Genomic DNA, 65330 nt, shown 5'->3' with positions numbered 1-65330 from the left:
ACTGTGCAGACATTTTTTGTGTCTTTTTTAGTTAAAAAGATCAAGTCAAAACCACAATAAATTCTGATAGTTCTAAACATGGTCAAATTCATATTCCTGTTATCAAGGGGAAATAGATGCGAAGATAGTCCTGATAAAGCTCAGTGAGGTCGTGGCCAATTTTTACTTTTAACCAGAGATGAAAGTGAGGAGAAGTAAAACAAAGCTTAAAAGTGGCAGGAGTCTGGGATCCACTGCTGTGTCGGATTCTTTTGCTCAGGAACCTAACTTGAATGAAGTTAAGATTCAGATGACACCTTAAATTAATATTCATACCAAATAATAAATGGACTTTGACTGCTGGATTCACAAACCCAGAGATGTCAATACTTGAGAGTGAACAAAAGCAAAGCAAAATTAGGTAAATGTTTTGGTTTTCTTGGAAAGTCAGGACGGTAAAATAGGGTCTGAAACTTGATGCAAGTATCCAGTCAAATAAAGTTGAGGTAAAATATATATTTAGTTTCAAGTGACGTCAAAACAAATGTTGAACAGCTTGTCTTTTCTTTTAATGCTCTTGTTCTTTTGGATCTCAAATGCAACTTGTTTACATCAGAAAGTCACTCCCTTTTAATTGTTAAAGGTCAAAAAAGAACTATGTACAATTTCAATTGTTCTTGTTAACTTCTATTTTTGTGCCACCTTCCTTTCCTGCCTGTTTTTTTTTTTATTTTTTATTTTATTAATAATAATAATAATAATAATAATAATAATAATAATAATAATAATAATAATCCTAAACATTGAACCTATGAAAGAAGCTTTCAGTGTGGGCATACGCAAGGCAAGAGCTCTTGAACTTGAGCTATACATACACTAGTTTGGGATTATTTGCAATACTAAGCATTTCATATTGTACATGTTTATTTTAGGCACAAAGTTAACATTTTCTACTTCATTTTATGTTACCATGGGGAGAAAAAAAGTAAGAAAATAGTGCTAGTAAAAACAAACAGCAATTGCTTATGTCATGTAAGTTTATTCATAATAATAATAATAATAATAATAATAATAATAATAATCATCATCATCAACATGTTTAAAAACATAAAAGCAAAATCTTAACGTTCTGTTAAAAAAAAAAAGTTTAAAATGACCTCTTGATTTTTCACTCTTCTATGGGAATAAAATGTCTGGCAAATTCTTGTCTTTCAAAAGATGATTGTTTAAACATTGGGTGCATTTTATAATTTGCTGGATCACGATGTTTGTCTCCATCAACATCTCAACATCAGGTCACAAAGAAAAAGCAGTAGACTGTAGTTACTGTGCGACAAGTATTAATTCTGTCTACCCGTTTTCTGCAAAGAATATGGCTTACCAATGCCTAGTACCCTCTTGATATATAACCAGGCTGACCATGGGGGGGGGGGGGTGGGGTGGTGTCACACTGTTCACTTTGTCTTCTATTAATATTGTCTTCCTTCCATTAGTGGACACCTTCCTTTCCTTCCATTATTTCCACCTTTTTCTGCAATGTGAACTGTTGAACTGCACTATAACTGTTTAATTCACAGTACTGTACTTCTTTGTGGACTGACTGCAAGTCCAATGAAATTATGGCTTATTTTTTTCAGGTTTTTTTTTTATGTAAAAAAAATATATATATTTTAAAAATACAAAGCTCACCAACTGTCACAATGTGTTAATAACTTAAAATAAATGAAAGATTGAAACATCAGGAGCATTTTCTTCCCCTTGGATCTGCATTGCATTAGCAACAGGCACAAGCTTGGAGTTAAATGGCCAAGAGCTTGCGAGAAAACTGCCTGGGACACAGTAAACACGGATCTCTGTTTTACTTTGGAAAGGTTAAATGGAACAGTTGAAAAGAAGCTGGATATATTTGGGGACATCATCTACGCATATGGAAGTGAGAGGTTTGGAATTGAAAAAAGGAAGGAAAAAGTACAATCTATTCCTGGAAAGTCTAGACGGCAGCAGGAGACTGAACGCTTAGAGAAAGGAGGCAGTTGAGGAAGCAATGGAGAAAAGCAGAACAAAGTCAGAAGAAAGGACTCAATCTGATACAAAGGGTAATAAAAGATCAGCTTGAAACATTGCGCAGAGCTGAGCGCCTACAGAAACACTACAAAAAGAAAGAGCGTGCGAGAACTAACTTTTATAAAGATCCATTCAAATTTGTAAAGAAGATATTCACCAGGGAGAAAAATGACACACTAAAATCATCTAAGTTTGAGCTGGAGAGATATTTGGAGGAAACACATACAGATTCAAAAAGGCAAGAGCCTATGTCAATTCCTTCAGACATCCCACCTATAAATCCACCAGAATACCAAATGGAGGACTGTGCACGTAAGTGGAAAGAAGTAGAGCAAGCTGTGAAAAAAGCAAGGGCGTCATCATCACCAGGGCCTAATGGAGTTCCGTACAGAGTGTACAAGAGTGCTTCAGGAGTTCTACGAATTCTGTGGAAATTGATGAAAGCGGCATGGGAAAAACAGGTTGTACCAAGAGCATGGCATCGAGTAGATGGAGTCTTTATACCAGAAGATTCTACAAGCATCGATCAGTTTTGTCCTATTTCCCTATTAAACGTAGGAGCATCTCTATAATTAAAGGTAAAGTAGTAGATGAAAGGTTCTACATTAACGGTGAGGCAATACCAACAGTGTCCGAGAAGCCAGTGAAAAGTCTAGGTTGATGGTACGACGGGGATCTAAAGGACACGGTTCGTGTGGGAAAAGTTAGACAACAAGCAATGGAAGGGTTGAAGAGCATAGTCAGCAGCGCTTTACCAGGCAAACTGAAACTCTGGTGCTTTCAGTTTGGTCTGCTGCCAAGACTGCTGTGGCCAATGACTGTGTACGAGGTTTCCTTGACAACAGTTGAGAAGCTGGAAGCTTTAATCAGTTCATAAATCAGGAAATGGTTGGGAGTTCCACACTGCCTCAGCAGAGTGGGACTTTATGGTAAAGGAATACTGCAGCTACAAATCTCTGCTCCACCTGAGGAGTCTAAGTGCGCCAAAGTCCGACTGGAAATGACATTAGTAGATTCACGTGACAAGTGTGTAAAGGAGGCAGCACCTGTGTTGAAAACTGGAAGAAAATGGGTGGCAAAAAGCTGTGGAAGATGCTAAGGCTGCCCTTCAAATCGAAGATATTATGGGCCAAGTTCAGCATAGAAAAGGAGGTCTTGGTATCAGTTCCGCTCCTCCTACATGGCACAGGGCAACCCCAGCTCAACGGAGGAAGCTGGTAGTCAACAAGGTGCAAAAGCAGGAGGAGGATCCAGTGTGTAAAGGCAGTTTCCTAGGCCAAGCAGGGAGAATGGATGAGATGGGAGAGTGTGAAACCACGCAAGATCAGTTGGCAAGACCTATGGACAATGGAACAGAGCAGGATCAGTTTCCTCATCAGATCAACATATGATGTTCTCCCATCACCACAGAACCTAAACCTCTGGGTGGATGAGGATCCCTCATGTCCTTTGTGTTCATCACCAGCAACATTAAGGCACATTTTGACAGGATGTAAGGTGGGTCTTAGCCAAGGATGGTTTCCTTGGCGCCATGACCAGGTGTTGCTATGTTTGGCCTTACATTGGAAGACAAGCGTAACCTGACCAATAAGTTGCCACCAGTTCCATCAAAGCATTACAGAAAAAAGACAATATTCCTCTGTCCAGGAGAGCAACCACCAAGAAAAGGTGTTAAAACCAAGCCTCGCCCAGGACAACTGGAAGCTGCTAGAGACTGGAAGATGCTGGCAGATGTTGGTCGACGGCTTATTTTTCCACCTGAGATTGCTACCACTAACCTTCGACTAGACATTGTCTTGTGGTCTGGATCAGCACGCCTTGTTCATCTGGTAGAGTTAACAGTGCCATGGGAAGATGCTGTTGATGAGGCGTATGAGAGGAAGAAACTTCGGTACGCTCAACTAGCTGCTGAAGCGGAACAACGAGGATGGAGAGTCCAAGTTTACCCAGTGGAGGTGGGTTGTCGAGGATTTGTGGCACACTCTACAACTCGGTTTCTCAGAGATGTCGGGTTCAGTGGCCAAGAGTTGCGTCGCACAGTGAAGAACTTATCTGAAGCAGCAGAAAGAAACAGCAACTGGCTGTGATTGAGACAGAAAGATTCTGAATAGGGATCTCAAGCACAATATAAAGAAAGCAACGCTGATGTACTAGTAAGTAAGCTGGGCTGAGCGGGGGATGGAGGGGGATGATGTTGGGACGCCAGAATCACTGTTGAGCTCTCTTGAGGTGTCGTGGACTAGTCAATGAAACACAGAGGACAGAAGGTGCCCACTCGAAGACCCCTGAGGTGCACCCTACTTAGCTCAATCCAGATGGTTGTCATGCTGATGCGCTGGGGAGATCACATTGGGTTGAACCCCGGAGCCAGCATCGCAGCCATTGTGCGTGCTGATGCGCTGGGGAGGCAAAATGAGCTGATCCCTGGAGCCAGCATTACACTTCAGCCATCAACAAAAGACAGAAGGATATCAACATCATCAGATGAAAAACAACGCAAATGGATGGAGATGCAGACGGATCACATTAGTTTACTGCAAAGCTACGTGTTAGTTGGTGCTTATCTTGGCGAGAGCTGAGTTCAAATCAGCATGAAGTTCAACATCTACTCTCATGTAATGGAAACCATGTAAGACCTCATCTAGGATATTGTGCTCAGTTCTGGTCACCTCTATACAAAAAGGATATTGCTGCTCTAGAAAGAGTGCAAAGAAGAGCGACCAGAATTATTCCGGGTTTAAAAGGCGTGTCATATGCAAACAGAATTTAATGTATTCAGTCTTGAACAATGAAGACTACACGGTGACCTGATTCATGCATTCAAAATTCTAAAAGGTATTGACAATGTCAACCCAAGGGACTTTTTCGACCTGAAAAAATAAACAAGGGCCAGGGGTCACAAATGGAGATTAGATAAAGGGGCATTCAGAACAAAAAAATAGGAGGCACTTTTTTACACAGAGAATTGTGAGGGTCTGGAACCAATTCTGGGATCAATAAGCTACTAACAACCAAACGAGCAAGATGGGCCGAATGGTTTCCTCTCGTTTGTAAACTTTTGTGGCTGAGTTGAAGCAGAAAATCGCAAATCAGAAGAGATTTTTCATCTGTTTTCATCAGCGGGTGAAAGACCCCACACTGCGGCAGAAAAATCATTAATCCATTAAAATTATATTGAAATGCATTCCAATGATAAAAAGAGCATGGAATTGGTAGGATCTGGATACTAAGCAGGCACAAATTTTATAATGTGATGTAAGGATTTTGCCTTGCACTTAGGCAATTGCTGACCCTCAAAAACCTTTACACCTCTTCTTACAAGGTGCAAACCATTGTATAAGCGAGTAACTAGGAGCTGTATAAATGCACACACCTGCAGAGACCTGTCATTGGCTTCAGGATGGCTGCTGTGATACACTTTCTGATGCAGCGTTAATCTAGCGACCGCTATCCCTGCATATGTGAAAGTGCTGTTCTCTGCACTACTTAGTCTCTGGTTCCTCAGACCAGATGGAATGTCTGGAGGGATAGCCCAATCCACCTTTTCCAAAGTGCTACGCAAATTTCTGGATGTCATGCTGAAAAGGACTGGTGAAAGGACAACTCAGTTTCATGCTGAGTGACCTCAGCCGTAAGGACTCAGATCCTTCTGAAAAAAACGTTTCTGTGCGCCAAGAGGACTTTGGTGCCCTTCCTCTGACATATTTTTTTGCTTTGTATTTTAGTGCTCCACAAATGTCATACAGCGACTACTTGCTCTCTGTAATCCTAAATCTGCTAGTGCAGCCATTAAATGGACAGATGCATTAATTGAGACTCTCGTTATCATAATTGTGGATCAGTGCTTATTGAGTAATTTGCATAGCTCTTAAGCTTACATAGGGTGCAGTGCAAAATAATTACCTGGCCGCAATGGAATTTGAGTTTTGCATTCACAATTATTTGCACTGTGCTTATCCTTACTTCACCCGCTTAATGTATAATCTATGTAGTTTATACGATGTATACCCCATTGGCCCAATTCATGATTTCCATTACATGAGAGTAGATGTTAAAACTTGCAGATATTGGACTCAGTTCTCTCCAAGATTACCACCAACTATGACATTGCTTCTTTTACTGTAAACTAATGTGATCCATCAGCGTTTCCTTCTATCTGATGATGTAGATATCCTTCTGCCTGGTGTTGACGGCTGAAGTAATGCTGGCTCCAGGGATCAACCAGTGTGGCCTCCCTAGCGCATCAGCATGACAACCGTCTGGACTGAGCCGAGTAGGGTACTTGGGTGGTACAGCATCACCCCCCTCAGTTAAGCCCAGCTTCCTTTACCTCGTTTTTTTATTTCTACTGTGCTTGAGGTCCCCAACTAGAATCTTGTCGTCACAACCAAAGCCAGTTGGTTCTCATCTCTGCTGCTTCAGATAAATTCTTCACTATGCATCACAACAATTGGCCACTGAATCAGATGTCTCTGAGAAACTAGGTTGTGGAATGTGCCACAAATTCTCGACAACCCTCCTCCACCGGGTAAACCTGGACTCTCCATCCTCGCTGTTCCACTTCAGTAGCTTGCTGAACGTACCAAAGTTTCTTCCTTTCGTATGCCTCATCCACAGCATCCTCCCATGACACTGTTAACTCTACCAGGTGAACAAGATGTGCTGATCCAGAGCACTAGATAATATCAGGTTGAAGGTTAGTGGTGGTAATCTCAGTTGGGAAAATAAGCCGTTGTCCATATCTGCATGGTCCAACATAGGACTACAAGGGGTTAAAGGTTATCGTGTCCATTTTTTTCTTCTTGTTTTAGGTGCTAGCTGTGCAGATTTGGTAATTTTAAAAAGGTGCTTATTTTGTCTTAAATTGACATTACCATAATTACAACTTTTTTAGTGTCATGCATTTTCCATTCACAAAACCTTTTTTCTGCCACTTTCTGAATTTCTGAACTTGATAGCAAAATATCACGGTGGTAAAACCATTACCCCTCTAATTAAACAGTTAAACATGTGTGGTGGAGTGTCCCACCCCTTTATGTTTATTAAGTGTTTTATGTCATCTGTAGTGTGTTAATGTTGGTGTTTATGTATAAAGTACACGGGATATAAATATTGGTTACAAGCACAAGTGTTTAAAATGTATATTTGTATTTAGGCACGAGGATTGCACAACACTTCACGTGCAGGTAAAATGTAATATGTGAGCACGGGGAATTACACTTAATTGACGTAGAGTTGTACCGAGACTCCAATTGAATGATTGATTAGCAATCAAGTCTCGGTACAGCTGCATACAAACAGCATGTTTTCACTCAATCGGGGTTGTGTGTTTGGGAAGTGGAGAACAGGTGAGAGAGAGGAGAATAATTTAAGTATAAACAAATGCTACTCGTCCACTTTGTTTATCTATTTACTTTGGCCAACGCGCCCTTTATTTTCAGTCGTGTGTTTTGTTTAAATCTTTTGTTTATTATTATTATTTACAATAAAACTCACGCCATTCATCAGTGTTTGGAGTCTTTCTGGTCTGACGTCACCCCTGCAAAGCCACCCTGTTCAGAACATGACATTACTTTTTACCATATACTAACAAAAGAAAGAAAAACAAAGATGCTGGATTTTATTTTATTAGATGTTAAGTAACTCCACAATGAAACTAAATCACTTACTTTGGTGTAGATGAAATTAGAAAAATACAACCACTTGAAAAAAATCGAGAAAATAAAAAAACAAACATAAGTTACAACAAAGGAATGGAGAACCAAGGTTTCAGTGTTATGGCTATCATACCACAGTGCAATCAATGTATCTGTTAACCTCTGTACATTGTTTATAATGCATATTTTTGTTAGAACATTTCTCCAATTTCTTTCACTTACATAAACACTAACCACATAAAATCAATGTACACCAACTATCCTGTGTTTTGTGACATTGTACACACAAAAAAAAAAAAAAAAAAAAAAAAAAAAATCACAAAACTTTGTCATTGCTCTACTCAATGTCTTGTGTATTTCCCACTCAAAAGGTGCCAGAGTTTTAATTCAGCATGCATCCTTTGCTTAAAACAGCACCCCATAATTGTTCAGCCTTTTCTCACTTGAGAAGTTAGTTTCATGCAAAATAAACTGAGTGGAAGACAGTATTTGGAATACATTCTTTAGAATTTTCAGTATTTCAGCCATTGTTAGCAGAGGTTTGAAGCCTCTACCATTTTGAAGGCTGTGCCCATTCAAAAAAGTAACCCACATCCAATTTTAAAGCGCTGGTTTATAAATCCTTCAGGAAGCTCAGTAAAAAAAAAAAAAAAAAAAAAAAAAGTGCTACTTATAGAACTCTGTCAATAAATAAAACAAATAAATATTTTTTGTTTTCTGAAAAAAGGTATCACTAAACTATAATTTATATGTTGATAAAAAATAAAATAATAAATAAATAAATAAAAAAAATTTCGATGTAGTTAAATTTTAAATATATACTATGAGGGGGGGGGGAGGAAACCTTTGGATCCTCTAATATAATAATGTTGAACATTTTAAATGTGTATAACCAAGCCAGAAGATAAACAATTTACGGGCAAGGGAGCTTTCATTTTTTTTTTTTTTTTTTTTTATTATTATTATTATTATTATTATTATTATTGGTGTTGTAAATGTACACAACATCAAGAACATATTTCAAAGTCAGTTCCTCTCAGTTTGGTCTTGTCTGAAAACAATTGAATTTTACTACTGTTATTGCCTGTTGATTTTTCCACTTTCACACTGTAACTGCTGCAGATGTGTTTCTAGTGTAAAAGGATAGTGATGGGTAAAGTAGTCTTTACTTTTTGAATGTTAAATTTTGTTGAAAGGAAAAGGAGATGACAGCATGTTACACCAAGTCTACTGTCGACTTATTTAAAAAAAAGATAAAAGTAAAAAGCAAGCCACATTAAGCGACAACCACTACAGCAGTCACACATGTTAATAGAGTATATTTTTTTGTTTCGATAAACAACTTATCCTTACACTCTTCCATAAAGACAAACAGAACAACAAGACCTACTAAATCACAGCCACAATATATAACTAACTGCCACAGAATTTTTATATATTGCTAGCACCAACATCTTCTGTACTAAATCGGTTTTAAAGAACCTGTCCCCTCAACAAATGTCATCACAGACACTCTGCCAAGTACCACCTTGTGTTTCATGGATTCAGGGCTACATTGTCCATAATACATAGGCTAAGTTAATTGGTTGTTGTGCCAGAATCCCTTAAACCACTCATTCATTAGTAACTTTTTGGATTTAAGATTTTACATCAATCTAAATGTGAAAATCTGGGCCTTCAGTTAGCAATTAAAAAAAAAAACTTTTAAAATGTTATTTTACAAACCATACTATTTAAAATAAATAAATAAATTAAAAAAAAAAAAAAGGGAATCTATCTTCAATGTAAAAGTTATTTTAGACTAAGTGCAACCCTGTCATTCCTAATGTAAAGTTTCATGATAGTCATTTTATTTTCAAAATGAAGACTGGACTAAGCTTTTGTGCTTTTCTCTTGCATTCAGAAAGGCACTGATCTAATTAAAGTATAAACCCCAAGTTCTTACACAACAAGCCTAAGACTGTGCCATATGCTAAGATTCTGAGTATTAGATGTAAAAAGACACTGCAGTTCCTTTTTTTTTTTTTTTTTTTTTTTTTTTTTTAACAATGTTATCAAATCAAATTGATTAATGGATGCTGTTGCATTTTCTTCGTCACTGTAAATTCTGTCCGTCCGTGTACTGTTGGTAAGCCTGTGGTGTTGATGCATTAAGTTTTGCGTTTCCTACAACTACTCTAATTCAAAACGCAAAGGATTCAGAAAAACTAACCACTAACTGTGTGTATGTATCTATATATATATATATTATGTATATAACCTAGTATATACGATCGATATTATATATATATATAAAAAAAAAGTATATAAATATAAAAATCTGTAATTCTTTTTTTTCATAGGTTTTAAATTTAGGATTGTCCCTAATGCCTAACTGAAATGATCAAGAATAGCAAGATAAATGCTTGAAGAAATTAACTGAAATAATGAAACTAAAAGTTACAGTTTACAGTAATAGGTCATCAATAAGACATATTTTTTTATCTTATTGATAGACTAGTTTCATTTTAATGTCTTAATAAGCAGAGTTAAAGATGCGTTCGAGAAAAAAGCTCTTCAGAAGGATCGGTCCAGTCACTTCCATTTTCTGAAGCAGTTTCATCAGAACTAGGGCTATCACTGGAAAAAAGTTGTCTCCGGAAACCAGTTGCTCTAGCTCCAGAGTTTTTTTCTCCAAAACAGTTGGAATCACAAGCTGATGCAGTCTATAGAAGAAAAAAAAATCAAATATATTTATAGACTAATAGTCTTGAGAATGTTAGATATTAATATAGTTAACAGGGAACAGAAAATATATTTCTACCAGTTTTTTCAGTACTACTTAGCATTTTGATTTTCAGAAGTTTAGATTCACATGGTATTTTAAATAAAACATGTACCAGTTGACACTACAACAACCAGGGTGGGATCTAGGTTAAAAAGAAGTAAGCACTCCACCAGTTCCAACAAAAGCATTCAGATGGCTAGAGTAAAGGGAAATGGCACATCAGTAAAACAGAGCAAGGTAATAGATACTCTCGAAAACACCTTTATTATTTTGTTACTTAGTGCAGTTTTTTTTTTTAAATCCTTAATTTAAAACATTATTTTTTAAGAACTGCTCTTTTAAAACAGTTCCAAATTGTGCCTAGTCCAATTAAATTATAGAGGATTTTTAAACAAATAAGGTCGTTTTTGTATGGGCTATACTTACAGTATTACCTATTTGGGATGAAACTCAATACTAATCCACAGTCGGACATTTAAACTTTGGTCTTTCAGAAGTATTATCGTCTCAAATGTATAACATTTTGATAAAAAAAAAAAAAAAAAAAAAATGTACCTCCTTTATTATTTCAACACTGTGACTTACCGTATTTAGCTGTAAAACAGGAGCTCCATTTTGAGGATTCTCTTGTATATCATAACTCTTAACACCAACTGTTTCCTTGACTTTAGAGCAGCACTCTAAAATGTAAAAGTTAAAATAAAAAGTCAATTTAATTATTGACCTGAAATCAATAAAACAACACACACTAAATCTAAACTTTATTTTAATATAAGACGCCACACAGGGTACCTAAAACATAACCATAATACAACTCGACAGGCATCTCAAGAAAAAAGAACTGCAACAAGCAGAGGTTAGGTAAAGATTCGCAGCATAACTTGTATGGTATTATCTTCACTGTCTGTAAAGCATAATTTTTATTTATATTTAAAAGATCAGACAACTTAATTATAATGTTATAATACTGTCTAATGAAAGCTACATTTGAATTAAGCATGAACTGATTAGTGTATTTTGATAATGGTCAGACACAGAACATCTCAATTTATTAGCTGAGACAAGCGACTGCAGGATAGTACATTTTGTTTTTATTTACAGTTTTTAAAATGTTTTAGGTAAGAATTATTATTATTATTATTATTATTATTATTTATTATTATTATTTTTAACAAAATCTAGATGTCTAACAACCATTAATTTGGAACAGAACTGGAGGAATGCTTGAGCTAAACTGACATAAATCCAATAAAATGTCTTAAGGTCTCCACACACTGGACGCGACGCAATTTGTCCGGCAAATTAAAATGGTATTTTCCCTGTGACACTACCTTTCACATCAGTGGCAATGTCATGGTAAATTTCGCCCACCCCCACTATAAAAATATATTAACAAACATTATTAATGCGCATCAAAACAACTATCAGCGTGTCTGTATGAGACAAAATGAGTTAATGTTTTCAAATTAGATTCAGGTTTTTCAATATAATATTACAAATAATAACTGAGCTATACTTATATGTAAACATACACACACGCATTACTGTAAAGGTTACGTATTTAATCACACACAGATCAGTGTAAAGCATCCAGAGATGATAAAGAACAAAAGTAAGAAAAGTATCAACATTACAATTACATACCAATAAAAAACACACAAATATATTTTAGTTTTTACTCTGTTTGATATGTGATAGGCGACTCTCCTGATTGTATCATAAAAAGTGTATTGAATTGAGGCTTGCAAAACAATGCTACAGCAATCTGTCACAACTACACAGCTGTGTATTAGTTGGTACAGATATAATTAAACTAAATAAATGAAATAAAATGACTTAAATGTGAAATATAACTCATTAATTTTATGGTAACTTAAAAATATTATACACAATACATCACATTAATTGTTAAGAATAACACTATGTAGCTTCTAACATTAACTGATCCAAACAAATGCTTGAACAGATCACTCTAGAAATGGCCAGTATGTTTTACTAACAAATACTTGCTGACCACTGCAATTCAAGCATATTTTTTATAACGTGTATGTTATATAACTCTTACATTGTTTTGTTACATTATGCATTTTATTTACAGCTAACGTACACAAATGTATACAAACACAGTCGGTGCTGCCTAAACGGATACTGCCAATCGGGATTTCTGTTTAAATGGTATACAACTCTGACAGACATGTGCACAATAAGATAGAAATGCAGTTGTTCAATAGATATTGACATAACAAGGTGTTCACAGTAAACAGTCATATTTCCGATCATTACTTAAATGATTACTCTGTCCCTTATTAAAAGCTGAAGAACTAATTTATTTATGATTTCAAAATGGAAGTCAATTTTGGTCAATTACATTTTGCCTTCTGTGTTTATATTTCTTTATAAAAGCAGTTTCTGAAATATGCCCTGAGATTAACAATTGCAATAGTCGCTCCCCCATTCCATTACCCTGTAAACAGCATGCTTATAGACATGGGTAAACAAATACTGGATGACAAGCAAAGGCAGCAAAAATGTTAAGCAATCTGCAGCTCCTCTGCTATACTGTTCTAATATTGAAAAAATTGAATATAGTATATTAATCCTGGATTATTCATATTTCATACCACACTTGGAGAACGCTCGTTTAGCTTCATGGCTCCGACTCTTTGGAACTCTCTCCCAGCTTTGATGTGTGATGCTCCAACCGTCGCTAGCTTTAAAACAACTTTCAAGACCCACCTGTTCCGTCTTGATTCCATGCTCTTTAAGCCTAATATCTGCTATTAGCTGCTGTGTTGCTGCTACTATTTCATGTATTATGTTACTATCATGTATTATGCACTTTCCGCTGTATTAAATGTACTATTTCATGTATTATGTTACTATCAAGTATTATGCACTTTCCGCTGTATTAAATGTACTATTTCATGTATTATGCACTTTCCGCTGTACTTAATGTATTAAGCTTTTTTTTTTTTTTTTTTTTTTTTTTAAATACTGTATATCATGTATTATGCATTTCTCTGTATTTAAAGTATTACGGATTTTCTTCTTGTTACTGCATCTTGTAAAGCGCTTTGTCATGGTGGTCCACTATGAAAGGTGCTATATAAAATAGATTGATTGATTATCCCAAATTAAAAGACAGTCAGTAAATATAACTTGGAAAATAGCATTCTGAGCAATACTAAACTTGACATGAACAAATAGAATTAACTCACCAGAACACTGTGATGCTGGAAAAAGTGGTGAACAGACAGATTTTTGCCACCAGCATTCGTCCTGCTGGCTGGCAATATTTCCCGTCATAGATACATTTAGCGAAGGAAACTGCTTAAAAACACAAATAAAAAAACATGTTTCACTAACATATACATTTATTACAAATTCTGGTTTGAATGCCTGCATATATAATATATATATATATATATATATATATATATATATATATATATATATATATATATATATATATTAAAAAAACAAAAAAAGAAAAAAAGATTTTAAAACTGATCAATTTAAATGTTCTATTAGGGATTAGTCAATGTAGTTAATTACACAGAAATAAAAAAAAAAAAACACTAATTGAATAGCATACTACATATTCGAATTCACAAAAAAGACATTTAAAAAAAAAAGATGTAGCTACTAGTTCTACTAGTAGCTACATCTTTTTTTTTAAATGCTGACGCTTGACAAGTGTTCACAATCAGTGTTAAACCCTCTGCGTTCATGTGAGATTTGCATATTAAACGGAAGGACCCTAATTAAATCATGCAATGCTTGTAAGAGCAAAATTCTAAAATAAAGGTTCAGAAAAGAAATCTGACATCACTTCTGAGGGCCACTAATAAAATATGATTTTTTGTTGGGTTTTTTTCCCATATATAACCAGATACTGCCAAAGTTTGCTACCAACCTAGTTTATATTTCTACCAAACAATAACAAGCTAATAATAGTTTCCTTATATAAAATGTAGGGAATTTCCTGGACTTTATCCAGGCCCAGTGTTATGGGCAGGCCTTAGGGGACATGGCCCGTCCAGTTTAGATTACTTATTTATTTATTACATGAAGTATCACGGTTGCTTAGTTTCTGTAATACAGTAGCCTACCTGTATGTAGCTGTGTGTGTGGCTAAACTATTTTGACTACAGTACATTTATCGGTGACAGTTACCGAGAGCCTATAAGGTGGGAGTTGGAAGGTCAGGGGGAGTACTGTATCAGCAAATCAGGAGTGTGTATTGGTTGTTAATAGGCAGGACAAAGCTGGTGTGGCAATTAAGTCCAAGAGTGTTACGTAGATGTTTTTGTGCACCACAAATTACCTCACGATATCAGCTTAATTTCTGTAAAAACTACAATATATCCTACTCAGTTTTTTTTCCCACTATAACTTGTTTGTTTGTATTTTCGCTGCAAGCGAAAACTAACTAAATCTTCTCATAGACAGTAAGCACACTGTTTTGTTTGCACAGGAATTACAATTGAACTAAAAACAAAACAACAAAACCACCTATAAGAACTTCAGAAGGACTGCTGTTCTGTACGTAGTTTTCTTGCATTTTCATTCAGAACTGTACTACCATAAAATAAAATGTGCTTAATATGTGTGTGTACGTTAGTTTGTAATTTACGTGCTAGATTGAGGCGCCCGTCTCTTCGGGGGTGTTACATGTATATAGTCAGTGTTTATTTGTTTACTGTGTGTTTTTTTTAGTAGGGGGGAGAAAAAATACCTTAATGTTTCTTTATTCAAAGTCGGCGCCAAATTTAAGTAATACAGTATATATTTTTTCTTCCATTCAGAATGTGCTTTGCCTGGACAGGCTTATGGCTGTTCAAATTAAAAACAGCAGGTGGAACATCTGAACGTTATGTGGGACTCGCCACAAGGTGCCAAACGTTATATCTGCATGCTGCATTATAAGCACTATTTTGAGATATGCGCATGCGTCAGTGGTTCATTGCATTTGTCCATGTGATTAATGTTTTTTTTTTTTTTTTAAATGAGAACTTTCGCTATTATAAATCAGATGTACTTAACATCAAAACACATTGCAAAATTCACCATTACATACACATGCTTAATACTTTAGGAGGTGTCGTGAGTCACGATAAAGATTGAATTACTGCTGGTTTAACTAAAAAATAAACTCCAAAGTCTGCGCAGTGAAGTATAGAGATGCTTTGTTTTTGAGGTGCTGATGATGGGAATAGTAAAACAATAACAATACCTTAATTTTCTCTATGGATATTGTGAAGCAAAAGCACCAAAGTTAAAGTAAGTTATTACTTTTCACACACACACACATACATACACACACACATACATACATACATACATACATATATATATATATATATATATATATATATATATATATATATATATATATATATATATATATATCTATTTATTCACATTGCAATTGTGTTATTATATTTTTCTGTGTTTTTGGAAGACTTCGATATTATCGATATCGAAATATGTGCACGATATTGATGTATAATTTTCATATCGTTGCCCAGCCCTAATTTAAAAGAAAAAATAAATATGTCAAGAGCTGTGCTAATTCGTGCTGTGTGGATAGTTCATAATATTGCACTGTCATACTGTCCTTGAGCTGCAGTGTCCCTGCAGGGTACGGTGTTCTCTACTATTTATTAATTTGTTTTATATATATATGTATATTATCTCAACCATAACTCCGGTAAAATATAGTAGCCTACTGTATACTTTCTAGTAAAGTATAAAGCAAATTCCCCACTCTGACTGGTTTATCTGTCATGTCCCTGATCTTGCAAGTAACTAATACGCTATTAAAAAATAAATAAAAGGAATGAACCTTAAGGCATGAACCAATCACGATTGGATTAGCTGGATACTATAGCTACTGCTTCCAACTGTATAGTCGTGTACTAAATGGGAATTAAACTAAGATGTTTTATCAGTCTGTCTGTACAAAGTAACCAAAGATCTTCTATACAGAAGATCTTTGAAGTAACTGCTAAAGAAAAAAATAATAATTAGAAGCCGTAGGTAGTCCCGCGGGTTTTGCATCATTACAGTTAGGTAGTCCGGACCCAATTTTTGGTAGTCCCGGTACTACCGATTTGTCCGCCCCTGTACAGCAGTCCGTCGCGACTGCTGAGTAAGGCAGATATTATAAAATGGAATGTGGTTGGCAATTGCCTCCAAGTAGTTTTTATAATTGGGGCAACAAAGACCGACACTTTGAATGTTCCTTCGTCTTCATGATGTAGTTTTTGTACTAACCAACTGTGGGACCTCCCAGAGACAGGTGTATTTAACCTGAACTCATGTGAAATACCTGAATTGGACACAGATGGACTCCATTCAACCAATTATGCGACTTCTTGCACCAGAGCTTATTTAAGTGTGTCATAGCAAAGGGGGTGAATACTTATGCAATCAATTATTTTCTGTTTTTTATTTGTAATTAATTTAGAACAATTTGTAGATTTTATTTTTCAAACTTTGACATTATGGACTTTTTTTGTGTTGATCAGTGGCAAAAACTCCTAATTAAGTCCATTTTGATTCCATGTTGTAACACAATAAAATATGGAAAAGTCCAAGGGGGTGAATACTTTTGAGAGCCACTGTATATACAAATATACATGTATTGTATTTGGTACCAAGGACCCCGTGAACTCTGGTTCACCTAATTTTTATAAAAAGGAAGGGTGGAAGACAATGAACCAGGAGCTCACATTCAGTTAAAAACAGAGTTGACCGGATCCTTCTATAAAATATAATTAACTCAAAAGATAGGAACCGTCAAAGCAGATTGATGATCAGATTTAATTGGGATTCCTGATGTATTCAATGGAGGGAAGGAAAAACCAATGTAAAACCCCAGTCAAGTATTGCGCGACTACAGGTTTTTTGGTCGATGCTCTGAGGATCTCTGAAAAACTGACTGCTGTTTGGTCGAAGTCAAGTCCCTGCCTTCTGAAGACAGTTCTTATTTTTCAATAAATCCTATACTACACTTCCATATACTGGAAGGTAAGAATATATTTGAATTTAATAACTCTTTCGTATTGATGCATTGCTAAATGGTATAGAAATTATGTTTTAGTCTTATATTGAATGTTCTAGAATTTAGCAGTGGGTGTTTTTAGCTTTATGCATGCATAGCCTGCAGGCTAAATATATAACAACTATATTCAGGGTTTTTCACAGCGTGGTGGTGGGAAAGAAACCGAGATCCTCACAACCCCCTGTAGGAGAGGCAGGACAAGTCATGGACATGCTTACGCTTTGTTGAAGTAATTGTCAGCATAATATTCTGTGGCTGCGTCCCAAACTATTCCCTTGCACCCTACACCCTTCGAGAAGTGTACAATCGTGTGACGTTTTACAGATGTCACATAGTGTGCACTTGGGTGAGCGAGGGAGTAGGGTGGAGCTAAAAGCGTTAAATGGGATGCACTTCAGCCTCATCATTTACCGCCCTTACCTTTGACTAAGCAAGAAGCTAAGCAATCTTTTGTTGTCAGATTGTAGTTTGGAAGAATGGCTGTAGCATTTGCATTATTCCTGTTCCAAAGAACTGTGGCAAGAAGGAGACGTCTTCGCCGTGCTATTGCCCTATTGAGCGAACAAGAGGTATTCAGAACATTTTACATGTATACGGTTATTATTAAACTTTGAGAAAATTTGAAAAACTTATATTGGTTAATAAAATCCACCAACTGTGCCACATCTTACGAACATGTACTTAATAATGTAGCCTAATATTAGTTTTTTTGTTATTTTAAATAATTTTAAATAAAAAGATATCTATTTTACTTTAAATCCAATAGGTAATATATTTTGCTTTATATTCAGAATCACTGCAAAATGGCTAAAGGTTCTACACTAATTTACTAACCACTGCAAAAACCTATAATGGAAATGATAAAGTGTGCAGGCTACATAGATGTTTCAAATGTCACTCCCAGCCCAGCTTCGTGGCGTTTCTTTTCCCCGTGAAGAGGACATTGTTTGCCGCATGCAGCTGGATCAGTTTTAGGGTCTCTTTCTGTCCCTGTATTTTGTAAAACATTTTTTTAAAAAAATTGAAATATATCGCTTATATCATTTCCTAGTTTTGCAGCTACCTATCTAGTTAATTAATTGATAGATAATTCCAGCAATCGATATGTACTGAAAATACTTTTTGCTGTATTTTCTAATCATATATTTAATTGTGATCATAAATTTAAAAAGATACATTTTATTAGCTAAGTGACTCAATACAACATAGATTTCACAAACAACGCATGGACGCCATTCCACAGAGGGGAAACTAGATTTTTGCCAGTGCCATTTCGCTGCTGTCTGACTGACAAAACTGTTTTTACCATTCAAAACATTAAAATGGCCTTGATTATATGGATATAATTAGTGCTGTTTTTATTTAAAAAACTGATTAAATATTAGGTTTTCTAAACTTTTTTTTTTTAATTCACAACTCCACCCCCCACCCCCCCATTGTAGTCTACTGCATAGTAGTAGTTTCTGCATGCGAGTTGTTTTGTATTATTTGTAGTTAAAATAATATAGGCTACTTACTGATTACTAAAAAAACGCTATACTAATAACATGCATTTTTTAATATTCTAATAAACTTTACTGTGATCATGTGATTGTGGAGTTTTGCTTTTGTTGTCGTTGTTATATATATATATATATATATATATATATATATATATATATATATATAATATATATCTATATATATATATATGTATATACTATTTTGCACGTATTAAAAGACGTAACTTACACTTGGATCACATGTGTGCTTGCAAGAATAAGTCACCCATGTACAAAAAATAAAAATAAGACTGTGATACTAGTCACACGGAGATGAAGCAGTCACGGTTTCAAATATACCCGAAAGAACATTTTCACAGGCGGCAAGCCAGAAACACGCAGCTTCAAGATCCCCCGTTGTTTGCTATCTCTTTAGAATGAGTGTGGCAGGCTGGTGAGTGGATAGAGGCCCAGAGACAGACTGCAGTTCAAAAAAAAATAACGATTTTATTATAAATAACACAAAATAAAAGTGCACAAGGGCAAAACAAAAGGATTCAAACACAGAAAGCAATACAAAAAGCAAACTTATAAAAATAAGGTTTCCAGGCTGGGCGATGCCTTCACTGGATTCAAAATTTAAAAACACCAACAAACCAAAAACCACCAACCTGCTTCCTCAGCTCCCTCCTCCCAAATGAGAAGTAGAGGCCTCCTTTTATGTCAGGTGGCTAGGCGCTGATTGATCGTTAATTAAGTTAATCATTTAATCAACTAATCAACCCCAGCCACCTGAACATAATAAACCCAGGCAGGTAGGGGAAATTAACCCCATCCCTGCCAATTTCTAAACGGCAGAGCTTTGCTCTGCCACAATGAGATTAAATACATTTTGGAAATAGTAACTAAGTGGATTCGAAGGAGGAATAATTTAATAAAATGATAAACACATCATTATTTTAAAAAGAAGAATTTGTCTCACTATGATTGATTGAGTTTCAATGTCAGTATTGGTACAATATTACTGTCAGTAGTCACAGGTGAAAGAACACGGTTAAAAAAAACAAAAAAAAATAAAGTTTTTTTTAAACATAGTAGTGGCTGTGCAATCCTACTAATACTATTAATCACATTAGCACAATCTTGTGTAACTACAGCTGCAGTTGGTCAGGCAGGCATTAATATTAACATACACTAATAGCACTGTCTACTGGCACAATTTTGCTTTACTGTTCTATAGTGGAAAGAAAACCATGTCACAGTCAATATAATGTAAAGGATTAAGAAGTACATGAGTATCTTTGCAAACCTTTTCAGAATTTAGGAAATCTGTAACGCTTTTTCATGTAGTACTAAGTTCGGCATTTATTAAATGGGAATCAGAGTTATAGTGCAAATTAAATATAATATTTATGTGTATTGTAAATGGTAGGGTCAGGCATTATAAGCCAAATATCTACGTGTTTTCAAATAAAATACAAGTCTTTTTGCCTTGCTGAAACAGTAAACTTGTTTATAGTATTGTTAAGTGGGTAAAGTTTTTACAGTGTGGCTAAAAATTTTTTAATTATTTTAGCCACAGTGGCTAACTAAATGAAAGTCTTAGAGGGAATGTAGTTTTGGTATAATAATAAAGATCTGCAACAGTGTTGGTTGTTACAGAGCTGTGTATCAGGGGCGCACACAGGATCTAGTCTCATCAGTCAACAGGGAGGAATGTGCTAATAAAGTTCAGTGAAGTTCAATTTTGTCTCCGTGTAGCATACATTACACGCACCAAACTAAAGAACATGCTGTCACAACCAACCCACTGAAGAGTATTGAGAGCTGAAACAAGTATTTTAAGCAAATCAATTTCTCACATAAAGGAATATATCAATGTTTCACAGGATTATTATTATATTTTGACTGTTTTGTAAACTGAAAACAAAGCGTAGCAGACTGATTACATTGTCGTTTTTCCAGGTAACAACGAAACTGCCAGTTACCCTCAACAGCGATGGCGAGAACCCTGATACAGAGAACCATGTTTTCAATTGGGGCTGCCCGTTGTCAGACGGACAAGACGCAGGTCCCGAGGACGCAGACAACTGCAAACCCGAGAGTCCTGACAAAACATGCATGCTTAAAGGTCTCGGGGAACCTGCGTCCCTGAGAGCCTTGATAATTGAAAATGATGTTTATCTGTACTAGTAAAGAAAAACAAAATATAAAAAGAGCAGAGTAATGCAGTTGTTTTTGGCCCCCACAAAACCTGTGTACAGCCCCTACTTTAAGAACCTAATTTCATACTATAGACAGCTTTTACTTTGGTTAACTACAATTACAAATTTCTTACCTCTTGTAGTTCTGTAAATGCACAGGTTTTCCCAAATGTTGAGATTTGCCAAGCTGCTGAACATTTACATGTCTCTTCTTTACTAGATTCCTCAGTTTCATGATCTTTCAGATGATCGTATAATTGTTTGCTTACTACTGATGCCTCTTCATCACAATTGCACATTTCCTGCTCTACTACTGGCAAGAGGGCACTGGAGCCTTCTTGAGAATCTAATGACGTCTGTGCACTCTTTTCCATACCAGACTTCTTTAATCTAGGTTCAAATTTACCAGACTCAAGTTCTGACTTTCCATAGTATGGGCCCTCACGCTCAGCATCTTCCTCCAGTGGTTTGAGATCTGCTTGTGGATCTTCAAACACATCTGACTGAGGGAGAACAGGAAGACTCAATAATTCTTTTTCTGATTCCATCTCTGACTCACTTCCTCCTCCAGGAGAAAGTTCAGAGGCAGAAATCGGTCTAAAGTGAGTCCTAGGCGAAATACGAATAGCTCTGTACTGTGTTCGGTTTATCCCATATATTCTAGGATGAAAAGCTTCACTTTCTGAATCTGAACACAGTATTGACTTGGGCTTGAAACTTGGGCTGAACGATGCAATATCTTCAGGCTCAAATGAACACTCCACATGAAGAACTTGCGAAAATGGATTGTTCAAGTCGAAGGATGAAAATGAATAATCAAGCCCAGACTCATCACTCTGAAAATTGCTGCAGGTTCCTAATAAATCTTCATGGAAGATAAAAGAAAATCCCTTGTTCAAACCATCCTCACCTTTCATTGTCTGGTCACATTGCCCAAACGAAACCAATGGCCTCCATAAATGTTTGTGGCCAGGAGCAAAGCAGTTACCTGTGTTCATAAAAACATCAGTACCAGCTATTGTCACCACGTCAGAAGCTGCACATTGTAATAAGCTCCCTCGAGTATGACTGGGTGGTAAAACTGCCCAATCTCCATCACTGTTAAATGTTTTAAGCTCTCCATAGACTCCTCCAAGAATAAATGCATTGTGATCTTTATCAGGATTCATGTCCCACGGTTTTGATGGTGTTGTATAATCACCACCATCTACCTTTGAAAGCTCGCCTCTTATAACTGTCTGTTCCTCCAAATGTTCCTTTTGACCATCCCACAAATGATATTCTGACCGCTGAACTGCCTTTTTCTGGGGCATTTGCAGTGTATCAGTGGCTGTTTCTATGTCTAAACAACAGCAATGATAATTTGCCTCAACAGGAAACAACCCATCCTCTGTTCTTTCTCCTTCTAGTATTGCTATTGAATCTCCATCTCCCATACTTGTCCAAATGTCCTTTATTATCCCCGAGCTGTAGTTCTCATTTTGTTGGTTTGGATCATCTGAAAAAATGTCTGCTGTGTCATAAGGTTTGCTTTCATCTTTTTCCAACTGGATTCCACATACTGACTCAAGCTTGGATTTCTTTTTAAAAGTCAGGTCTGGTACTTCTCTTAAAATATCATCCTTTTGTTGACGAAGATCTTCATGTAGAAAGTCTAAAAGCTCATCTTCTAGATATCTGGAGGAGATGCTAGGGACTATACAATTAATGTCTTCTGTGTTCAAATGTGGTGACTCCTCCAACTGAACATTGGTCTCGTTATCAGAACGTGTTTCTTCTGAATGTGACCATGGGCTACAAGTTCGTGTTGAGAGATTGGAACAGTGTTCAGTTTCATCAAAGGCACTATTTTTAGTCCATATTAGCAAACGAGACTGTTTATTCCCAATTGGATCCATACAGCTATTAGAATCTGTGTTTTCATGACCAATAGTTAGTGAATCACAGGAAAAGGGTAAAGTGGAGCCATCATATTGCACTTCAGAGAGTGAAAAACAAGAAGAGTTTAATCCTTCATTGGGTTCTGAAAAATACTCTTCTTGATTTCCAGAAAACCTGCTTGCATTGAATAGTGTATTATCCAATATAGGGGAGAGTCTAACAGGATACTCCCCTGTAAAGCTTTCCCCATCAATGTCTTCAGAACTAGAAGATGAATAACATTCCCAAACTTGAGCTATATTTTCAAGATCTTGCAAAAAAACCCCATCTGCATCAACAGAGCTGTGTGAATCTGCCCTTATTGCACTTTCCGCTTGCAGTGCAAGTCCATCTAACACTACACAACATTCTGCCTCAAAGTCTCTTTGCTCTTTACTCTGTTGTTGAATCATACTTAAAATTCGACTTTCTTGTACTGAGTCCGAGGCACTACTATCCAATATGGATTGATAAATATCCACTTCATAGAAGTGAGTAAATTCGGACAGATGCTCATCATCTAAATCCCTACTGTCCTCTGGTTGAGGGCAGCTTGAGGTCCCATCGAGGTCATCAGTCTCATCTATTACAGTAGGCATTTCCACAAAGTGACCATCAACAAAAGTACCTGCAGTGAGGTATGTTCGCTGAAAACTGCTGTTTGCGATACAAATACCTTGCATTGATTCAGACAGCTTTTCAACATCTGCAGGTGCAGAAAGAACATCTTGTGAATCCAGACTCTTTCGGTATGTAGTCTCAAGTTTGCTCTTCCTACTACAAGGAACAAAATATTCGGTGATTGGCTCAGTATACCATAATGGTTCTTCCTTATATTCTTTTTTATGTCTACTCTCAAAGTCAAATTCTGTAATCTCACTGCAGCTGGAATCTTTTCTAATTTCTTTTAATGTCCTCTTCCCCTTTTTGCACAGCTGTTTAGTGGGCCCACTACTGCTACTACTTCCACCTGTGTTTCTTCTTTGTTCTTTTTCCGCAGCCTTTAATGCCAACTTGACTTGACCGTTTCGACCCTTTTTGTTTCTACCCATGCCCCTTGTCTTATGCCTTATTTTGATGGATTTCACTGGTGTTTTTATCTCATATTGGTTCCCACTAGAGCTAGAGCCAGCTTCACTGGAGCCAGATGACCAAGAGCGCGGGCGCAATTTTCCATCAGATCTGTGCTTCATTTGTTTTTTACTCTGAGCAGCTCTGTCATCCACCATGTGGTTATAGTACCGGTTCTCTTTTTCTTTTTTACTTCTCTGTTGGGTACGTTCATTCAATGTACTGCAAGCTTCAACTATTTTTTCTTTTCCAGTTTCACCCTCACTGTTGCAGTCCTTTGGAGAAGAGGTGTCAGTGCTTGTCTGAGGAGCAGCGGAAGATGATGAAGAACTTGAATAAGAGGAAGTTTTAGCCTTATTCCACACCGTCATAATTTCCTGAAGACAAACAGTTTTTTCTGACAGGGGAGGAAAAGCTTCGTAATACCTATGAATAAAAAGAAAATTAAGATTAATAATACATATACTGGGAAAATATTTCAGAAGAACATAAAAGGCCATTTGGCCCATTAATGACTGTTCAGTTGTTCAGCAGCTAATTGCTTCCACACAGGTCTTGAATGCTGCATACACTGATAACCTCTAATGCTGCATTACAGTATTTCTTTTTATTGATATGATATTCCCAACTCTTTATGACAAGTGGAATCTCCCCACTTTAACTCACATTACAAGTATAATTTAAAATAACATGATCCTCAAATGACTGTGACTTTTAACTGATTAACAACCCCCCCCCCCCCGCAAAATCCTGCAACCTTATTTACTTTTATTCATATTTTATGTGTAAACTGTAAAGCTAAACAAGCATAACACTGGCTAAATTGATAAAACTTTAGAAGCTCACATCTCATAACCAATCATTTGGCCGTCTGAGGGCACAGTGCAGCGAGTATGTGATTACGCTGTGACTTGCATAAACTGAGTAAACCATGTTGAACTCTTGAAGAAGGAGGAGCCTTCTGTGGTTTCTCAGGCTGTTACAAAGAAAGGTGCCATGTCAACATCACAGGTACTTGTGATAAAATGTGATTTAATTATTTTTCATTTCATATAGAAATAAAAAACAGGTGATTAATTTTGTTTAGTAATAAAAAAAAAACATTTTAAATGATGTATTTAGCATTTAATTGTAATGTGATGTGATTTCATTCTTTTTCTTTTCACTAAGAAACAAAAAAACTGTGACTAAGGTCGTCTCAACTGCCTCTCGTTAATTGGGACAGCCGCTTATTCAAGATATTTTTCCTTCTCCCAAGGCGTCCCAATAAAGCAACACCGACTGTACTCCGATTACAATCCCTATACAAAAAAAATGTAATAATTTAAAATGAATACTCTTAAGATGTACTCCAAAAGACAATGTAACATTTGTGAGGGAACAATATCTTACTAGTTGGTCATAAGGAAATTAATATCCCCATGTAACTGAGTAAATCTGAACGGAATACAACACAAAAGAAACTCAGATGCAGGAAGGTGTAACATTATTTTATTCTCATCTAAAAATAACACTTTTACAACTGTTCCACAGAAAAAAAGATCCTAAGACTGCCAAATCTTTCTGTTTTATATACATACATTTCCACCTGATCCTTAGATGAAGGACAGTCTGCAAGTTCAGGAGTCTGGGATCCCTCCGATTTCTTGTTTGCTTGTTTTACTTCTACCAAAAAAAAAAAACACAAACAAAAAAAAAACAACACTCTTATGGAATCGACTTTTAGAAATATTTAATTCATGCCAGTATTCCATCAAATAAAATACAAATTTGAATCACTATTTTAAATGTTTTTCAATTAAAGTTTGACATTTTTCCTGTTTATTGAAAATAGAAATATGAGTTTTGGTGAACAAAAACTAAGCATCCCAGGGGATATAATGTAAGAGAAATGTCAAACCAGATCAAATAAACAGTAGTAAATTAGATACGTGAAAAAGATCTGTATCATTAATATGTCCAGAAGTTAAAACGACACGGCAGTGAAATGGTTAATTTGTAATGGCCACCACCTGCAATGGAACTTCATGGAGAAATTCATAGAATACAGCTGCATACCATCTGTAATGACCCAGTAGTAACACAAAACATACCTTTTTGTTTATTCTGAAGATCCTTCAGCTTGGAGCACAGCTCCTCAACCAAGGTTTCGATTCCAGAGCTCTTCAACAAAACAAACAATAAAAAGAAAAAAGGTTAATTTAATACAGTACACTAATACAAAGAAAAGGAGAAATATTCAAAAGTCTTTTGATATACTGTATCATTTTTGACAATGCAACTGAATAAAAGTCTAAGTCACATAGCTTAAATAATTAACCTTTTTTTGTTTTTTTTCTTGGCTCTCTATTGCCACCTTGAGATGTCACCGTCATAAAATATACCACAGTTATTGTTGTACCGCACTATAATGTCATTTTTTTGTAATCCATTTTTAAATGCCTATTTCAAGAAATACACTCAAGTCAAGTCATTTTTTCACAAGAAAAATAACTTTAATTTCAAGTTTTAAAACAAATACAGCACACAGGTACTACAGTTCTATCAGGCACTACCTAACCGGAAGTAGTGTTCACTCCAGCTCACACTGGCTCAGCAAAATCGGTAATCATGGTATAGAAAAATGGTTGCGGTTTCAAAACCGTGGCAGTTTATACCGCGGTTTACCATGACATCCATATTGCCAACTATAACACTAAACCTATAAGATGTTATCCATTTACAAAATCCTAACAACACTTTCATTACAGAAACTCCCAGTGATTTGGAGCCAATGGTATTGATTATCTGCATTGAATGTGTTATACCAAACAAGCTGGACACAAAAATGACTAAGCATTAACCTGGGCTCTGACACTTTTTCACTCAAAAAGCCAGCTAGTTTTTAAAATAACAAAAACCTTAATTTTTAAATAATGACCTATAAAAGTAATTCAACCTAGGTCGTATCCTTAGTATTCCGCGTTTCCAGTTTATTACGAATTTTACCAAAAAATTACAGGTTTATTTATTTTTTTAACTGGGATATCATTTTTTACTGATGTATACCTGACTTTTGTCTATTAGTCAATATTTTCCAGGTACTATTTTCTAGGAAATGCACAATATTTTGATTAAAATGCTGTTTTATTTTGACTCCGACATTGTAATCAGCAGCCCTACACTGCATTCTAGGATACAGCAGACATTTAGATGTTAGAGGATCAAATGACGTTCAAACGTGGTTCCCTGTCACTTCACAAGCACATTATCACCTGATTATGTTGGCCAATCAAAGTCTGATTATTGTGGCAATTGCTGGGCTTAGTAACTACTAGCTTGATCAAAAACTAAATTGAAATACTTACACGAAAATATAATATGTTTACTAGATAAGGAATAGGGTGAAAATGTAAATCAGTTTATAAATATTCAAAAGAATACTAATGTTTCGAAATACACAAAAAGCATAAATAGCAGAAGTGGGTCAGATGAGGAAGAGAATGCACAGCGTTGCAAATATTGCTGCATTGAGGTACATGTTCGTGCTGACAATAAAAGACCATACTGAAAAATTAAACTAAAACAATGAAGTGAACTGAGAGACAAGCAATCCATTTATGCAACTTTTACACGCGCTTTAACAAAAAGATCTGTGTGTATAATAGCTGTGTTAAATGAGTTTGTCAGAGCACTGTGCTTTGCTGGATAGCCACTGTTTATTGCAGAGAGGTATGTATTGGTGATTTTGTGCAACAGTACTGTCTGTTTATCAGCTAAAACTGTCTAATGCCGATGATCTTAATCATATATAATTGACAGAAAATGATGATGATTTAGTTGGTAAACTCATGGAACACAATTAAATTATGGGCCTCCATAAAGTGTCGGAATTTGGTGGGGTGGTGTTAGGGTTAGGTTTTGCTGCATAAAAAAAAAAAAAAAAAACACACCTCTTGATAATGACATATGATAATGACGTGCAGAAATGATCAGTGAAATCGCTGATGGAATTAAAAATGAACTAACAGCTCATTACCTGCCAATTTTATTAAATGGGACACTGATATCTCTACCAAGGAAAGCGAGATTGCATATGTCCGAATCCTTGAAAACAGAAAGCCTGTTAATCGGCTTGTTGGATAACAGATGCTACTGCATTCACATTCAAAAAAGGTAAAGTGGCGGAGTATCCCACCCCTTTATGTTTATTAGTGTTTTATTTTGTATGTAGTGTGTTTAATGTTGTTGTTTATGTATAAAATACACAGTATATAAATATGGGTTACGAGCACAAGTGTTTAAAATGTATATTTGTATTTAGGAAGAGGATTGTGCAGCACTTCACGTGCAGGTAAAATGTAAAAATATGTGAGCATGGGAAAATGCACTTCATTAATTCACATGCAGTTGTACGGAGATTCCAATTGAATGATTAATTAGCAATCGAGTCTCAGTACAGCTGCATAAAAGCAGCATGTTTTCACTCACTCAGGGTTGTGTGTTCAGGGCAAAAGAATGGGAGAGAGTGAGATTACAGTAATCTTTAATTTACGATAATAAGCAATTGCTACGTTGTGCTGGAGGACCAGCACGGTATTTGTTTGTTTAGTGTTCGTGCCCTGTTTGTTAGTATCTGTTCGTTTTGTTTGTCTATTTATTTTGGCTCAAGTGCCATGTCCACTGTTTGTCTTTCAACCTTTTATTTACTGTTTGTTTAATTATTAAATGCTGAGCGCAAGAAAGGGCTCAGCTTCACCAAAACTCCACGTCTCTGTCCTGTGTGTTGTTCTTCCGGGTCTGACGTCACCACTACAGTCATCCTGGTCACAGGTAAGTAAATTATTTTCATTTTTTTTAGCATGTTTTATTTCTACAAATTAAAAAACTGGATTAGCATTTTATTTTTTATTTTTTTATTTAAAATAAACCCTTAACTTTAAATACATTAATAAAAATAGATCCAACGTAATTTCATATTTTTTACCATTATACATATACATGTTCTGCTTATTAAACAATACAAATGATAATAAATAACTTAAGTTGAAAAAAGTTGTCTATAATATTTTGCTGATAAAACTATCAAAACTGCATAAGTGCTATGTAAAAAAAGGGGGAAAACATTTGTAGATGTAAAGCAGCATAGAAATGATGATGATAGTCTATTTTTATTCAAGCAAATCTTTCTTTTTTAAAATATTCTGTGTTTTGGTAAACACGAACAGAGAAAGAGTGTAAGTTGAGGAAAAACTGTCACTCATGCAAAAGTATTAAACTGCACAAGTGTTATGATAGAAATAAATAAAAAAAAAAGATTTGTACATATTCAACAATACATTTGAGCAAAACTGCATTTTTTTTTGTGTGTGCACACCTAAAAAAAAAAAAAAAGGTTAACGTAGAGCCTTGAAGTTTGTGAAAAATATCTCTATCCTTTAAATATATGCAAGACATTTTAATGAACAGTCTCTCCCAAGTGCTACGGTACTCCAAATATGATCTATTTACTACCAATCCAGAATGACAGGGTATGACATTTTCTCTTCATTTTACCCTCAAACAGGTTTCTGGCTAAGAACTACCAATGACAAAACTACATTGAATGTTGAACCAGTTTTGGCAGTCACCACACAGGAAAATCAGGTTTTGGGTAAGAGAACAAATGCTCCACCCAGTCATTTAGCATAGTTAGTAAATTGATCATATTTATGGTACCACTGAACTCAGTGAACATTAAAATTCTTAACATATTATTAAAGAGGATACAATTATCTATTCAGGGACACCAAACTATTTAGTGAGCAAGTAGTACGAGTGAAGTAATCTGGCAACAAACTCCCCATCTCCAACTGCACTGCTATCTTAGGAAAAAAAACATTTTGGGGTACCATTCTATTTGTTTGATGTCTTGCTCATTAAAATATTAAGCAGACTGAGGAAAAGTCAGTGAAACAATCTCCAGGCTGTAGTACATTACAAGAAAATATCTTAAACAAGGGGCTATGTGGCATCATAAACCAGGAGTGAATCTCGAGTGGTTTAAGAAATGGCGCGGGTCTCAAGGTGAAACATTGTCTCAAAATGCACTGCAGCCCATATGTTATATTACATGTATTTAAAAAATTTGATCAAATATGTTGTTGTTCAAGATATCTATCAACACTACTCAGAATAGAACATACCCTTCTAGGTTCACACTCACTGCAGTCTTCTAATGCACTAATGGCAATAGCAACTATTAAATGCCAGAATAGTATTGTATATAGTATTGTCAATAAAGAAAAGCCAAGGTATGTACCTGACCAGATATACAATCTGACCAAAGCCTCTGGGAAAGGCCTGGATTTTTGTGCTTTCCAAACTCAGTTAGCTAAGATTTCACAAGAGCCAAGTAAAATTTGTTTTTCTTGGATGGGTTTACATTTTCTTGTTGACTAATACAAGTTTTTCAAACATTGATGTCAGCTGTATGTTGCTCAAGCTAATCTTGATTGACAAACAAAGTCGTATTGCACAGGTAGCCGTTACATACTGGATGGAGTGGACCGTTTTCCTTTTTATTTTTACTGCATTAAAGGTGAACCTGGTGTTTAATAAATCAATCACCTAAGGAGAAAAGGGTTATGAAGAAAAAGAGAGATCTGCAGCTGGGTGTTGAGATAATGAATACATAACCCCCACTGAGTTTTGAGATAGAGCCTATTTACTAATTACTATTTATTTACTAATTTAAAATTATCACCCAAATGTTTTTAAATCCAAGCAAGAACTTTTCTAAGGACAGTATGTGGTACTTACTTCATCAGAGGCAGAACGAAGACATTGGACAGCAGCCTGTTTCTTCATTTCCTCAAGACTCAAGTCTGTACCCTTCTTTTTGCCCTTCCCCCATTTCTTACCAGTTCCCTTCTCCCAGCCCAAGAAGATGTAACTTTCCTAAAGAGAAAAAAAAATAAGCTTAAAAACACAGGGTGGCAGAACTTGCTTATTTTACAGCAAGACTTCAATTTTAGGCCTTTGGCACAAGTAAACTACACTCTATACTTGTGCATTGTTCAACTCATTCAACCCGGAAATGTGGATTAAGAAAGTTGATGTTGCTGCCAATACCATTTTAAGTAGGTTTCCCAGTTAAAAATTCTTATGTGTAATGCAATGCAGAACACATCCCATTTACCTCAACATATCAATAGAAACACTGAAATTACATAAAAGCCAGAAACCAGAAAAGTACTATTGCAATGAGATGGCCTGTTAGAACAATGCCAGATTTGTCCATTTGATGGTTGAAACATTCTAATTTAGCCATAATCTAAATTAAATTAATACAGTCATAGACTCATGGTTTATTTCTTAATATCATAAAAAACTGCAATACTAAATATGATATTTATTTAGTTTTTACAATAATGTGTGGTCTATGTAGTCTAGTTCTACATGGTGCAATAACTATATTTTTTTTCTTTATTTTTAATTTTAAGATTTTGCTGTGATTGCAGGCAACCCTAACTTATTAGGATTATACAGCCTCAACACTTCCTCTCCCACTAAACAGGGAGAAGGCAGGATTTGATTGCCATTAACAAATCGTGTTTTTTCTTGACTAATGTTAAATCCTTGTTTATTGGTCAAACTGTCAATGAAAAATTTAGGAGCCTGTAGACATCCATAAAGAGGAATGTCACTGTTCAGAGGACAACTCAAAGCACTATCAGGAGCTATTTAACACAACTGAATACTGGCCTAATTAGAAACCATAAGAATGTTTTCACATTCTATATAAATTACACTAATAATATTATAAAATACTAAGTACCTGGTCCTGCAAATCATAGTCATAACTATCATGCAGCAGAAGACTGAGGACATATCGAGTGTAGATCACGGCATCAATCCCACACTTCTCCAACTCCTGTCCCAGCCAGGTCTGCACTGGGCCCAAAGCGTGAAGGAGAGACATTTCAGAAGCAGGGAGGGGGCCTGGATAAGGGCTTGAGTAGCTTTCAGCTGCAGGACCATCCAGCTCGGTACCGATTGGGCGCATGAATTTAGGTGTTCGGCATTTTGAAATACAACTGCATTTTTGATAGAGGACTGATGGGGATTCGGTCTGGAGGCAATTTCACTCCGACAGGAAGAGGAAAAGGTGATCTACATGGACAATCATGTAGGTTTACTTGTTACAGTTAGCCATAAAAGAATGAACTTCAGGCATGACTAACTGGTGCAACACTTGTTAGCTATGGCAAAACACAGTTTCATATTGAGTTCAGAATCATCCCTCTGGCAAAAACCTATAAAAGAAAAAAACATGATTTAAAAAATTAGATCATTTCTTACATGTTTAATTTTATTATTGACATGTACACAGTGAAGTATATTTCTTTAGATGAAAACAAATGTAAATGTGACATACAGTGAGCACTTGTTTATCCTTGTGGCCCTGATGGATAATTGAGAATGATGGTTTTATAAAAAAAATCCACTAAATTATTGTGCTGAACCGGAAAAAACATTATACCAGAAATAAACACTAAAAGCACATACATTCTATATAAAACTGTAATTTCCAAACATTACATTTACAATAACATGCATACAGTTTATAGTGCAATTTAAGTTACAGTACTGGAAAACAACATTTACTGTTCTGTACTGTGCTGGATTTAAATGATATTTCAAGCAGCGAACAACAAGTTAAAACAAAAACTGCAAATCTAAGTTTGCCAACACTCAAACCTACAGTAATAAGAAAAAAAACAACTACAGTATTATACTTGCAATATAAAGTGTGAGTGCCCTATGACCTGAGCTTTTTTCACATAAAAAATGTCCTATTTCAGGGCACTTCACTATCTAAAAATAGACAGACTATTTCACCACTAAACATACAGTAATATTTACTAGAGCAGAAAAAAACAGCACTGTCACATTCAAAATTGATCATTTTTCTGTAGTTATATGGCAATGTTCCTAAATATTTCAATACTTACCTGAACAACAGTAAATGCTAAATTGTAGAATTTTTTTTTTCCTGTACATCTTTTAAAGACATTCTACAGTATTTTCACCACAAGTGAATTATCAAACAAAATAAAAACATAAATAAATGCTGTGTGTTATTTACCAGAAGCAAACTAAACCGGCTGCCAGGATCCTAAGTACAGTGTACAGTAACAGGTAGTGTGAATGCTTGCTGTACTTAAGTGATAACAAAACATGAATACTTACTAGGGATGGGAATTTCGAATAGTTTCCTATTATAAAACACAGGTATTCAATTACCCAAACTTCAGATCCTGCTCTTACGCTCCCAAGGCAAATATGCATATGTGCTACAGGCAGACCGCACAATAGTGTAAGCCTGTAAAGTTTAAGTTTACTCTTCGGAGGAGCCTGCCAGGTTCACAAAGTGTACAATGTCCAAAACAAAATTTCTTTATTCAATACTCTATTTCCTTAGGTACAGGTTTTTCTTTTTTTTCTTAATGAATTAAAATACAGAGCTCAATAAAACTTGTACCAAGACACAACCTAACTCAAGCAGTTAGTTGAGCAGCAATGTCACAGTGCACATCTCTTCCAATTAAAAGTACAGTAGCATTAGTGCACAGCACAAGAGTACAAAACAACAGTACCAAATGATCATGTTTGCTGTATTCAGAATAAAATAACACTTATCATATAGCATTCGTACGGAGGTAGCGTTAACAGAAAATTTTGCGTCCTAGATGCAAAATAAATCCATTGGACAAAATAATATTTTGTCTTGCGTTCACGGGATGCAGAGAATGGGAAAGGGAGGCAGACATGCATATTCGTGGTAATCTATTATACTGCAGCAAAATAACCATAAAATACTTGCTTGTTTAAAAAAAAAAAAAAAAAAAAAAAAAAAAAAAAAAAAAACTGTTCTGGAATATAACAGCCTTGATTAAGGTATACCCCAGTCCTGTAGGTGGTAGCAATAAGCCTCATATTTGGCTTACGCAGCAATATCAAGAAGGTATTTACTTTTAGACGTTTCTGGCAGTTTTTCTGCTAAGCAGTCAGCATTTTCTGCGGAATACCTCCTATGAGAACACTTCACCTAAGGAAACACACTTTGGGTGAAACCTGATTTTTTTTTCCCCATTGCAAATGCTCTGGCTAAAGGAACAGGAACTTTGCTTAAAAGAACACCTTCTTGACACCTATAGCGATTCATTCATAACGGATACAGTATTGTTTTGGAACATGATAACTCAATGTCATCAAACTGAAATTAAAATCGTTTTTCAGTGCGTTTACATGAACATAAGAATTCCAATATTTTTTGGAAAACTAATTCCGATATCAAGTCACGTAAACACAGTTTTCGGAAAATGTATCAGAAAATTCTGAAAGTCAGTTTTCGGAAAACAGCACCTAAAAATGTACGATTAAATTCTGAAAACTAACAAAATATTATCATGTAAACACACTTTTCGGAAAACTTGCATACTACGCATGTGCACACTTTGACCCTTTTCTCCTGCACGTGGTTTTAGAAAAAGAGAAAATAATAATCTGTAGTCAGTCTGCATCCATCCATTTGTCTAGTTAGGGAAAAAGTAATACATTTGTTAAAGTCTGTATGTATTTGTTAATAGCCCACATGGAAGCAGCAAATGTTTTCCAGCTTTAAAATTTAAAACAATGCCTGCAAAAGAAACTGGTAATCTAGAACAGGACGAGCTGTTGGAAAGACTGATTACACACTGTGGGGAATCTGAATAGAGGTATAGGACAGTAATCTTTGAATTTAGGACCTGACACTTTGATAAAGCACTTAAGTTACTGGATTGGTCTCCTATCTGTCGCAGAAATGTCCAGTCTTCAAATCTTACTTAGGCTACTACAGTACTTTGCATCTGATAAACAATGGGAATTGCTGCTGTATTTTTTTACATGTGTAGGGGTTGTGTTTCAGTTCAGTCTGACAGTTAGTTTATTAACGTTAGTTTGTTTGTTACTTTGTTATTATAGTTTATTAACATACTGTGACAGGGTTGGCCATGTGGCGACGTCAGGCCAGAAACAGGAACAAAAGATGTGGCATGCGCTGTTTATATATAAAAAACAAAAAAATAAAAACACTTCACAGAGCAAAAATAAAGGTTTAAACAAAAACAAAAAATCACGAACACAAAACACCAAACAAATGATCCAGGTCAGGCTGGGCAAATCACCTTCACTGTTCCTAAATTTTTTCTACTTTACTTTGTTTCTTTCTCCTCTCTTTCTCTGGCTCCGTTCTCTCCTCTGTACAACCCACACACAGTGCAGACAGCTGCAGGCTTTTACATCATGTCCGAGGGGTTTAACTAGCTAGTAATTCTTCTATTACCTCTCGGCCACAATCTGTACAAGTTTATTAATGTGGATGGGTCTTGCCATCCACGATGCAACACAATACAATAGGAGTTATTTTTTAACTCTGGACTGTAGTTCAATGTAAAACATCTACTGTTGACTTGCTGCTCATTGAGTTCTGTGTATTTTAATTCAGTAAACAAAAGAAAACTTGTGCCTAAGGAAACAGGGTACAGAGCAAAGCAATCTTGTCTTGGACATTGTTTGAACACTTTCTGAACCCGGCTAAACTTTACCAGCTTACACAGTTATGCTGTCTGCTTGTGCACACGCATTTGCCTTTTACTTTTGGTAGAGTAAGGGCCCAGAGTTCAGGTAATCGAATACATAAGAATGTTGCAACATGTGTATTCAACTAGGAAACAATTCGAAATTCCCATCCCTAATCCTAATAATAAACACTATTCAAACAATATTCATAATACAAAATAATAACAATCCTACTACAGCGTTGTCGCTTGTGTAGCCTCTCCCAAGTCAGCGCCAATGAGTCCTGGAAAGATTCTGAACGACATTTCTGACCTCAACACATCGGATCCCAAATCAAAAAGTTAGACAGTTCGATTGCGTATCCATCGGGACATCTTACTGTGAGACTGGGTATGATGTAAACAAAATGTTTAATTCACAACAAATCAAGTTTTCTGCAAGACTGAGAAACTGATGCCAAACAAGGCAAAACGTTATTTTCAGCACTTTCCTTTTGGCTTATTGGTTGCTTAGTTGTAGAAAACCCGATTTGTAAAAGATTTGCCGGGGGAACGAGTACCACTAACACAGCACAGTACGCATTCTCAGATTCTGACTTTACAAAAAATATGACGCGCAGCGGGAAAGTTAGGGTTAGTTCGTAGTTATGTTTTTACAAAACTGTTTGCAAATTAATTTTCAGCTTTTTGACACACTGGCCCGTTTTCCTGGATTCATGAAACAGAAGCCATATGCACTATATATATATTATACTAGTTAAATGTAACCGGCCCAGTCGGGCCTGTGGTGCTTCATAACTACCGGCCAAACTGCGCTCTCTACCAGACCTGGGCTACCATGGTTAATGTCAAACCCTGAATAACAATAACCAAAAACATATATACAAGCAGGGCCTTGCTCTGCCCCTTTTTAATAATGTGCAGGGCTCTCTCCTGATGCCCTGCTACACATACACACACTTATTCAACTCTGTCTTAGAAAACACTTTGCTTGCTTCCCGAGGAGGATTCTCTTAGCCGGAGACTACTGTACTACAGCGACCAAAGCAGTTGCAAGCAATAGTAATTCAGAAACACGCAAATGAAAAATCTGTTCTTAAAATATGAATGGGAGATGAAGTAGTAGTGATGTGCTTTTGGTAAATTTTTATGAACGTTTAAACTCTTTGCAATATCAGCATTTAAACCATACCTACATACACACACTCTTTATATTACATTCTGATACTGTTTTAGCATCGCAAAGACTTAACTACAAAGTAAAAAAAAAAAAAAAAAAAGACAAAAAAACAACATGTACACATCAAAGTATATATTGAAAAGTTTATATTTATGGCTGTAATTAAACTTGCTGGTGAAGATCTAACTACATATATATATCAGCTCAAAGAGCCAGCTGCCCTATATATATATATATATATATATATATATACACATACACACACACACATATATATATATATATAGTAAACACATTTTCAGGTGGAACCTATTACTTCTTTTTTGTTATAAGTAACTTTGCCCAAAATTATATGGTTTAAAAAAAATACAATAAAATAGAGAGACGAACATCATTGCGAAAACGAGTTGTGCTTACAATTGAAACAAAGTTGGAAATACTTTCACTTCTGGAAAAGTTAATTACCAAGGATAAAATAACATAATATTTTGGAATTTTAAAGAGCACTGAGACTGATATTAAAAACTCTGCCTCAGAGATTTAAAAGTTGCCGGTCTTTGCTACATTTAACTAGTATAATATATAGTCCACATGGCTTCAGTTTCATGAATGCAGGAAAATTGGCCAATGTGTCAAAAAGCTGAAAATTAATTTACAAACAACTTTCCCACAGCGCGTCATATTTTTTGTAGTTAGAATCTGAGACTGCATACCTGTGCTGTGTTGGTACTCGTTCCTGTGGCAAATCGGGTTTTCTACAACTAAGCAACCAATAAGCCAAAAGGAAAGCGCAGAAATCAATAAATCATAAACAACGTCATTATGAAAGAAAACAAAGACGAACATTTAGAGTGGAGGCTTCATTATGACAGGGGAAAAAAAGTAACGTTTTGCCTTGTTTGGCGTCAGTTTCTCAGACTTGCAGATAAAACAGCATCTTTATTTGTTGTGACTTCAACATTTCGCTTACATCGTATCCAGTCTCACAGTAAGGTGTACCGATGGATACCCAGACACGCAATCTAATTGTCTAACTTTTTGATTTGGGATCCAATGTGTTCAGGTCAAAAATGCCATTCACAATCTTTCCAGGACTCGCTGGTACCACTCAGCAAGATTGGAGCTGACTTGGGAGAGGCTACACAAGTGACAACGCTCTGTAGGATTATTATTATTTTGTATTATGAACATTGTTTTAATAGTGTTTATTATTAGGATAAGGGATGGGAATTTCAAATAGTTTCCTATTTGAATACACAGGGAGCAACATTTTTGAGTATTTGACTACCCGAACTCTAGTCCCTAACGCTACCAAGAATAAAAGTCAAATGCGTGTGTACAAACAGGCAGCGTAACAGTGTAAGCCTGTAAAATTTAGCCGGGTTCACCTGGCCAAAATAGAAAATACATTCCAACAGTACAATAGTTTAACATTACTAATTACAACTAGCCATCAAGTACTGACATCAGATGAATCGAAGACAAGTTACTTCATTTATTCAATAACCTGTAAATAATTCAAAACAAGGATACCTGGTTGTACTTTTAATGGTCAGTGAAAATGTTGCCGTTACTCCATCCATTCACAGAAAGTCAACAGTAGATGTTTTACATTGAACTACAGTCCAGAGTTAAACATGACGCTTTTCCAACTCCAAGTATCTTGCCTTTTCTTATAGTCACTGCATTGTTGTGCTTAACATTTAGTATGCCTTTATATTCATCATAATGTTAAATTACTTTTCTAATTTCAATGTTACCCAAGTTTGGATAACCGTACTTCTTTTAGCACTTGCTATATACAGTACATATTTAATGGCTGAAATACTATATATTGAAAGGCTTCGTTTAGCCATTTTCTTCTGAGATGTGGGCTCTCTTTGGTTACCATACAGAGTTAGAAACATACTGAAAATAAAAACCATCATGAAAAAATATATAAATATATTGGGCCACATAAAATTGCATCCGGGCCAGTAAAAACACTAGCTCAGTGGCCCGAGGGGCCAGTAGTTAAAAATCTAAACGTACAGCCCTGCAGGAGATAACGTGATCGCACCCTGTTCGGCCAAATCTATACCAAATGTTGTTATGGATGTTTGCTTTTTATTGCATTCAGTAGAACCATCCACAATAACTCTGAATGTTTTCATTTCAAACTGTGAAGCATTTAACTTGTGTTTTTGTGGTACAGTAATTTTGTTTGGCATAATTATTTACATACCACGGTTTTCTCATCCGTTTCCACAAAATAGTTCTAAAACATGGCTTCCATTGTTTAGAGATGCCATTTTAAATATAGAACAAACTCAGAAAAAACTCTTAGCTGCCTTTGTTTAGAGTGCCATATTAAATATAGAACAAACAGAGAAAAAAATGCTTGTCATTAACGTTATTTAACCCCGCCATGGAATTGATACCATACCACACTTACTACAGGCATAAACACACACACAGTCCACCAATGAAGCGCCAGATCGACTGAGGATAAAACCCGCTCCAGTGTCAATCTTTCTGTTGCACCAATTAGAAAAGCTATTTGGAGGCAATTGCCAAACCCCCTCCTTTTTATAATATCTGCCCTTACTGTGGCACTAGAGCAGTCTCATATGCAACGGACTACTGATGATAAATGATTTTACAGGACTTTTCCATAACATTTCAGCCGTTTTCCATAACACTTTATAGCCTTGCATCACCCCTCACATCTACCCCATCCTCGCGTCTTTTTTATTTAACCAAATTACAATCCAAAAAACTGTCAATTGCATATTTTGTGTAACCTAATGGGTTTTGCAATGGTGTATTAAACGAGTTGAACTAATCTGAGTAGCAGGAAATAAAGAAATTAAACAATTTCAAAAGTAACATAACATTGTGTATTATTAATTAGGTGTAATTTTTACAGGGTCCCCTAATGTTTTAAAATATATATATATATATATATATATATATATATATCTATATATATATATATATATATATATGTATATATATGTACAACATACATGTATACACACACATATATACTATAAACTTGTACACAACTGACAAAAAAAGTTATTGTACAGTACTAAATAGAGTTTTGTAATTATAAATTAATTATACATTTAGCAAAGCTTTAATAATATGCACTACTTAAATTAAAGAACACTCATTTTATAGAAAATGCACGTGTGTTTTAATTTTCTTTTAAAATGCTTTAACGCAGAAGGTAAAGTAGATTCATATTAAGGGACTTAAACCCATTTCAAACTTAACTGAATTCAAGCACAAAATATGTACTATGTCTCAATTAAGCCCATGAGTTGAACGGTGTCTGAAACAATTAAGTATGCCTTAATACTCTTTCAATGCTAGCACACCTTCCTCTGTCGCTCCGAGCGCCTCTGGTCCTTTTAGTTTAGGATTGCAAAATTTCCACAGTGAAAATAAACATGGAGTTTTATTTTTATTTTTTTCTTTAATTTACTGACCCGGTAGCAACTCTGAAGCCAAAAACAGTGTATAAAATAACACAATAATAGTTTAAAAACTAGAACTGGTAGTTCTAGGCAGTTTTACGGCTCCCAAGCCCCAGTATCAGTACCCGTCTAAACGTGTTTAGTTCTCAATATGGCAAGTTTAAAATCAGCAACATCAACAGTTCCACAGAAGATGATTTTTAGTTTTTTAAAAAATGCATCAGGCGGCCATCTTGATTAATGCACAAATGCCATTTTTGAAAATGTAAGTTTTACAAACAAAGGCACAATGGTTTTCAAGTTTGGAGTTAATCAAGTGAACCATTTTTAAACTGAAGCAGTTTTAAATAAAAGAAAAAAAATGTAGGAGCGTCAGCCATATTGTTTCATGAAACATAACCATTTTGACACATTTATATTCCGCTGTCACCGGAATGATGCCTACCAAGTTTGGAGTCTGTTGGTCAGATGGTTTTCAAATAAAAGCAGTCTGCTGTTAAGGGCACGTTTCGGTGAAATTTGTGGCAGCCATTTTACTATTGAATTGTATCACAGCAACTTCTCCTTTGCAAGCAGGTTTGGATGGTGACAATATATACCAAGTGTCAGATCAATCACTTGAACGGTTGCAAAGAGGAAGATTTTGTTAGGTTTCAAGAAGAATTGCGTCTTACTGCCATTTTGGTTTAACACCGGTTTCTTACAAATCAGTTGTATTGCTAGTGTCAAGGATGATACTTGTGAAGTTTGGAGTTAGTCAAGTAAACCATTTGTCAACTGAGGCAGTTTTAAATTTCAGACGTAAACGTACATCTGACGGCCATCTTGTTTTATAAAACATAACCATTTTGACATATTTGTATTCCATTGTTATTGGGACAATAACTACCATGTTTGGAGTTTGTTGGTCAAACGGTGTTCAAATAGCAGCAGTTTGCTGTTAAGGGAGCGTTTCGTTAAAGTTTATGGCAGCCATTTTGACATTAAAATTTATCGCAGAAACTTCTGCTTCGCAAACTTGACGCAGGTTTGGATGCTGATGATATATGCCAAGTGTCAGATCAATCGTTTCACCAGTTCCCAAGAAGATTTCTAAAGGTTTTATCGAAAAATGCGTCACTGCGCCAATTGCAGGGACGCAGCATTAAAATTTTTCAGCATTTGACAGCCAATGTTTCCAGCTTGTTACCTGTCGAGTCAGAACCTGATCAGTCACACAGCTTCGAAGCAGCAGCAGTTTAAAGTTTTGGGAAGAAAAAAAAACAACAACAAAACAAAAATAAAAACTTTAACAACAATAGCCTTTGGCTAGGAAGCCTAATTAAACATCAGGGGAATTTATTGCAGATGATAACTAATTGTTTTATTTTTATATTGTCATCTAGTCAAAACATGTTAAATGTACAAAAAGCCAGATTTAAAAACCAAAAAAAAAAAAAAGGATCAGCTATTACCATTTAAACATATGGTATACACATAATCAGAATGGTTAAACAAATAATCCATAAGATTGTTTATTTTATTTTTGAATGGCGCTAACACACAACCTAATACATTACTCTGCTGTTAACTTGCCACTTTGAAAAGTTATGAAGTTCGTAGAAGTGTTGCAATTCTCTCCGGATCTTCCAAAACATAACTTTTGCTTCAGTTCATTTCATTTAGCAACATAAAACAAAGACCCGCTTTCCGAATAATGCAGTATCCTGTTATCTCGTTCAGTCTCTCGTAGGATGGACGGCAGGGCCATTCCTCAGAAGAGGATTTTAGTCATTATTCAGAACATTGGTTCGACCTTGCCTTCCACGAAGTCGAACACTTATGCTCACATGACTTCAGGAACTTCAGAGCAGTTTAGCTTCCATTTCGTTCCTCTGAACTTCAAGCCACTTCCCTCGTGAGTGGCTTGCTTCTTTCTCTTGTCTGGAGCACTGTTCCTTCCGTTGGAGGAGCTCGTATGGGAAGCAAGCATGGAAAGCTCGTATGGGAAGCTCTCTCATGGGGCAAACTCAAGCGTTTCTGAAAGTCGTGTGGCTGGTTTTGTTGTCCTGACTTCCACCCTGCGATTGGTTCGTTTTGTTAATTTTCCATGTGGGGTGTTTCTCATTGGTTGTTTTCGTTCAAAGACTGTTCTCAATTGGTCCGTGGTTTCGACCCGTCAGCTGTATTTATGAGGGGTACTGTTCTCTGTCCGAGGTGTCAAAGCATACTTAAAACTGTCTGGCGCCTAAATGATTCATTCAATGATAGGAAAAGATCAAACACTTGTCCAGCAGTTAGTTTACGATTCTTTCTAAAAGCATTATTTGTCAATGGGGGAGTTTGTGAGCAGAAACTAAGCAGACACAGAGAATGGCTTCTGTATATTTCAATTCTGTTAACTTTATACACAGAATGATATTATGACCCACTCTGATGCTAAAACAAGTACTGTTGACTTACTACTATAGATACTTTGACAGACAAAAAACACTCAAGCATTTTGGAAAGTAACTGAACTGTATTTGCTTTTAGTGTAGCTTCATCTCCCTTTATCGTAAATTATCTAAATGCTAAGTCTGCACCGATTTCTTTAAGGTTAAACCTTGAAAAACGTTAATCCACTGCACAATGTCAAACCAAGTATTTCTTATGTTGTAGATAATGTACCGAGAAGACGTATATATTTCTAAAAGTTCAATCTTTACAGATTTTAGATTTTATTTAATTTTGTATAAATAACAACAAAATGCAGGAGCAAACAGACTTTGGTAGTGGTCACAATTTTTGGAAATTAAGTTTATGAATAAGTGAAATAATAAACCTTAGACTTAGTATCAGTTGCTAATTTTAGTACAACAGTACACATTTCTAACCAAACATAGAGCACATAATCCATAATAACATAACTCATTACGGTTAAATAAAACGGTCAATAGTTAATGCCAGGGCGGGAAAAGTGCACTGTTAATCAGCTCTTTTAATTTGATGCAATTATGTTGCTAGACTTAAAAAAGAAAAAAAAAAATAATAACAATAATCTAAATTATGATTAATGAAAAAATCACTAGAACACTAATACATTATCTATTATTTTCCTACTAAATGATCTTTCCGCTCCCCAAACCAACGAACCGAAATGTCACTCACAGCAATACTGTTCTAGCAATTGGCCACCCGCCAGTTATTATCCAGCAACACCGAATCATGATAACTGTGATGTGGTGCTTGACAGACTGCTTTGACCAGCCTTGTACACAGCCCCTAGCCTGCGTATCATCGTTTTCCATGACTTTTCCAGGCCTGGAAATTAAGGTTGACATTTGTCAGGTTTAACAGGTTTTCCAGGAAGCGTGGGAGCGATGTTATTAGCCTTTGGGACGCAAATTTTTGGGCATGTGTTTTTCAGTAACGCATGAACAGAAAAGATAGCGCAACCTCTGACTCATATAATAATCATATAAAAATAGTGCAAATATTGTAAATATTGTAATTGTATAAATTACATCGCAAGACTTTCGCAGAACCGGATTTTATAGTAAACTTCAAACTCGTTGAAAGCTAAAGCATTTTAAGCAAATATTAACAACACTAAACATGACATTTGCAAAAAAAAAAAAAAAAAAAAACAGTACATGCCTCAAGACACTCCAATGACCTCACATATCGGACACTTGCACACAATAATTTAAAATGAATAATTTACAGTTCACAATTCAAGTTAAATGTTTAACAAAGCAATACGTATTATTTCTTTAATATGTACAAACAATAAACTCTTGTCTACTCACGGAGAGGTTTCCTTGAAGCAGCGTCTGTCTCAGTGATGGTAAAGATTTTTAGATATATTTTTTTATTTCTCATCTTGTAGTAAGCTACAACTACGGACGGTACACTTTTTTTAAAGTCCATGGACATATTCACACGTCATCTGTGGCGCCACCTACCGCTGTTCAAATTATTCATTTCTTAAAAGGCACGGAGCTCCATTACATTGAACTTCGATCAAACTCAAGTCTAACAAATGTAAACAAACTAGAATACTAATAAAGAAGGTATGAATGTTTTAAACACTTTAAAGATATTAACTTTTAGTTTTAAACATTTGGTTCCTCTCGTAAAGTACTTCCACATGTTGGCCTACACAGAAACATTATGAAGCCCAAATTCTTGGCATGTAAGAACAAGCCCACCGTTCCAGTTCAAGGGAGCACATTTTGGCTATAAGAACATAAGAACAAAAGAAAGTTTACAAATGAGAGGAGGCCATTCGGCCCAACTTGCTCGTTTGGTTGTTAGTTGCTTATTGATCCTAGAATCTCATCAAGCAGCTTCTTGAAGGATCCCAGGGTGTCAGCTTCAACAACATTACTGGGGAGTTGATTCCAGACCCTCACGATTCTCTGTGTAAAAAAGTGCCTACTATTTTCTGTTCTGAATGCCCCTTTGTCTAATCTCCATTTGTGACCCCTGGTCCTTGTTTCTTTTTTCAGGCTGAAAAAGTCCCTTGGGTCGACACTGTCAATACCTTTTAGAATTTTGAATACTTGAATTAGGACGCCGCGTAGTCTTCTTTGTTCAAGACTGAACAGATTCAATTCTTTTAGCCTGTCTGCATATGACATGCCTTTTAAGCCCGGAATAATTCTGGTTGCTCTCCTTTGCACTCTTTCTAGAGCAGCAATATCTTTTTTATAGCGAGGTGACCAGAACGGAACACAATATTCAAGACAAGGTCTTACTAGTGCATTGTACAGTTTTAACATTACTTCCCTTGATTTAAACGTATAAATCTGTGTGGATAACAAAATTACGTAATACCGATAAAGGTCATCTCAGAAGCTCAAAATTAAGTTTTAAATTTGCTTTGGGTTTTTGACAGAAGAAAGGCATAATGGGATGTCAGCTGAACACAAGTCAGCTGACATACAAATGGTTAAGTGCAGAGGTGTTTAATTATTACACTCTGGTTTCATGTAACAGTTATGATGGTGACCAAACATGTGCGAGAACTGCTGTGTGTAAAAAAAAGTTAAAATGAACAGTTGCAAAAAATGTGTAACAGCGAAAAACAAAAATGGACTTGCATTAACAAAATGCCCTGAAAACTTAACAAAGAAACCAATTTAAATGAAGCAATAAGCTCAATAATTAAGCTAAAAAGAAAGTGAAAAGGTTTGTTAACTCCAATAAACCTATGTTATCTCTACCCAGTCAAATCATAGAGTGCCTAAATAAGCACGGTAATTTACCATAACAAACATCAGTAATGAAAACGAATGTAGAATATAAAAAAGAGCAACCAGACAGCCAACAGAAGACAATATATTATTCAAATTCTTTGTCGTATTATATATTTAAGGTAAGGAAAGTTTATTTTTCAATTAATGTTCTGCCACCCGGCAGTTCAGAATTCCTGGGGAGGACCCTGTAATGGCATTATGGGGTAAACGGGAACCATGACCATACTATCTTATAACCTGTTCCACAGTGTAAAGGGCAGTCTTATAAAGGGGGAGCACTGTATGTGTGTAAAAACAGTGTGTAAATGTGAAAGCACACTTTAAGGCGATATTTAATTTTACTGCTCAAGTTTTATGCAAAATAAATTTTACAAACGTACTTTGATTACTTTTTTTTTTTTTTAAATTATTGTAATTATTTTTACCACAATGCCCTTTTTTGTAATCAATCAATTAGAAATACACTAAAGATTCTGCCTCACTAAATGCTGGTAGACCAAAGAAAATGCCTACCCAACACATTCAATGAATTATGGTAAATTCAAGGCAACATTAAAATGATTTTTTGGCTACATTTTTTTGGCTATATTTAATGCAAAATATTGAAAACTACATAACTAACAATTCAGTCGGATTAGAACAATTTCTTTTTATACTACTAATACAAAAAAGTAACTTAATTCAGTACATGTCAAGGAGCAGCTTTTGTACTGTATTTAATTGACACACAGTATTCACTTTGGGATAAATGGTTCATATTTAAGCAGAATAATAGCTTCTCTGGAACATTTCACAGAGGCCACGGGCATATTGTATATCAAAGTAAGTGTTAGAAAGAGCTCCTTACAATAAGGAAAGGGAGGCAGTACCTGTGTTTGTAAACAAATACCAAACGCTTAGTTAAAGAAAATGAAAACAAAACAAAACAATCCCTCCCACTGTCAAATCTATCTGGTTATTACTGCACTGTAGTATGAGAACCTTCCAGTGCTCTGTCCTGGTTGTGGATTAGAGGGACTCCCGTGTTCCAAAGCACTGCCAAGGGTTTCAATTGGATAGCTTGCTTGTCAGTCTCTCACACAGGAAGCACCATTATTAAGCTTCAATCGGTTCCCCTTTCAAGGCCCCAAGTAACCAAAATAAGCCTTTCAGCAACACACCACACATAAAGAATGCTCACCTGGGTTTCAATCTAAATTCGACAGGTATTTTGTGCGGCGACTCCATCATACAAGCACTTTAGATCTGTATTTGAAAAATCGTATTTATTTCAGTCGTCCAAGCTATGGCCTTCAAAGGGGTCACTCGCATATTTGTTTTAAAAGTAATATAATTTTAAGTATGGTTTACTTTACAAATAAAGGCAACCTGTACTACGACAATTGAGTAAATAAAAAGTTATATCAAAATGTAACGTTTCGAAACAAAACTAGAAACTCGTATACGGTATACATTTAGACTAGTATTATTTCAGGAGGGTCAGTACCTGAGTCCTGCTGAATGATTATTATTATTATTATTATTATTATTATTATTATTATTATTATTATTATTTATAGCAGAGATCATAGTAGAAACAACGTATTTCCTTCCGACATTAGTACATAAACAGCCACATTTGTTGAACATTTTAAACAGTATGTTTTATTTTATTTTTGAATAAAAACTACGGAGGCTCGTTTTACTTTGCTTAAATCGTATTCAAAGTGTCACATTTTGACAGTGACCTGTCAAACGTAGGTTAACAACGCAATTCTTAACACACAGCAGAAAACACTTTAAAGACCAGAAAATAAATCTTATTTGGTCCGAGCAGATTTTCACAAACCACGACACAAAATGTCACTGTCACTGTCACCGTCAGTCACTGTGTCAGACTGACGCAGTTGGAAGCGGCAGGCTGGTGAAATTATACCAGCATTCCCATTTTACGCCATTATAGATGACAGATAGCAATTTCCCCAAAGTTACATTTACATAACTGTACCCGCAGTCTATTTTTCACATACTGAAAATATTATTCTAGGCAAAACTCATTCAAGTGTCTCCTTTCTCAATACAATGAGTTGTTATGAAGCGCTGGATGAAGAGCGGGTGCTGACCCAGCTGGGACCCGAGACGTTATTTAAAAAAAAAAAATGCGTCATGAATTCCCGCTTTTAGTTATTAACTCATACTTCACAACACATACCGCAATAGTAAAATATTCTAAGTGGGACACGCCTGTGTACATCGTAGAGTCATAGGTTTCTCTTACCTGCCGTTTGTCAACGTAGTAACACAGAAGAAAGACCTGGAAAAACAGCGGTTGATTCCCTCCCGCTGCCGTTCCGAGCTCGAGCTCTGGAATCCGCCGCAGCAGCGTCACGTAACACGGACGCACACAGGCAAAACGCGAGACACCCCTCCCTTCCTTCCCCCCTAGGGCTTACAGTAATAGAAGAAGATGTGAAACTGATGCCATTTGGTCTCTAAAATAGAGGCAGAATCAACTATTCATATAAACAGACGGTTGAGCCAACATGGCGAAAATAGGGACGCAGTTGCATTCCCCGCTCCGCGCTCAGAACATTGCTCTCCCTCTCTCCTCCCTCTCCGCGTTGCCAGGGAACAGGACTTACAGCGACCGGTCAACCGAAGTTGTATTCCTCCGCCCACGATTGCATCAGAACTCTATGTAGTCATTTTAATATTCTCGGCTGCAGTAAGCAGATGTGATGTAACTGACTGCGTGTCTGCTTAGTAGAGCAATGGCTCGTATAACTAAGGTTAGGGAAGGCGCTTGTTGATTGTATTACAGGTACGGTATATATTTACCTCAGGCTTTTCGTACATTGTATGTTTATATTATATACCAGTTTTTACATAACGGGATTAGTATTCACCCGTAGCTCTAAATTGCGGTGTCAAAATGCAGTCACTGCACAGCCCGACCACATTCCACATTCCACTGGCCACATCAAACAGCAAGCACAACATCATAAATTATTAATACACATACAAATAAATCAACCATTCGTAAATTGTCCAGTTTAGCCATGGTAACCATAAGGAGGTCATGAGTTTTTTTTTTTTTTTTTTTTTTTTTTTCTAGTCCATTTGATTTCAAATATTACGTTCTGGTATTTTATTTTTGCAACACACAAGTCAATGCGCTCAAAATTAGAATACTGTAATTATTTATTATCACTACACATTGCAAAAACTGAATAACGATTCAAATGTTACGATATATAGCCGGGTATCTGCCCCAGTTTGTTTACTCGTGTTTTATTGGTTTATTCTCTGCTTCATTCATACTGTATGTTACACTTACATTTCAATAACTGAAGAACCACTTGTCCACCAATTGTGATGAAATTTGCTAAGGATATTCCTTAATATTCATGTGGGGGGTTTAAATGAGCGCCACAGAAAGTAGGCGCAACTGTGTTTTTACAACAGGGATCGGTAGTTTCTTCAGGGAAGTACAATTATGCAAATTTAGCATGGGTTTGAAGTGCACGTTTTTCTGTTTCCCTCGTAATCTGAATCAACGGCGGATTTACTTGCAAGTGAATGGACAGTTTTAACATTGCATTCCACTGCAACATTGACAAAAGTAATGTAACCGATTGAGAAGCAACCAAGGCACCAACAAGGGTAAAAATAAACATTGATTGGACACGCCAAACAGCCCCCCACAAAGTCACACACAAGCATAAGACATACACAGTACAGTACACATTTAAAAAACACAATAGGACCATGGGCACAGATGACAGGTGTGCTATTTTCATTTTTTATACTTTCTCCCTCACTATCCCTTATGATGTAATCTCTTGCCATGATCTCATGATCACTTCAGGCTTATTTCTTTTAGAAGACAATCTACAACCTGTTACAGGAACAGATACTTTATTCCAATATAATGTACTTTATGTAAAATTATGAAAAATTTCATCAGGAATCAACATGCTACCTTAAAAAGACGAGACGTTTCGAATCCACTGCTTTTTACTCTAACAAGATTGTTGTGACCCCCACAGGGAATGCAGCGTCTTTTAAAATGAGAACGAATGTGCTTGCCTATTAGAATAAATCCAGTGCATTTTTCCAATCAGTGGAACTGTTGCTATAATTAATTTGCTACTGTGAGCACGGACCGATGTGGGTTGCATGGTCTCAGGCTAGCTCACTACTGCAGCATATTATTAAAACCAATTTATTGAGTCCCAAAATGTCCCACTTTGTAAATATATATCACAAACCCACCAGCTGGCCAAATTCAATGGTGTTCATGACAAAGGCAATGCTTCCTTGTTTATCGAAAATACATGCTGTGCACAAACAGTCTCTTTTATTTGTTGCATAATTGATCAGTGGTTCATTAGCCGTGACACAGCAAATTTCACAACATAACTGTACAGCAGGGCTTCTCTCTCAGGCTGACAGCAGTAATCTAGTCTTTGCTCCAGGCCTTCAGTTTGTGGTATAACGCCTAATTGTCTCTCTTTCTCTGTATCAGCAGGGGCTGCTTTCTGTATCAGTCGATGATAAGGTATGAGTTCTACTGTCGGATATGCATGCACTTTACAAAGGAAAGCGTTTGATGTTTTTGGACCTCATACTGTCAGTACAAAGTTGAGAACAAGCTATTTGGGCTGGAGTCCAAGACTCTTTAGTAACTAAATGGTGCAATGAGTTTTCAGAATGATCTACTGCAAGGTCAGTCTAGTAAGAGTATTGCCTACATTTGCAGAAATTTTAGAATTTTTACCCAAAGTGAGATTCTGAGGCTGCAACACATTTGTGGGAAATGTAAAGCTTATTATCATCAAAGTACATGCATGGTACATAAAGAGGCTCAGATTGAGATGACAGGAGACAACAACTATCCTTATGATGAAAAGGTAAATCGGCATGACCTAAATCCATATCATGTGACATACAGACAGAGGGACAGTTGCCTCCATATTCCCTCATATTCAGATATATGCGCAATGCCTGGCTAATTTGCATGGACATTGCAAAATGATAGGGACCTTTTCGCAGAATCATTGGTTTCTGTTTTCCGTACAGTACCATAGAATTGTAAAAGTTGAAGCAATCATTATTTTCCTTTGAGGAGTTCTGTACCAAACCACTGGCCTGATAGAAAAGAGAGTGAAAATGAGCAAAAAGTCCAATTAAAAAAGAAACTCTTCTCATGAAATATATCCTACACAATGCATTCATATTTTATAGCAATGTTATTTTAAACCATTTAGAGGTTCAGGGCTGTCTATTCATGAAGCCTTAAAAAGTTAGTGTTATTTAATGAATGTTTTTTGTGTATATTTTGTGAAGCTATTGTAGACTGTTGTTTGGAAAGCATGCCTGCAGTCTTCATAGTGGCTATACTTAGATCCTGTATACCATTGGCACTAGTTGTGAAGTTGACAGGATGCTAATGCTAGGATATCTACATATAAATACTTCCAGTAATAAGTCTGCACGTACCATATTGGCAAATATCGTTAATTCGGTAAAGGAAGAAATAAAAAGAAGAAAAATTTTAACAGAGGAGAAATGTCTCCTCCTCTTTATGTGTTCCTTGTAAAGCCAAAATGCCAGAAAAAAAAAATATAAAAAAAAATATATATATATATATATATATATATATATATATATATATATATATATATATATATTTCTTTCTTTATTTATTTATTTATTTATTTATTTATGTATAAATTGTATTTTCTTTCTGAACTGTAAATAAATACAATACAGTTTTAATTCAACCTCTAGCTGCCACAGGAAAATATGAAAGGGGACATGCATTTAGGTTCATAGTGACAGTCGAGGGGAAAAAGGATATGTCCTTACTGCTACCCATGGGGAAAATATAAACACACCTTTTGTCTGGCTGTTGCGTGCTTCTGTTTCTGACTAAAACCCTTTACAGAGAACTTGTCCTGACAGGGAAATATTTACACCGGTATCCAGCTTAAAAGGAATTGACAGAGGCTGGACGTAGTGTTTGTAAATAACAAAATAATTCTATCTTATCTGTTTTGCACTTCCGTTACTTCCACAGGTCTCACAGGTGCTGTTCAGAAAGAAAAACATGTCATGTCATGCCTCCTCATTTTAACACTTGATATCTGGTACTGCATTAGGTTAACCAAAGTTCTCAGTAACCGTGCCTTATTCTCAGGAAATCTGTAACTTCCTGGGACTTTTCAATTTAGCAATCTGTTCTGGTTTTGCGTGCATGTAAACGATAGTAGTACAGATAATTCAAGTTTATTCAAACATGAAACTAATCTATATCACTCTACTATGTATACAACCTTCTGTGTATCAAAAATGTTACTAGCAGAGAGCATATCAGTCAATAAGGGAAGCAGCTGGCTAATACCAGGTTACATACCAATAAAGTGAAATCCAGTCACGAAACAGAGATTGCAAATAGAGATTTGTTTAGCTCAGTGTAGTTCCAGATACTATTTTTTTAAATAAAATAAATTGCATAATAAACAAAACAAGTGATATTTATTATTATTGAAATCATTTTAAGCCCTTTTTGGCAACTTTTTCAGGTACCTTTTCAAGTCATTTTAGTAGAAGATATTTCCAAGCACGAAGCTCAAATCATGGATGCTTGAACCTGGTGAAGAATGCTTAAAAATCACACATATAATAACTCATCAAGTCACCAAGAAAAATTGCCTGGTATTTCATGAGTTTTAATGATGAACTAATTGTTGTATCTAGTCTGAATACTATACTGTAATGTATGAATTAATGAGAAATACATCTAATTCTTTATTAAAAATAGAAAATGTCCTGCTTGGACCCAGTTGTACAATTTCAGGACAAGAAGGAATTAGTCAAAGGTCAAACAGTCAAACACCCTGGAACCGAGAGTGCTTTGCAACAACCACAGCTAAACCAGACTGCCTCACTGATAGGATTTCATTTAAGAATGAAATACCAGAGGGCCTGTTTCTATATATATTTAGCCTATTTATGGAAGTTAATAGAACAAAAAAAGCCTATGTGGATTTCTTGTGCTCAGCTCCAGTTAAATCACATAATGCCATTTTTCCGCATTAAGGCTAAATTATTAGTGCCATGGTGGTCTGTCCCCTTTTACCACAGCATATTTTTTAAATAAAAAAAAAAAAATTGTACCCAGTAATTTGGTAAAAGGTTGGAATTTGTAGCTTAGGGTTTGTTTAGAGAATGCTATTAGGATTTAAGGCTAAGCAACGAACACCAACCCCAAATCATACATGCACCCAATTGCATATACCTTTATAGTTAATAGTCAAAGAACACCTCAGTGGTAATGTTTCAATATTTTGACATACAAATTGTATCACAATGGTAGGAAATGGGATTATATTTCCAGTATCCGAAGCTCAAGAGTGTGTCATCCTCAGACTCATCACTGTAAGTTACTTACATGTTTAAAGTGAATTTCATTAGATTACATAAGACAAATTCATTGGATACTATTGATGTATAAAACTGTAATAGTCTTGTCACCAGGGGCCGGTTTTTCAAATTTTGGTAATCAGATTTCCCCATTTGATCTGTTACAATTGTTTTTTTCAGACTTTAAAGAGAAGGTCAGGATTACTTTGATCCAAAATACCGGGATTATTGTGATCCTACTGCGGAGGTGGATTTAGTTTTTAACATAGATATTTTGTTTGAATTATCATAGCAAACATATGTCAAATAGAGCGTAAAAATATAATATTTACATAATTATTTAAGTTTTGTATCCATGCAAGCAAAAAGGAAAACATGTATGTAGTGGTATAGGTTTAATAAAAAATCATTCGCATACGCCTTCACATACGCCTCCTTAAATCTTGTCTGAGATGCTCTACTCCCTACCGACAAGGAAGACGATGAAGATGTTTAAAAACACATACGCTTTTTTCAAAAGTTTTATTTGCATTCAATTTAGATTTAGTTATTTAATTTCTGCTATGTAGGCATAAATAAAATAATCATTATTTGCATGCCTTATATGTGCACTCGCATTAAAAGTGATTTAGATTTTGTTAAAAAAAAATATATATATATAAAACAAAATAAATAAAGTTGTGTATTAATCATTATTACCTTATTTAGTTAAATTAGGTTATAAATAAGGCTTCTTAAAAAAATTAAGAACTAGCCTACTTCAAAAAACTGGATTTTGCAATCTTGATTATATGCTATATAATAATAATAATATCTCTTTTGGTATAGCACCTTTCATAGTGGATCACCATCACAAAGTGCTTTATAGAAGTAGGCTCTGAAGTTGTTTAGGGTCACACAGTGACAGAGGCAGAATTTGAACCTGTTCGCTTGTGGTTACAAGCCCTGGACTTTAACCACTGGACCACACTGCCTCCTGATAAATGTAATCCCGCAGTGACATTTTCTGAAAAACCAGATCAAAATGATCCAACTAAAAGTAATCCAGATCACAAAATATAGGATTACAAAATCCGGATCACTTTGATCCAGATTAAAAGTTTTGAAAAACTGGCCCCTGGGTATCTAGGTTTGATGCTACAGGCAAATATATCCAAGTATAATTCAAGATCTAGCCTTACACTTAATTATCAAGTAACGGGGAGAAGTTCTTGTGCTGGTCAAACGGCCTTCAGCTGTAGTGTGTCTATGGAATGGACTAGGTTGGACAAAAACATTAAGGATATGATTGTGCCTCTAATTGGTAGCCAAAATTTACCAGATAAACATAGAATGGCTAAAGTTACATCTATTTTAAAGGGTAGATATCACAAATTAACAATTTGTAAATGTTTCTGATGCCTCATTGAATGTTGTTGGTGTTTTATTATTTTTAAAGTTGTGTTTTATGTGAATCATTGATGTGTGCCTTGTAGACATTTATTTGTTTTTGAGACACTGTGTAATACAATCTACATCTTATCCTGAAACACACTCCCCTAACACTGTGGCTTGTACAGAGTTTATTGGAACCACAGAACAAGCTTACTTAGGTTCTTATCTCAAGTTTGCCCTGGTTGCTCTATGATAAGTACTGCCCATGTTTCATAATTCTTTTTCATAGGTCTTGCTTTATGTTTAATTTATGGCGTATGTTTTACTCACAAATCTGAGAAAACATGATAAAAAGGGGATCAGTCTTTTAAATTGAATGATGCGTTGACCCAGAAAATGCCACAGTGCACAGAACACTAAAGCTTGAAAATGTTGCCCAGGAAGAAGGACTTTTTGTAAAAAGCTTTGAAAACCACCTATGTGTAATGTTTTTGATTTGTTCTGTGCATAGCTTTTGTTACATTTCTGATCTGTTGGTATTCAAGTCAGGACCTGTTGCTAAAATATGTAGCTGATGCAAACGCAGTGAACTAAACAGCCTAACATACAGCTTGATTCATAGGAGTCCTTCCATGATTCTTGACAGTGGAGCATCTTGTGATCTAAGATCTGGAAGAACAAGGGTTTGTGAATCTTAACATCACACTCAGTGCCAGACTGCCACACCTCAAAATAAATAAATAAATAAGTTAGCAGCACACAGTTCTAGGATTCTGAACTCATTAACAACAACGATTTAACATTTGTTTATTCTATGTTTTGTTTTTTGTTTTTTTTACCGATCATGTAATTTTGTTGTAAATACATTTCATCTACATTGTGATTAATATACCTGTATTTTGCATTCAGATGTTACTTTGCTGTACTGTATTTTAAGCCTATATTTTACTTTTGATGCAATATAATTCTTACAAGTCTCCTTTTGCGATACCTTTTCAGTGATATTAATCATTCAGTGAACTTGGTTGATAATTGTATGTAGTAACACTGCAAAGTGTAAACATCTCTTTATGCAACAATGCTATAATTTAAAAGTCCAAACTTTATTCTACTTAGCAAGCTCAGTCGTATGTGGTAGATCAGTGACAAACACTGACAAGCAATCAAAATGACTAGGGTTCCATTTTAATCATGGTAAAACTTTTTTTTTCAAAGAAATAAAAACAGAGCACTGTTTTCAAAAATAACCATGTCAAGGATGTAATGCCTATTCAACACATAGCATACTAAACCCTTTCAAAGTTAATAATAACACAATCTGGAAGCACATGCTTCAGTTGTGAAATTTCCTTTGAACTGTGGTTCCTTGCTTCACAGTGAAGTGGGTGCTTGCTTTTCAAAAGGGAATGCAGGATTAATTATTACTCCTACGCCCAGATGAGGCCAGCCAGACAGCCTGGCCATGTTAAAATGATTTCCATGTCGGAAGGGATTTATTAATAGCAGGCAGAGGAGGGTTTTACACGATCTTCTACATTGCAGATTTAAAAATAGACTGAAGAGCCGTGTCACTGCCTCACTGATAATGAGTACCACAGTTTACAGCCACAATTAGATTTATAGCATATTCTTCATATATAGTTTGTATTACAGCCTTAAGTAATAATAACGTGTGTAGGATCTACAAATCCAGCCTCCTTCATTGTTGGAAAACATGGATCGAGAATTGATTAGGAGTTTGCTACGCATGTGGACTAGCAGAGCTATACTGGTGTTCTTTTCTGAAAAGAGACTAATATTGCAGATAGCAGGCTGTTTGGTTCAAATTGCATGTACTGCTAACCACTGATAGAGAAGATGCGTCTACAAACTGCCCAACAATGACTGCAAGCTAATGAGATAACAATGCTGTGGACTACAATTAGCATAGGCTCTAAAGACTTCAGAAAGATCGAAAGAGATAATGCCACTAGGATCAAAGGGGGTCCCAAGAAGATAACAAAAGGCAGATGTATGGACCTTTTGTCTCCAGGAGTGAGAAGAATGCACTGAGTTCAGAGGTTGTCACACTAGACTACACACACAGACACACACACATACACTCACACAATAAATTAAATTACCTTGACCATCGGTTAAGTGTCAGAGAAAGGGGAGGTGTACCATCTATACAGAAGGGTATTTAATGTCATGCAAACATTGTAATGATGAGTATTCTGTTTGTCCTGTACCTGGGATCAGACTCCCTGCATGTTTCAATAAACCTGGCAACTGATTGAAGAAAACGACTCTGTGCATTTTCTTGAATCTACTTAATCACCATCTATTTTTTGTAAGTTACTTCATTCATGATCATTTAACACATGGAAAATATCCTAAAAGATGTGTGAACACTTACAGTGCATGCATGCCATTACAAATGCTCATATATTTCTGCTGAAAAAAAACAAAAAAACCCAAAAAACTGCATTGACCTCAAAAGCTATCTGTCAGGATGCGAGTGGTGCTGTAATAATAAAATGTCTACATGGAAAGTATATTTATAAAAAGGTCCCGTCTTATTCCAAAACAATTCCCTCTACCAGCAATGGTATCAGGGATTAAATGGTGGGCTTGCAGTCAGAAACAAAAAAAGTTCCTAAAATAATACAACAATAATCACAGGCACGAATTGAGAGTGCTGGAATTGGTTGAGGTGGTGCGGCAGTGTAGATGATCAGACTGCTGGAACAGGTTGAGGTGGTGTGGCAGTGTAGATGATCAGAGTGCTGGAACAGGTTGAAGGGGTGTGGCAGTGTAGACGATCCGAGTGGTAGTGCTGGCTCCGTTACTTCAGCTCCCATAATACTCACGTGCAAAAACAAAATAACAACAACCAGCAGCACTCTGGTTTGTCAGCGTGTCAGAAAAAAGGGCCATACTTACGTAGCTGCTTCCCCTTTGCTTTGTGCGCAACACAGCTGATCACAATAGAGCTGTTCAGCAGTGTTACAGCTATGCCCCTTCACTAAGATGGCCGGCGTCAGGTTCCGTCCTCCCATCGTATCAGCCCATCCCTGTGAAGGTGTACCACTAACCTTACTTAGCGCCCATCCAGGTCTGGAGGTAGATTTACAGTCCAGATTCATTCACAAATTCGTTCTTTACATTAATTGACATTTCTCTGCCAAATTTAGCTTATTATTTAACCTACTATTATTGCTACTTCAAACATATTTAAAAACTGGCTCCATTCCACTGGCCTATGCAGAGCGGCGCATTACTGCAACATGCACTGCAGTGTTTCTCAGAAATCTTTTTGCAAAGGAATGAATACACCTCTTACCAGAATTTCTCAGAACAGTTTAGAAAGAGGAAGGTCAGTGTGCTGCGTGTGTGTGATAAGAGTTCTAAATGAAGAACTGACCCTTATAAAAGTGTTCTGTATTATGGCAAATGCATATGTGATGAGTCAAAGGGATTTCGGTCTGTGATTCAGCCTCCCGACAGTAGATGGCATCAAACCAACTCGGGACTTCCCTTAACAAGATCTCGTGACCATGGCAAAAGTCATCTTTTTGAGGGGCGGCACCTTGGTGAGGGGCGGAAGTACGAGTATGTAAATTCCAGTCACTGAGTCAAGTGAAGGATAAGGACACTTGTCAGTTGGGGATTGGTGTTCCACTGACTGCAGAGGCAGGACATTACATACTAAAGGGAACGTACTACTGTGTTCGGGGTTGGTCCGAAGGTAAAATAGGAGGAGTAACGGGTGGAGGGAGAGACTAGTTTGGTGCAGCGGGATTTTTAAAAATAAAATACTAACATTTCTTTTGTCTTTTTTTGTTTATGTATGGTTCGCCACGACGACGATTAAAGACGAGTTCTCACAGTCTGTTTTGGATTTCACCCCTGCACTCCTTCCCTCACACCATTTTGTTTTCTTTTGTTATTTAATTATTTTGTTGTGTATAGATAATAAAAATAAATTATTTTATTTCTGTACACATAAATTACTGTCTGGACATTCCATTTAATACACTCTCGCCTCACACGTGGTGTCAGCAGTGGGGTTGGATCCAGCTACAGTTTTGGCAATGTTTAGGGAGCAGGAGGAGAAGCAAGAGAAGAGAGAGACACGGCGCCAGGAACAGCTCGCCCAGTTCTTTGGACAGCTGGTGGAAAAACTATCAATATCAACATCAGAGAGAGCGGTTGCCCGGATGTTTGCAGCTCAGCCAAAGCTTCAGAAGATGACCTCGGAAGATGATCCCGAGGCTTTCTTGATTACTTTTGAGAGAGAGGCAGAGGCTGCAGAGTGGCCTAGGGAACACTGGGCCATGAAATTGGCACCCTGCCTGACAGGGGAAGCTCAGGCAGCGTATCGAGCCCTGATGGCCACGGATGCAGGGGACTATGTTAAAGTAAAAGAAGCCATCCTCTCACGCCTCGGGATCACAGAGGAAACATACTGGCTCCGTTTTCGGGAATACCAGCTGTCCAAGGGGATGCGGCCCCGGGTTGCGGGACAATATCTTTTAGATCAGTGCACCCGGTGGCTGCGGCCAGAAGAACATACACCCCAAGAACTGGTGCAGAAAATAGTTATAGAACAGTTTGCGTCTATACTACCGCCAGGGAATCGAGAGTGGATTAAGAGGAATCGACCTACCACTCTCGAGGATGCCATCCTCCTGGCGGAGGCCTACGAAGACGCAAACGAAGGCGCCGGGTCAGACCCCACTCCTGCCCCTAAACTAACTCGGACCAACCAACCAATGAAGCCCAGAGGGGGTAACCAGACCTTCAGACCATGGAGGTCGAGGTTAGCCCCATCCTGGGCGAGAGAGAATCCCCCTAACCTGCCGGTCGCGGACTCGCAGGACAGATTAACTCCGTTGATGCCTCCTAACCAAGTGTGCTACCAATGTAATGAGCCTGGACACATTGCCAGGAATTGTCCAGTAATAAAGGTGGACCTGGCGACAAGATCCTGGTCAGCAGTAACAGGTAGGAACACTGGGGAATGTCGGGAGGGCCCTTATCAGTTAAGAGTACAGGTCGGGGGAAAGAGTACTTACGCATTTGCGGACTCTGGGTGTGCACAAACATTGATTCGGCAAGCTCTCTTGGATGGGGTAGCCTGGGAGCCACAGGGTAAAGTGGCTATCTCCTGTATTCATGGAGAAACTCGGGTTTATCCCACCACTAAAGTTAGACTTATTGTAGGTGATTATTCAGCTTACGTTAAAGTGGCTGTAGCGCAATGTTTACCATACCCTGTTCTCCTGGGAAGAGACTGGCCGTTTTTTGATCGTATTTTAGGTCGGGAAATGGTCTTAGTTTCTACCAGGGGACAATTAAAGCAACAGGAGAAAACAATTGGCGAGATTTTTCCGTTGCAATCCGATCTGTTTAACCCTAAAATCCGCCCAAGAAAAACAAAAAGAGAATGTCGGGTGAAAAATATGAGGGAACTCTGAGACGACAAGGGGAGGGGTCTGACACAAAAGTAAACCAATCGCTTAAACGGCAAGGAAAGGGAGTAGGTATTCAGTGTAACCGGGGCTGCGAGGTTACTGAGGTGGAAGGTCATGTAATAAAAGACACTCCTCTCTGTGTACCTAACCATTGGGACCAAGATATTGACTTGGGATATGAACAACAAAATGATCCCACGTTACGGTATGCTTGGAAACAGGTTAGATATATCGAGGAGAAGGATATGCAGGAAGGACAACCGGTGGTATTTCCGCATTTTTCTGTATCTGGGCACTTATTATATAGAATAACCCGGGCTCCCGGGACGGGACAGCTCGTAAAACAGTTATTGGTTCCTAGGCCTTTTCAGTTGGAAGTCATGAGATTGGCGCATGACATTCCATTTTCAGGTCATTTGGGAACTGAAAAGACTCAGGAACGAATTCTGGCCCGTTTTTTTTGGCCTGGGGTTTATGGTCTGGTGCGGAAGTATGTATCGGAGTGTCCTGAATGTCAATTAGCTGCCCCTAAGTCAGTTCGCCCCGCACCTCTGGTTCCACTTCCAATTATTGGGGTACCGTTTGAAAGGATTGGTGTAGATTTAGTAGGCCCTCTGGAGGGAACAGAGTCAGGATATCGGTATATTTTAGTAGTAGTGGATTACGCAACGAGATATCCAGAAGCTGTTTCCTTACGCTCTATGAATGCAGTAGCTGTAGCGAATGAATTGGTAAAAATATTCTCTAGGGTGGGAATCCCGAAAGAAATTCTCACTGATCAGGGCACTAATTTTATGTCAGACTGTATTCAGCAACTGCATAAATTATTGAAAATCCGTTCAATTCGAACCTCAGTTTTTCATCCTCAAACGGATGGGCTTGTTGAACGATTTAATCAGACTTTGAAAAATATGTTGCGCCGCTTTGTAGATCAAGAAAAACGCAATTGGGCTAAACTGCTTCCCTACTTGCTCTTTGCAGTTCACGAGGTACCACAATCCAGCTCTTGTACAGTCGGCAGCCACAGGTTATCTTGGATATCATAAGAGAAGGCTGGGAAGAACAGTCAAAGGAGTCTAAAAATGTAGTAAAATATGTGTTGCAGTTACGCGATCGCTTAGAATTAGTCGGTCGATTGGCACATGACAATCTCAAAGCGGCACAGCAGAAGCAGCAACAAAGCTACAATAAAAATGCAAGAATTCGGAACTTTCGACCTGGAGATAAAGTGTTGTTATTGTTGCCCTCATCGGAATCTAAGTTGTTTTCTAAATGGCAGGGTCCCTTTCAGGTTATTTGAGCAATTGGTAAAGTCAATTATGAGATCCGACAGCCTGGGCGTCGGAAAGAAAGTCAAATTTATCATGTTAATCTCCTGAAACCGTGGAAAGAACGGGAAGTCCATTTTATATCTCCTGTACAGGAGGGAGAGGATTTTGGACCCTCAATTGAGCCAGAGTCAGCAATTGAGGTCCCGATGGGAGAACAATTAACTCCTGATCAGCGTGAAGAGGTAAGCAATCTAATTAATATGTTCAGTGATGTGTTTTCTAACGTGCCTGGAAGAACGCATTTGATTGAACATGCTATTATCACTCCGCCAGGTCTAAGAGTTAGACAGAGACCGTATCGCATTCCAGAGAGTCGGAGAGATTCTGTTCGAAGGGAGGTGGAGTGTATGTTGAAACTTGGGGTAACTGAACCTTCCCGAAGTGAGTGGTGTAGCCCAATAGTACCAATAGACAAGCCAGATGGGTCACTACGATTATGTATCGATTTTAGGAGGGTGAATGCTGTCTCCAAGTTTGATGCATATCCCATGCCTCGAGTAGATGAACTCTTAGACAAGCTGGGGCGAGCTCGATTTATTTCAACTCTGGATCTGACGAAAGGATATTGGCAAATTCCATTAACGAAAGCCTCTCATGAGGAAACGGCATTTTCAACCACAGAGGGTCTTTTTCAATTTTGTACTATGCCATTCGGACTTCATGGAGCGCCTGCTACTTTTCAGAGACTAATGGACAAGGATTTACAACCTCATCGAGAGTATGCAGCTGCAGTTGTAGTTGTAGTTGTAGTCATTTATAGTTCTTCCTGGAGGGAACATTTGACTAGATTAGAAGCCGTCTTACAGTCTCTGAGGAGGGCGGGGCTCACAGCGAACATGGCAAAGTTTGCTATTGGAAAAGAAGAAACTGAATATTTAGGTTTGATAATGGGTAAGGGTAGAGTGAAACCATTGGTTTCAAAAGTCCAGGCTTTGTTGGATTCATCGGTACCTACCACGAAAACCCAGGTGAGATCACTGTTAGGGTTGGCTGGTTATTACCGTCGCTTTATTCCACACTTTTCCACTATAGCCGCCCCTCTCACTGATCTCACTAAAAAGAACGCTCCAAATAAAATTAAATGGAGTGCAGAGTGTCAGACAGCCTTTGAATCTATTAAAACTAATTTGAGTCAGGCCCCAGCATTAATAAGCCCGGATTTCAGCCGAGAGTTCGTCCTGCATACAGATGCATCGCAGACTGGTCTGGGGGCGGTTCTGTCCCAGGAGAGAGATGGTATAGAACACCCGATACTATACATCAGTCGGAAGTTACTGCCCAGAGAACAGAGGTATTCGGTAGTGGAGAAAGAATGCCTGGCAGTGAAATGGGCAGTGGAATCTTTAAAATATTATCTTCTGGGACGACCTTTTGTACTCATCACAGATCACACTTCTTTAAAGTGGTTAGACACGATGAAGGATTCAAACGCTAGGATTACGCGGTGGTACCTGGCGCTCCAACCCTTCGCCTTTCAAATAAGGTATCATGCGGGTAAGTTACATCAAAATGCTGATTTTTTGTCCCGGGAGGGAGGGAAAAGGGAAGGGTTAGAGGTTTCCGAGTGTTCCTTCGGCTCCACTCTGAGGGGTGGGATATGTGATGAGTCAAAGGGATTTCGGTCTGTGATTCAGCCTCCCGACAGTAGATGGCATCAAACCAACTCGAGACTTCCCTTACCAAGATCTCGTGACCATGGCAAAAGTCATTTTTTTGAGGGGCGGCACCTTGGTGAGGGGCAGAAGTACGAGTATGTAAATTCCAGCCACTGGAGTCAAGTGAAGGATAAGGACACTTGTCAGTTGGGGATTGGTGTTCCACTGACTACAGAGGCGGGACATTACATACTAAAGGGAACGTACTACTATGTTCGGGGTTGGTCCGAAAGTAAAATAGGAGGAGTAACGGGTGGAGGGAGAGACTAGTTTGGTGCAGCGGGATTTTTAAAAATAAAATACTAACATTTCTTTTGTCTTTTTTTGTTTATGTATGGTTCGCCACGACGACGATTAAAGACGAGTTCTCACGGTCTGTTTTGGATTTCGCCCCTGCACTCCTTCCCTCACACCATTTTGTTTTCTTTTGTTATTTAATTATTTTGTTGTGAATAGATAATAAAAATAAATTATTTTATTTCTGTACACATAAATTACTGTCTGGACATTCCATTTAATACACTCTCGCCTCACAGCATAGCTAAGTGTAGGAAAGCATTGTGAAAGCAAAGAGCACATACATTAAATATACTATTTCTTGTAATATTATATAAAAAAGCAGTTTTATTCTTCCTGTCAGTTAAATATGTTGGGAGTACATTTCCTCTCACATTGTCCACAGTGAAAGAGTTAATTAAATATGGCCAATCCTGCTTTTATAGTAGGCAGGCTCCACTAGTCCAGTCATACTGGTTGGAAATGTTTTAGTATTATTATAAGTATTGACTATATTGAGTGTAATTATCAGGCAGAATTTTGTACAGAAGGGTTACACAGGCTAAACTTAACCCATAATCGTGGCAGCTAGCAGCTCAGCAGTCAGTTTTGGAGGAAAGGTATCCAGCTGTCTGGCTGTTCTCTTCATGAGGAAGGATTGTTTTGCTCTCAAAAGGGTTGAGATCCAGGCACAAAGTGAGTGCATACAAAAAAGGCTGGGCTGGAAATGACTATGTAATTTCCCTGCGTTATTCAAGCATGAGCCTTTCCTCTTGCCTGGCACACTCTTCATCACATGCCTAATAGATGTGTCATGATCCCTCAGCTGCTGCATGCACCTGCTGCTTGTTCTGATTCCAGGGTACATTGCAAATCAACATGTACGACACACACCTCAAAGTGTTGTTTACTCAGCCCTTCCCAAAAATGTCAACTGCAAGCTGTGAGATGAGTTTGATGCATTAAGAGTAGTAAATATAGGCCTAATTTACCAGTCATAAAATATAATTTAATAAATTACAATTCAAATATTGCCAGTACAAACTATCTATAAAATATTGTAATAAAAACAAGCTGTTGCTTTCAAGTAATGCACAATCATAAATAAAAAAGAAAGTTTTGCACAAATAAATTCTCTTTGCAGCACTGTGACAGAAAGATCCCTCCCGACCTGTGAGGGCACTAAAGAACGGGAGGAGAAGTATCTGGAAGGGCTGGCCTGTCAGTTTGTTTCCGGGACCGGGAAGTCGGTCAGCCTGGTAAGAAGCGAGACTCCGTTGTAAGACCGTATTGACCTGAAAGGTAAACGAGGGGCAGCTGCTAGTAATAAGGCAGCTGCAACCATTTACCTAGATGTGATGCATGATTACATATAGGGGCCAGGATAACGCTGATCTTTTCCTTCGTTTGGGTAAACGCTGGGAGAGAGAAGGACTAAGAGAGGAGCTCTCGTTGTGAAAAATAATTACGTGTTGTGTATTGTTGTGTCTGTCTTTCTAATTGTCTGTGTTGACACCACCAGACAGTAAAAGCACATCCGGAGCTGTCGACGAGGGTCAGCACTATCCGGAGCACCACTGCACTACCGTCACGAAATACCTGTGTTTGCACTCACCACCAGCATGACTGCACTCATCCAGGACTGGTGACCGTGTGTTCGTTTTGTTCGGGACTGTGCCCTGTTTTGTTATCCCCGGCTTGGTAGGCTCAGGCAGCCTACTAAGCCATGAGAGACCATCACGCCACCAACTACGACCTGGTTAAACAGGATATCCTTCGCCGCCTTAATATAACCGTGGAGACCCACCGGGTGAGGTTTAGGAAGTACCAGAGAGCCCCGGAGACACGCCCCAGGGTGGTTGCAGAGCAGTTGTGCGACCACATGGTACGTTGGCTGACCCCCGAGAAGAAGACCGCCCAACAGATGGGGGAAGCAATTGTGGTCGAACAATTCTGCCATGTGGTTGGCGCCGAAACCCAGGCATGGATACGGGGCCACAACCCGGACACCCTGGAGGAGGCGGTCAAATTGGCCGAAGATTTCGAGGATTCCCTGATTTCTGCCCGGAGTAGCTGACCTCTCCCTCCCTCTCCTCCAACACCACCACCACCACCCTAGTTCCTGGGACCCAGACCTCCGAGAGCGCCGACCCCATTGGGCCCCC

At 37.0% G+C, this 65330-nt stretch overlaps 1 protein-coding gene across 3 annotated transcripts; it reads right to left on the bottom strand.

Annotated features, from left to right (window-relative positions):
• Positions 1-10009: 10009 nt before the first annotated feature.
• On the bottom strand, positions 10010-48233 carry LOC121330203 (uncharacterized protein KIAA0232-like). Of its 3 annotated transcripts, none has more exons than XM_041276548.1 (9): positions 47921-48233; positions 32011-32488; positions 30993-31130; positions 26306-26375; positions 25793-25877; positions 21356-24638; positions 13686-13797; positions 11053-11147; positions 10010-10405 (listed from the first exon to the last, which is right to left on the bottom strand). In XM_041276548.1, the coding sequence occupies exons 2-9, from the start codon at positions 32236-32238 to the stop codon at positions 10229-10231; spliced, it is 4188 nt and encodes a 1395-aa protein (XP_041132482.1). In that variant the 5' UTR covers positions 32239-32488; positions 47921-48233; the 3' UTR covers positions 10010-10228. The 3 variants fall into 3 exon arrangements, with proteins under 3 accessions (XP_041132482.1, XP_041132490.1, XP_041132497.1); XM_041276556.1 differs by having other exon boundaries at positions 13686-13794; XM_041276563.1 differs by lacking the exons at positions 25793-25877; positions 26306-26375; positions 30993-31130; positions 32011-32488; positions 47921-48233 and adding an exon at positions 25059-25200.
• Positions 48234-65330: the final 17097 nt, after the last annotated feature.

The sequence above is a fragment of the Polyodon spathula genome, chromosome 2 (assembly GCF_017654505.1).
Source record: "Polyodon spathula isolate WHYD16114869_AA chromosome 2, ASM1765450v1, whole genome shotgun sequence".
Classification (NCBI taxonomy): Eukaryota; Metazoa; Chordata; class Actinopteri; order Acipenseriformes; family Polyodontidae; genus Polyodon; species Polyodon spathula.
This window is presented reverse-complemented; position numbering and strand designations above follow the sequence as displayed.

Excerpts from the sequence above, each read along its gene's own strand:
- LOC121330203 (XM_041276548.1), bottom strand. The coding sequence starts at position 32,238 with ATGCGCCCAATCGGTACCGAGCTGGATGGTCCTGCAGCTGAAAGCTAC. Across the intron at positions 25,878-26,305 it reads TCTTCAGAATAAACAAAAAG|AAGTAAAACAAGCAAACAAG; the intron begins GTATGTTTTGTG and ends TTTTTTTGGTAG. Across the intron at positions 24,639-25,792 it reads TCTAAGGATCAGGTGGAAAT|GTATTACGAAGCTTTTCCTC; the intron begins GTATGTATATAA and ends TTTTATTCATAG.